At 38.2% G+C, this 69,062-nt stretch overlaps 1 protein-coding gene across 1 annotated transcript; it reads left to right on the forward strand.

Moving 5' to 3' along the window:
• The first annotated feature begins 364 nt into the window (after window positions 1–364).
• mrtfba (myocardin related transcription factor Ba) lies at window positions 365–41,729 on the forward strand. Its single transcript, XM_059324371.1, has 18 exons — window positions 365–648; window positions 10,586–10,673; window positions 15,967–16,190; window positions 23,188–23,265; window positions 24,027–24,092; window positions 24,285–24,340; window positions 25,645–25,720; window positions 26,450–26,611; window positions 27,492–27,673; window positions 29,071–29,214; window positions 29,868–30,115; window positions 31,120–31,291; window positions 35,548–36,579; window positions 36,711–36,833; window positions 38,922–39,071; window positions 39,640–39,774; window positions 39,948–40,008; window positions 41,185–41,729. Exons 3-18 carry the CDS (start codon window positions 16,034–16,036, stop codon window positions 41,694–41,696), a joined length of 3,354 nt encoding a protein of 1,117 aa, XP_059180354.1. The 5' UTR covers window positions 365–648; window positions 10,586–10,673; window positions 15,967–16,033; the 3' UTR covers window positions 41,697–41,729.
• The last annotated feature ends 27,333 nt before the right edge of the window (window positions 41,730–69,062 follow it).

Below are 69,062 nucleotides of genomic sequence, written 5' to 3' on the forward strand. Positions count from 1 at the left end.
ACCGACAGCGTCATGACGTCACTCTGCATCCGAAGCTCGACCAGTCGCAGCCATTTTACTCCGCGAAATAAACTTCAATCTCACAGCTACAGGGGGGGGAAACGCAAAATACACAACACATTTTCCACTGACATTCATGGATATCTCATTGTGAAGCAGAGAACGGGCAGATTCGGCTTTCAAACCTTCTCAATCCGGTAAGACCACAGAGCCGCGGCGGCGCTGTCTTGTTTTTAGCATGCTAGCATGTGTTAGCTCAGCAGAGCTAGCGAAACTGTGAGGAGGTTGTTGTTGAGGAGCGTTCGTGATATGCAGACAGACAGACAGACAGACAGCAGACGAGGCTTGGTAAGACTGCACTGCAAAGCATGGGCAACGGGAGGTTTGACTGTAACTAGCCGTAAGATATGTTTTCGTGCTAGAAATGATGGCGGCGGAAGCGCTTTATATGGTCATTTCTGATCGGCGCTGTCTGCAACTCACTCACCTGTCAGATTTAAAGTAGCTAGCCAGCGTTAGCTTAGCCCACACCCACCTCCTCCAACACTGCGATTACTGGAGCTGTGGTGGAGCCATGTCAGCCAGTGATGCGTATATACGGATGTGTATTTCTGCTGTTACAACTAGCTACTTGTCAAGGCATTATTGGTGAGTATTGTGTTTATGCACCACATGTTTATTTGTGCCGTTTAGTCCCGGTGTTGTGCCGTATTAAGCACCCCTGCCGTGAAATGCACCCCCTCGTATATATATATATATATATATATATATATATATATATACACACACACACACACACACTCACATAAACACATACTTAGGAGTTTATATTCAATGATAAGTAGACCAAGAAAAAAAACAACACACTGACACTTCAATATATATATATATATATATATATATATATATATATATATATATATATATATATACACTCACACAAACACATACTTAGGAGTTTATATTCAATGATAAGTAGACCAAGAAAAAACAACAACACACTGACACTTCAATATACATATATATATATATATATATATATATATATATATATATATATATATATACACTCACACAAACACATACCTAGGAGTTTATATTCAATGATAAGTAGACCAAGAAAAAAAACAACACACTGACACTTCAATATACATATATATATATATATATATATATATATATATATATACACTCACACAAACACATACTTAGGAGTTTATATTCAATGATAAGTAGACCAAGAAAAAACAACAACACACTGACACTTCAATATACATATATATATATATATACACTCACACAAACACATACTTAGGATTTTATATTATATATATTTACAAATATTATGGAAGACAACACAGTAAGCAGGCTATTAATTAATCAATAACCATTTACCCGATTTTTGTTATCTGTGACTGTGATTGTGGGAAAGTATGACTATGACTATATGTCATAGTCATATGTCATCTATATATGACTATACACACAAAACTGGACGCTAAACAGAACGTGACATGGAATGAGAATATAATTTTTGTCATTGTGTGTACGTTGTCATTTGTAGTAAATTAAACATGAGCATTTAGTCCTTTTTAACATTTACTCGTGAATAAGAGATCTGTGTTATATTAAGAGATCTGAGGGGGTGCTTTTCACGGCAGGGGTGCTTAATACGGCACAACACCGGGCCAGGATGCTCTCTGTGTGCTGAGGCATGGCTCACTGCCCTGTTACTCAACTAATACTAATACTAACCACACTCAAGGCCGGTGTTGTGTTCTTACTGGTTTCCGAACTAACTGGTGCCCGTGCTGGTGTGTGCAGCTGTTTTCTGCCTCATTTAGCAGATTCGTCACATATTTAATAAACGCATACAGTCATCGAAACAAATTATTAGACCACCCTTGTTTTCTCCTTGCTTTCTTGTTCATTTTAATGCCTGGTACAACTAAAGGTACATTTGTTTGGACAAATATAATGATAACAACAAAAATAGCTGATAAGAGTTTAATTTAAGAGCTGATATCTGGACATTTAACATGGTTTTATTGATAATGATTTTGATTATAATCAATAAAAACATGGGAAATGTCTAGATATCAGCTCTTTAATTTAACTTTTATAAGATATTTCTGTTGTTATTATTACATTTGTCCAAACAAATGGACCTTTAGTTGTGTACCAGGCATTAAAATGAACAAGAAATGGAAGAAAACAAGGTGGTCTAATCATTTGTTCTATGACTGTAGAGGTGATGGTTCATGAACAATTAAATTGTGTCTTATTATTATTATTATTATTCTTATCTGTGTAGTGGGTCAATTTTGCCAGATTATGCTGATGTGTTTTGTTTTCATAACATCATATGTGAGTGAGTGGCTTGACAAGAGGACATAGTGGTGCATTTGTAGTTCTATGATGAGCGTTTGCACATCTGTACATGAAAATGCACTTGATGACAGTTAGTTATTGATGTATTGAGTATATTAACTGAATATTACTGTAATTTATTCTGTATTTTGCCAGATTATGGTGATTCTGGGGTCATGATGATAGGGCCCTTGATTTTGTTGCCCAGGGTACAGCAAAGTGTTAATCTGGCCCTGACCACACTCGCTGTGTAATGAGCGCCCGATGATGTTATCTTATTGCCTTCCGATCGATTGAAGCGAGGAAAGTGAGGTAGTGCTGCAGCAAATCCAAACAGGTCTGTGTGAGTCATGCAGACGGGCAGGATGTGGTGGCTTCAGAGGAGGCCCTATCCAGTCAAAATCCGATAAGTGTGAATTATTAGCGTTAACTTAAACACTACGGTTGGATTGGAAAGTAATTATCCCAAGGCTGTAAGCTGTATATCCCTGTGTGTTTTGCTTATTCCAACCCCCCAGTGCAGTATTAGTTTGCAGGATCACTGTCTGCTCAGACTAGGGTTTCCATGTCTCCCCTTGTGTTGAATTAAATAAAAAATGAAACCAAATATCACAATGTAGGCAGACGTGCTTGCACTTTATACTACCTGATTTTTTTTTTTTTGCTAATTTTAGAATTTTATAATACAGTGATTGTGGCACCCAGACTCCACTGAGCTGAAGGAGTTTATCATCTACCCACAGAAAAGCGTGTTATCTGGGGCAGTTCATTCACATTTCTCAGAACCACCTTTACATAACCATCCCACTTAATACTTCATTGAATGCTCGCTGTTGAAGTTTGGTCATGCAGCTGCTGTAATGGCCCTTCTTCTCTTACGTGAGACAGTCCCATGGTGTTTGGCTCCCAGCCATTGATCCTTTTGTACTGTTTTTTAGACGTTCTTTTTCACAAAGTCCACAGGGGCCGCCAGGAAGGAAACGACACCACACGTGTGTGTCTGTGGGAACAGAGCAGGAACAGTAACTCTAGTGAATGAGCCACAGTGATGACATCATTTCTGTCTTATCTTTGGATAAAAGAAGACATTTTTGTTGGAACCAGACGTGGTCTATTTAGGGCGAGAAAACTGCCGACTCAAACCGTTGGCATGAAGTGGTTCTCATGCTGCGTGCTTGTGTGTGTGTGTGTCTGTGTTGTCTATGTGTATGCTCCAAAACTTGTTTATCATCTCTCACATAATTCAAGAACAGATGACTTATATGTGCTGTTTTTCTCAGCATTCCTTTCCTATTTTTTTAATCATTTTTTTAAGATTTTAATCAGCGGGTCTTGATTCGTAGTCATCCAGGACTTATGATATCTAGTTTCTAGACAAAGGTTTGAGATGCTAGGCTTGTTGTTTGTTTTTTTTTACAACTGTGCTGTGTCACTTTTTCATCACAGCATGTTCTTTTCATAGACAATTGGCAGTGGTATGTTGATGTCGGTTAACAAAAACCATACCTCCTTGACTGTTTATTAGCTCTTAGACTTAGGCTGCAGTTTTCAGTTATCTCATGCTGTCACTCTGTGTGTGTGTGTGTGTGTGTGTGTGTGTGTGTTTCATAATGTGAAGTGAGGTTTCACAGCCAGGCCTATTTGTAGTAAAGCTGACCCTTGACCTCTTCTTGTCAGTATGCAGAGACTGGGATACGGCTATCTCTGTTTGTTTCTGTTGTGGATACATAGCAATGTGGCTGTAATAGTTCCTATTCTGTTGACTGGCTCCTAAATTATTGATTCACTGATTCTTTTGAAGATTGTAGTTAGACTTTGAATATCGTGTCACGTCCTAAAAACACACCCACGTAAGAGCTTGTTTTTTATTCAAATCTGCCAGCCTTAAAACAATCAGGAAGATACTGGCAGGAGAAGGTCGTAAAAGCCTCTCACCTGCACTGCATATGTTCAAGCCTTTATATGGTTGTGAGAGTGAAGAACAGCCTCAGGCGGCATACACACCCAGATACTGTCATCACACTGCTGTAATGTCGACTCTAATGTTTACGTAGTCGATCTTTGGTCTTCCAGTGACGCAGATAACAAATCACAGGTGAAACCTGAAAAAGTTTTTGTTACTTTTCTCCATTTTTTTCCCCCTGTGCCGATAGTTCCTGCAGCACTCTCAGCTGACCGAAATCGCGTTGGCGTGAGAAACTGCCATGACATCATCTTTAATGCTACACTTGTTGAATCCTTTCATTGGCAACCAAACAGAGGAATGTTGTTATTGATGGTAGCTCGGTTATTTAAAGATCACAGGTTTGTCTTGTGTCACACTAGCAACAATTTAACTCCATTCAGTATCGGCTCAGCTCGATTGGAAGCTCAACCTAGGTGGTAATAAAAAATAAAAAAACTTACTATCCACTAGGGCTGGGCGATATGGCCCTAAAAGAATATCACGATATTGCAGGCTATTTTTGTGATAACGATATTCTTGACGATATTAGGAAATACTTAAAAAGATATAGAAAATATGATTTTTTTTTTTGTCTGTATAAATAATTAAAAATCTAAAACGTAGTTTGAAGTGCAAATCTCAACAGTTGCCAAATGCAATTTTTTTAACTCTTGACTCGAGTATGATCAAATAATAAAATATTTTATATTTGAATGAATTTTTTAAAGGAGAATAAAGTTTCTTTTATGTTTTATTTAAGGCATCTTATTTTGACAGTCTTCTTGTAAATTCTGTGGTGGATTCTGCTAACACATCCATGTGCTCTTGTTTTGAAAGCTGCATGTGTTTAGCAACAGGGAGTAAGTAGCTTTTTGTGATTAAAACAACTTTAACCACTACATCAAGAAATAGGAATGTTGCCAATATCATGATATGCATGTTTTTTAACCATAAAAAAAATATACCGATATTATCGTGAACGATACGATATGGCACACCCCTACTATCCACAACTTTTTCTAATGGAAAAACCAAAAAAACAGCGATTTTAGTTGTACCAAGCAGTGGAAAAATGGCATTAGAGTCCAAAAATATGTAATTTAGAAGTTTGCTAATGAAAATGTGCTTGTAACTCTTCCAGTAAGAGTGCAGGTGTATAAAGATGCCATTGTTTCAGTGTGTTGGGTCTTTTGGTTGCATGTCTAACCGCACCCTCAGGCCCTTTCAGACTGTAGAGTTCAGTCTTTGTGACTTTCCAAATCTAACCAGTATATGACCGATACTCCAAGCGCCTGGCACAAACGCTTTCCTTTTTACTAGCTGTACAAGTACTTATTAACTTAAGTTGCCTCTGACAATCATTGTCTACCTCATACTAGGGCTGAGGGATGTGGACCAAAAGTCATATCCCAATATATTTAGGCTGAATATCGATATTTGAGATATGTCCCGATATTTTTTATCACAAAGTGAGAGCAAATGTTCAGTCAGAGTCAAATATGACATGTCACAAGTAGTTTTATTGAAATTGTTTATTTAAGTGAACATAAATACTGTATAACAACAGGAGTACCTTTTTTTTTTAAATCAAAGCTTCATAAAAATATTTAAATACAAAAATCTAGTCTAAAATAAAATAAATATATTTATATGAGAAAAGAATAATGAACATTACAGAAGAAATAAATATGACAAACCCTAGTAAGAGCATTATTTATATATAAAGAAAGAAAAGAAAATTTGAACGATATATGCGATATGGTCTAATTCCATATCACATTTAAAAATGTATTGATACAGTACAGGCCAAAAGTTTGGACACACCTTCTCATTCAATGCGTTTCCTTTATTTTCATGACTATTTACATTGTAGATTCAGCAAAACTATTAATGAACACATGTGGAATTATGTACTTAACAAAAAAGTGTGAAATAACTGAAAACATGTCTTATATTCTAGTAAGCAAAGGGTGGTTACTTTGAGGAATCTAAAATACAAGACATGTTTTCAGTTATTTCACACTTTTTTGTTAAGTACATAATTCCATATGTGTTCATTCATAGTTTTGATGCCTTCAGTGAGAATCTACAATGTAAATAGTCATGAAAATAAAGAAAAACGCATTGAATGAGAAGGTGTGTCCAAACTTTTGGCCTGTACTGTATATTTTATTTATAGCAGACTAGATCACAGGTTGTTGGCAACACGTTTAGCAAGAAAGCAGGCTGACAGGGAACGGATATGTACTCTTGTAAATATTAATTGTGGTTGCGCACCACAATGGTGATGATTGACGCAAACACACCCAGTGGCAGGAAAAGACCGCACTGCCTGGCAGCAGAATAATATTGTGCTTTGCTGACCTACCCGAACCTCTGCACCCTCTGCTGTGAAGCCCACCTCTCACTCTAGCAGTGTGTGTGTGCACTGTGTGTGTGCACTGTGTGTTTGCATTACCCTTTGATGAAACACATGGTACTTGTTGCCCCGTGCCATTAAAAGAGCAGTCGAGGGCAGAGCAACACGCAGCGCCTGCCATCTGGATCTGCTCTTTGATTCTGCTGGGGCAGCTCCGATGTTTATCCCACAACGCCCCGTCAGCCGTGACAGTTGTTTGTTCCTTTCATAGCCTCCTTTCTCTCTCGCACTCTCACTCGGTCGCCCACCCTCGTGTCCCCCAACACATTAACACACAGCATGTGTGCTGTGACTGCTGGAATCCTGCCCTAACATCCTGTCTCTCTCCTTACTTTGACTTTCTCCAGTTTAAATCAATTTACCAACGAAGAAATACTGTGACTGATGTTGCTTTTTATTTGTCCTTTTTTACATGCTTTTTATGATAATATGTTGATGATAATATGCAATTCTTTTTTTTTTTTTTTTAAGATTATTTTTTTGGCATTTTTATGCTTTATTGAAAGTGATAGAGTGAAAGGGGGTGATAGAGGGGAAGACATGCGGCAAAGGGAGCTCAGGCCGGATTCGAACCCGGGTCCGCTGGGTAAGCCTTAGTGGTAAGCGATCTACCAGTGTGAGCCACCGGGACGCCCCTAATATGCAATTCTTTATTTATTTTATTTTTTTTAATTAATTTTTTTTTTTTTTTTCTAGCTGCAAGGAGTCAACATTCAGCCCCTCAAGATTTGTATTACTGGTGAACATACTTAGCCTGGAAACCAGTTGAATCTGCCGAGCTCATGTTTTATTTGCTCTGGCTGATGCGTCTGGTCGCTCTCCCGTTCAGACAGATTTCCACCCAGTGAGGCCTCCACCATAACCGTTTTTTTTTTAATATATTAAGGGCTGGTTTGATAAGATGACTGACATCACAGAACTCATGAAACTGTCAAATTAGGCAGCACTGATATCAATATCAATATGAATCAAGATTCGGTTGCTGTGTTGCCTGTTTTTTGAAACACATTTTAGTCACTCTTTAGCTGTAATTCGAGAAAGGTTGTCACTGGGCCGCCTTGTTTTTTTTGCGTTTGTCAGTATCGCCTCTTGGAAATCAAAAATGAGTTGAGAGTTTCCAGACTAAAACTCATTTGTACATTAGTGTGGCAATGCCAGACTATAAATACTGCATTTTATCATTATTCCAAGTGGAAATGTTAGCCAAAAACAAATCATAGCCAAAAAGAAAGCTAAAATTAATTACAGTTTTTTTTGCGAGGATCTTCGTAGTTAGAGACAACTTGCTGCACCATAATACTTAATTCAGAATGATATTTTCCCTTCAACAAATATTTTGCTTGCTGCAAATGAATATTGCACTAATCCATATTGCAATTTTGATAAAAAAAATTCAATTAATTGTGCTGCGTTAAGTCTACATAAATTAACATAGCTGGCAAATACCAGATATGTAGTACAAGAGCCTTATTGTCCCTGAGTGTCAGTAAAGTGAATTAAATCCTAATGTAGTTACATTAAGCACACGTCCACAAGAGTCCTGAAAGCCTCTGTAGTGCAGTTGATTGATTTTTATTCTAAGAGTCTCTCTCTCAGACTGCAGAGTGATGTTACATTACAGCTCTCTGGTCATCAGTATTATATATATATATATATATATATATGGGTGGTTGACGTGAACTCAAATTCAAAGTGAAAAAAAGAATAATTCAAATATATATGTCAAATTACGTACAATTATATCCCCTTATATGTGAATAATTCAAAACTGAATGTGTCCATTTCTAATTCTTCATATATTTAGCATATTATTAACTTTTGGTGTGGTAGTCCTAAAATGTGTCCACCGGTGCAACAAAATAAAGAATGTCATTATTTAATTCAGAGAATGTTGGACAGATAAGATAGATAAGCCCAAGGCATATTAGTTATGAATATTTTTATCAATTTACATTATTTTCAATGATCAATCACTGTAAATTGATAAAAAAAATGTAGATCAATACTTCCAAAGGACTACCTTAAGACGACCAGTTCCAACACTGCACGGAAATAGTAATATTATGAAAATATTTGAGACAGAAGTGATCTTGTGTGCAGTCCACCTGCTCCAGAGACGTCTTCTGTCCTTCCTGATTCTGGAAGGACCCCTCTCAGTAATGGGGTGGTCACATTAATGCCTGTTTTATATCTACATAATGGCGTTGCTCCAGGAGGACACCAGTTTTGCGGACAAATGTAGTGTGTCATAATAACTCTACATAGGGACCTTAACACTTATATCCTCTAGATTCATTAAGTAAACACTCGTATGACATGCATTCAAGTATTTTAATGTATTTAGATTAATTTTTCATTAAATTACAGTTGTTTTAAGATAAGTAATGCTACCTAGGACAGTTGCACCGGTGGACAAATGTCATGTTCAAAACAGAATATTTGCATAGTTGAAGAACGATACTCATTGTTTGCAGATGGATTAGATGTAGAAGAATGAACTGCATATTAAAACATTAATTTTAATGAAATATTATCAAATTTTAGTAATATTTTTCACTGGGAACACAAAAATTGAGCGTCACGTCAACCACCCATATATAGTTTGCATTGTCTCTGCATGGAGGATCCACTCCCATTGTCATAGAGACCGCTGCAGGTTTTCCTAGCAACCTGTGAAGATTAATTCTCAGACCTGGATGCAGCCTTGAGTGTCGGCTAGTTTCATTCAGGCATCTTTAAGTGGTACTTATCATCTGTTTTATTCCCCACTGAGCTGCACACGCCTAATTAAGCAACATCAGTGCGTGGCTCGGCACTGGGTGTATATGCATTTTTATTTCATTACTTCTTAATGGATTTTAATCATAATGTGTAGTGTAATATCACATTGGTTTCTTGTAGTTGTTCTCCCTTTTTTACCATTTAAAATGTGTTCCTTCTGTCGTGTTTTTTTGGGATTGTTTTTTAATCTTGCTTTATATTATATAATTAGTGTTTCAGGGTTTTTTTCTTTAGACATTTTATTGTTAATTTACCTCGTTTACCATGCTTTGTGGGCAAAGTAGCCTTATTTTTCAATAAAAGAAATACTTTAATGATGATATCATTCTTCTAGCACCAGCTGTAAATCCTTCTACCTACAGAAACTTTAGGAAGAAAAAAATAAATGTGAAAGACATGACAGTACTGAACATTTAAAACAGAACTCCACTGGCTGAACTAGGGGTGGGCGATATGCCCCTAAAAGAATATCACGATATTGCAGGCTGTTTTTGCAATAACGATATTCTAGACAATATTAGGAAATACTTATTAGGAAATACTTAAAAAGATTTTTTTTAGTCTGTATAAATAAATAAAAATCTAAAATGTAGTTTGAAGTGCAAATCTTAACAGTTGCCAAACACAAAAAATACTCTTGACTCTTAATAATAATATAATTTTATATTTATAATAAAAATAACCATTTAGGGGTTCCAGGGGGCATATTTTAATAAAATTTTGTAAATGAGAATAAAGGTTCTTGTATGTTTTATTTAAGGCATCTTATTTTGACAGTCTTCTTGTAAATTCTGTGGTGGATTGTCTTAACACACTGTGCTCTTATTTTGAAAGCTTGACTGACTGGTGACAGACACTCAACTTTACGCCACTACATCAAGAAGTAGGAACGTTGCCAATATCATGATATGCATTTTTTTTAACCATAAAAAAAATATACTGATATTATCGTGAACGATACGATATGGCACACCCCTAGGCTGAACAGGATAGAGGTAAAAATCCTGCTAGAAAATCTTTTTTTTGTTGCATTTGTGATAATTATGTTGCTTCTTCCTCTCTCCCACCAGGTTTGACTCCATGGCTTAGTGTGACTCTTGACAGCAACTACTCCGGACGTCTCCTTCCTCTCTCCGTTACTGCCTTCTGCCACTACAGGTAGGCAGGCATTGAAAAAATATAATTATTACTGATTCATAAACCGTTGGTAGACTAAAACTGTGATCTAACTAAACTACCAACCAAGCCTTTAGTTCACCTCTTAAATAGTTGGGCGTCTCACCAACGCACAGGTCTGGTTTGCACTTTATATTTGTATTCATTTTTTTATTATTACTCTTTTTTTTTTTTTCAACACTATCTTTATTTATTTTCAGACATAACACATACATATAAGTTATAACTACTGGGACTCCGAACATATGCCCCAAACCATGTAAAACACAAATAGTAAATATAAATCACAAACAAAAGAAGGAAACTTAAATACTCAATAAAAAAAATTAAATTAAATTAAATTAAATTTAAAAAAAACAAAAAAAAAACGACACGATAATACATAAGTAAATTAAAATAAATAATACATAATAGAAATAATAAATACAAAAGGGGAGAATAAATACCAAACCAACCATACACTGCATATAAATGTATAAACACGTAAATTAGAAAGTGGTCAGTCAACACCAGACAAACATTTTTCCAAAATGGGCTGCAGAGGGCTACTCATGGGTCATCCCCAGGTGTTTCCACCAAACCTGACATTATTACTCTTTTAATGTATTTCTGTGCTTCTTTGTGAAATCCAAAATATCAAACATCTTTTTCGAGGTCCGTCAATGTGACTACAGCTTGCGTCAGTTCATCCTATCAAATAAAACACCAAAGCTGGTGAGTTATGAGCCCAATCTAAATGTGGAGCACATAAACCTACCTCATTTAGCAAAGATATTAGTTCTACATGAAGGGGGCCAGATACTTAAAAAGGGAATTAAGTGCTATTTATCTTTCCGTCGCGGTTCGTGTTCCAACTCAAAAACTGAAGGGAAGACAGATGATTCTGCAGTAAAGAGTGAAATCGAGTACCTGCAGTATTGCTTAATGACCTCATACTCCCACTGGAAGACAACTCCAGACCAAGGTTATTATAGTTAACGAAAACTATTGTAATTTACTAAAATTATTGTGAAAATGTCTTTCGTTTTTCGTCTGTGTCAACTTTTTTCATACATAAACCTTTTTGGTTGATATGAAATCTGTTTCATCTATCTGGTTTTATTAGGCTGGTTTTATTTTATTATTACTTATTAGGGCTGAGATGGATCAGACAAAGGAAATAAAGGAACATTTATTGTGACTTTATTGAATCTGACACCCAACAAATACCCCATTACAAAAAACTATTTTACATTTTTCGAAAAATAAAACTAATCAAAACTAGCAAACTCACTCTAAAAACTAATTAAAACTAACTGAATTTGAAAACAAAAATTGACAACGAAATTAAAACTAACACTAATAAAAAATCCATAACTATTATAACCTTGCTCCAGACACACAACTGTCACTTGACCAGAGTCGGTGCCTGTAGAGTCCCTTTTCTGACAGCTTTAAATTGGCCCAGATAATTCAATGCAAAAGTCCTCACAGCACAGGATGCACAGTTTGATAGTCATCTATAGGAAGTGCTTACATGCTACAGAGAGTTGTTAGGTCACTAACGATGCCGTTCCTGGAGTTCTGTCATAGGAAACCACAGAGGTTGAACATCAAGGCCTGAGTAACGTCTGTAAATGTTTTAGTGGCACTTCATCATCATTAAGGGGCCAGAAAGTGGCTGCGGGTCAGAAGCCAAGTTTTAGAGAGTGCGATCATTTTACAGCGGTAGCCAGATTCAACATGCATCAATTCAGAGTGCCAGTAAATGCCAAGTGAACTGGATTTGACTCCCATGTTATTACTTGATGTGTGATCGGTGGGGTTAAATGCAAAATGTCACAGAAACGGCAGATAATGGATAGTACGGAGTAGGGGTGTGCCTTATCGTATCGTTCACAATAATATCGGTATATTTTTTTTAATGGTTAAAAAAATGCATATCATGATATTGGCAACATTCCTACTTCTTGATGTCGTGGCGTAAGGCTAACAATTAAAGTTGTTTTAATCACAAAAAGCTACTAACCCTCTGTCGCTAAACACATGCAGCTTTCAAAATAAGAGCACGGTGTGTTATCAGAATCCACCACAGAACTTACAGGAAGACTGTCAAAATAAAATGCCTTAAATAAAACATACAAGAACCTTTATTCTCCTTTACAAATGTCATTAAAATATGCCCCCGGAACCCCTAAATGGTTATTTTTATCATTTGCTCATACTCAAGAGTCAAAAGTCAATTTTTTTGTATTTGGCAACTGTTGAGATTTGCACTTCGAACTACATTTTAGATTTGTATTTATTTATACAGACTAAAAAAAAACATATTTTCTATATCTTTTTAAGTATTTCGTAATATCGTGAAGAATAATCGTTATCGCAAAAATTGTCTGAAATATTGTGATATTATTTTAGGGCCATATCGCCCAGCCTTAGTACGGAGTAAGACTGAGGCGTCACATCCAAAACTGTTGGAGTGTGAAATAATCACAACCCATAAACACAAGGTTTTTATAAGGTTTTGAACGTTTGGAAAAAGCTTTATTTTAACAGTAATTTTTTCAAGGTAAAAAATATGCTTGAATTTGAATAAACTTCTTGAAAAATGCTTGATTTTCAACATAATTTTGTGTTTCATCTACACTACAAGTAAGCCAAAAATCTACTCAATAAACTATTTCGAATAATTATTTTCTTGTGTTCACTTGTCACTCATAGCTGTTTTCTTAGAAAGCATTAAATATTCAAGCTCAAAACACACAAAGTTCTATATTATATGAACTGCAGGTGAAATAAACAAAGTAACAATATTCATTCACTGGTGTGTATAAAAGACCATTATTTATAGAGCGTTATTTTTTAAAACTTATATTTATGGTAACATTTATATGTGATGATAAAGGCTTTGAGATAATGAAAATGTTTGGTTTAGGTACCTTGAAATTTGAATTTTGATAGGGGAGAGGGAGATAGGAGAGGTTTTATTTTGTGTGGTGTGTTTTTAATTAATTTAAAAAATGTATGAATTTGGACCCCAATTCCCCAAAAATTGGGGCTTTGTCTAAAATGTAAATTAATTATAAAAATGATAATTTGCTAACCCAGTCTAGCATTTATTCAATTGCAAACTAAACAAAGAAAATGTGTTTTATGTTCAAACAGAAACATAATTTGAAGCATTTAATATTTATTTACATTTTGCCAAACTTTTTGGGAGTCGGCCTTTTAGTTTTCTAAAATAATTCACGATTAATCATTGTTTGTTTTGATTGTTAAAAATGAAGATGGAAAAATAAAATAAAAACATTTGCTGTGTGATTTTTTTTTTTTTTATATACTGAAAGGAATGTAGCACGTAATCAGCAGCTCATTTCAGTCTTCTCTCAATTGTTCTCACTGCTTACCACAGGATTATTATAAACTTTTCATTGAGGAAGACTATGTTTAGTGTAAACTGCCGTGATAATTAGTCAGGGAAAATCCACAAGGCAGAAATAAAAAAGGGCTTCACGTCAAAACAGCAGAAATACAGTGTGTGTGTGAAGATGCTTTGATATACACTACCGGTCAAAAGTTTTAGAACACCCCAATTTTTCCAGTTTTTTATTGAAATTCAAGCAGTTCAAGTCAAATGAACAGCTTGAAAGGGTACAAAGGTAAGTGGTGAACTGCCAGAGGTAAATAAAAAAAGGTAAGGTTAACCAAAACTGATAGATAATGTACATTTCAGAATTATACAAGTAGCCCTTTTTTCAGGGAACAAGAAATGGGTTAACAACTTAACTCTATGGAGTCTTGGGCTATTTTGTCAATTTTTAAATTCTTTTCATGTCTTTGTAAGTCATTTTGTGTCTTTTTGTGTCTTTTTTTAGTCATTTTGTGTCTTTTTTTAGTCATTTTGTGTCTTTTTTTGGTCATTTTGTGTCTTTTTTTGGTCATTTTGTGTCTTTATTTAGTCCTTTAGTCCAACATAAAATGTGATTTTGAATCTTTTTTTTTACTTTCAAAACACTATCATGCTCAATAAAGAACTTTAAATGTTGCAAATGTGCATTAATTTCAGAGTACACTGAGACATTAAACTGCATCATTTTCAATTAAATTCTGGAAAAGTTGGTGTGTTCTAAAACTTTTGACCAGTAGTGTACATCTTTTATATGATACAATCTTTAAAAGCAGGAATAGAGATGATGAAAGACGGGCTTTAGGATTTGTTGTGTTTGGACACATCAACATTCAAGTGTTGAAACCAAATGAGCCCCGAGTCCAGTTAAGTCCCACAGTCTCTCCGGGTCGTCTAAAGCCTTTGGCACTTTCAGGACCTACAGGGAGAAATGAAAGCAGCCATAGGAACAACGACCTCCCCGGCCAAAAGCAACACCTCGGGGTGGTTAGTAAAGAGCGCTTACGTCCTGGAACGGCTACATGTGGGTGCTGCTGAAGAGCGATAAATAGCATGCATGTTCAGACCGAGTCTGTCATCTGCTGGTTAAACGGCCGTTGGGAAGCCATGGATACTAAACTGTTTGTTTTGCTCCCCGAAATGTTTCCGTTCCCCCCGTTTGAAACCGCCACAGCGACGTCATATTCCAGATTATGAAGCCTGTCTGAACAGAGAGAACATTCATGCACAAACTGGCGTTGTTTCTCACGAGCAGCGGTCTGAAGCCATTATTCAGTATAATAGCCAACCCAGCTCGTTTAATGAATAATTTGGGCTGCGACTGAGCTCTTCCAGATGGCTCAAATGAAATGCCACCCTTAGCAATTTCACCAGTTGGGTGAAGTAGTCATACCAACAGGATGATGGTTATTATTCTGAATTACTGATGTTCATGAGGAGCCCACAAAATATCCTTAAGTGATGTATTCCTCCTGTTGAGTTGTCAGCTCAGAGGAGCAACGCAGTTAGTCATTTTAGCTCTCAACTCCTCACACTTTCTCTGGTGTGTGTGTGTGTGTGTGTGTGTGTGTGTGTGTGGATGAGGGGCAGATGCTACGACATATGTATAAAAATATATAACATGGCTCATTTATATGTATCACACAAGGAAAATAAATAGGCAAGAAGCGCTAACGAGAGAAAACAAATAAACAAGAATAAATAAAATAACTAATTAAATAAATAAAAAATAAAAAAATTATAATAATAATAACAAAAAAATAGTAAAAAATAATAATAATTATATATATACCCACATACATAAATATATAAAAATATAAAATAATAAATAAACAACATATAATATAATATAATATACACTTTCTCTTCTTGTTTCCTGCATGCACACAGGTAGCAGCCAGACACAACCAAAGGGGCGGAGACCCAGACCCCCTGTTGCTTGCCTCCCCTCTGAGGCATGATGGAGCTCCAGACGTCTCACGGGCAGCTGGGAGCAGAGGGGGATTGCGAGATGTCGAGCCTGCTGCTGCCCAGTCCCCAGAGCGAGGCGGTGACCCACGAGATGGAGGAGCTGTCGCTGCAGCCGCTGCCTCCGCTCAACGAACGCAAAAACGGTGAGGACGTGCTGCTGTATAGGCTTATCATGGCATGGTGGGGGAGAAGATACATTAAGGCAGTCACTATGGTCAGTGGCGGTTCTACACAGGGGCCTCCAGGGGCCACTGCCCCTGTGAAGAAGCCCTTGGCCCCTGCTGTGGCCCCTGTGTCAAATTAATAATAAAATGATCAATTTATAACGATGAACTACGGAACAATTCTCACCTTTTTTTTTGTGCAAACAATATCTCATTGTGCACAAAAGGAACCCAGAATGCGTACATTGTATAATAGTTTAATTGTGCAATTAAAGCTTGTGTATATATAAAAAAAGATAATTCTCACTATACTACACTTTCAAAATAAAAAAAAGTAATTGTGCACAAAAATGAGAAATGTCATTGTCGCGCAAAAATAATAATTATTGGTAAGTCTCATTGTTTCAATCAGAGTATTTGTATCTTCCAAATATACTGAAATGAGATTTTTAAATGAGCTGAAATAAAGGTTTTGGATGCTTAAATATAATGTTTGCCGTTTTTTAATGGGCCCCTCTGATCAAACACTGGCCCCTGCTTGGCCCCCTCAGTAAAACTGGTCTAGAACCGCCACTGACTATGGTGAAAGAGGGACAAGAAGATACGCGTTTTCTTTTCCTTCTGCCAAAAACTAAAGAGATGTCAATTGGCAGGGTCCTGAATTTCTCTCAGGATAATCAATCTATCCATCTGACCATCTTGATTGAATTACACTGTAAAAAGGCAGAAAAAAACAGAGTGTGAGTAAGAATACCCAGTTTTTATAGTGGGTAAAAAATGAACAACTGCCTCTCTTAACGCAGTCACTAAAAATGAATTCCACATACGTCAAACTCATGAACTTAAAGGGATAGTTCAGATTTTTTTTGAAGTGGGGTTGTATGAGGTAGGAAGCAGACAGGAGTACTGACACAGAAGTTAAGAATTGTACTGCTGAGAAAGGGGGAAGCAGCAAAATGTATTTAAGTCAACTGAGAAATATTTTTATGACCGTATAGTTTATGTTCCAAAGGGGAAACTGCAGCCGTATGCAAAATGACTGTTTTTGTCAATGGAGTCTGGTGGCTTTGAAGAGAACATAGATGATATAATGGCTTTAGTTCCCCATCGGAGAGGGCTGTTTACGGAAGGTAAAGCAGTGAAAATATTCTAAATATACAGTAGAAGAAGTCGAGATTGGACGAGAGGAAAAAAAGCAAAATAGAAGTTGCTAATTGGACAACTTTGGCGACCCATGAGAGAAAATGGAGAGATATCTTCAAATTCTTCAAAAGAATTTTTCTTTTGGGTTTTCCAGTAGATCGGAAACAGCTGATCAGTCATTTGAGTTAAATGTTCGCTACGTCAGAACTTTTTCGGAAAAAGGCGTTTCCATATCCCGTCTATTGCATATTGCACTATCTTTCAAAAAACACAAAATCCACTTCAGTCGAGCGTAAAAACTGTCTAAAGTTTGATGAACTTTTGTTGTTTCCATCAAGCTTTTCTCATGCATTTACATTTACATTTAGTCATTTAGCAGACGCTTTTATCCAAAGCGACTTACAGGAAGAGTAAAAGCAAACAATCAAGGTATAGTGCAATAAGAGCTATTAGTGTATCAATAAGTGCTAGTGACAAGCAAATCATGCAAATCTTCAATATGTGCATAGAAATTCATAGATGGAAACGCAACCACTGCCTATGGTAAAGTACCTCACACAACCCCACTTGACTATCCCGTTAGCAGCTGATGTATAAACCACATTATGCCCTTTGCCTTTGTTGCAACTCCTCCAACATGGTGACAATTAAACCCGCCCTGTTTAGCCTTAAATACCCTTTCTATATAAATGGCCTGCATGCACAAAGTACAGCATAAACTTAAGCTATTAAGCCAACACCGCCATTAAATTAAAAATGGGCCATAAAAGCGAGTGCAACTTCCATCAGCTTTTTCTTTTGTGCAGCGCAAAAACAAACTAATCCCCATCATGCGAGCCAGCCTGCATGTTAGCTTCTCATTACCCTCACGATGTCGGTGTTGTTTTGGCAGCCACACGGGACTGACTCAGACACTGATGGATGGGTACGCCATTATCAGGCTTTAGGAGTGGGTTAGATCCACTGCTGCCTCTGCCAGTTCCTAATCATGACTTAGATGGTGTAGGGAGATCAGTTCTGAGTTGTGATATTGATCTCCACGCTCAGAAAAAAATCACATTTGTCACATTCAGTCAACAAAAGCAGGGTGTTCAGCCAGAGCCGCGGATTGAACACGTCTCGGATAACTGCAGGATTTTGTGCGCGGTGGCTGCTGCTGCTGTCTGCAGGAGAGTGCAGTAAAAAAACGTCTCGGCGATGGAACATTTTTGTGGAATGTCAACAGTAGTAGCACCCACTCATCATCTCGGCTTTTGTCATTTCCCTTCCAGTGAGAACACACACCTCATACTTTCCACCCTCTGAGCCATCCCCAGCACTCTGCCAACCACAAAGCCCCCCTCTCTTATATTGGTTTTAACACGCAGGTGTTAATCTGTCTACCATCATGACAGGTCTGAGTGTCTAAGACCGCTTCAGGGGGCTGTAGCTCAGAGAGTCTGCAGGGAGGGAGGAGGACTGCTCCGTCAGCAGACTGGGACGGCAGGACTGGGAGTTTTGTTGTGACAGGAATTGAGAGTCTGGCCAGTAAGAAGGAGACTATTATGTGAAATCAATACGGTTATTGATAACAGTAAAAACCTAATCAGATAAAGGATTGCACAGCTAGAAGAAAAAAAAAAGATACTCACAAGTTTTACACAAGTTCTTCCCAAATCAGGAGGACAAACCTCCATCCACAGCATTTATAGAAGTTTGGAGTTTAATTACAGGCAACACTCACTATTTATAGAGCCAGACTCTTTAAAGAAATAGTTTGTTGAGTAGCTGCTTTCTCTGTTGTTCAGGAAGTCAACTGTACAGTTGTATTTGATTTATTTTTGGAATTCAGTCTCAGATGTTCAAAAATAGCTCAGAGTCATGGGTGATTTCACACATATTCACTGTTTTAACAATCCAGTTATCCAGCGTTTAACACCCAGTGTTTGCAAGTTCTTTTATAACACAGAAACGTGTCAGTCTGTATCACAACATCTCACACACATCACAGTCTGACCTACTGTGAGATCTCTGGTTGTCTATGCACAACAGATGTTTTGATATTGTCAGATTATTTATTTTGTTAACATAGAGAACAATGATTTTGACAGTAGTGTCCATTTTCTTTTTGTTACTTAAAAAGAATAGCGTGACATTTTGGGAATATGCTTTCTAATGAGCTTTTTTTTGCTGAGAGTCACATGAGAAGATGATACCACTGTATATCTGTCCATTAAAACTGAAACTTGAGCTATCTTAACTTAGCTTAGCTTAAAGAGAGGAAACTGAAGAATGAAACGCTTCACCTGACTCTGTCCAAAGGTTGCAAACCCCACCAACCAGCACCTCTAAAGCCCATTAATTATCACATCATATCTTATATATATATATTTGTAAATACAAAACACCCGGAACTGTAAGAATTAATAACCTTATTGGGGCTGAGATGGATAAACCAAAGGAAATGAAGGCACATACCCATTGCAAAAAAACAAAAACTAACACTAAAACTAATAAAAACTAAACTAAAACTAAGCATTTTCAAAAAATAAAAACTAAACTAAAACTAGCAAACTCACTCTAAAAACTAATTAAAACTAACTGAATTTGAAAACAAAAATTCACAACGAAATTAAAACTGAAACTAATGAAAAATCCAAAACTATTATAACCTTGGTTCTAAGCTAGCCCGTTTAGCTAACAGGCTGCTAGTTCCATCTTCATCGAAAGAGGTGTTGATCTTGCAGTTTAATTCTTGCCAAGAAAGCAAATAAGTGTATTTCCCAAAAATGTCAAACTATGCCTTTAATTGACACAGCATGTGGATCTACATGTATTTTCTGGTTCCTTTTATACCACTGATTTATGTTTTTGTTTTGGCTTTGGCTTGTTGAACTAGTTTTAAATACAGATCATTTCCGCTTCATGTTTTGACTGCCGTTAAAACAGACACATTTTTATGTTCGCCTGTGTTTCCTCCATTGACCGGCTGACTGCGTGCGTGCCTGTTTCAGTGTGCACAAACAGCTCAGTCAAGTCACCCACCTCTCTCCTCAGCCTGCTGAGGTCACAGGTCAGCTTGTGTTTGTCAGGCTGAGCAGCGTTTCCCGGAGGAATTGAGGACAATGTCACTGACTGGAAGTCTGTATCACTTTAAGCAAACATTTCCCCTCTGCATACCTTTCTCCAAGCATTCACTAAGTGTGATTGGGTCCGTATTGGTAATTTCTTTCAGAGACGTTAGCCCCTTCCCAACAAGCCCCACAAACTGTCTGCAGGGTAGATTTTCTTTTTCTGTGTATGATTTCTGTAAATGTTTCGGTAACACTTTACAATAACCAACTAAATAATGTTTATAGATGGTTTGTAAACCAATTATTAACCATTTACAAAGTGCTTTACATATTTAATCGTTAAATGTTTTCAACCAATTTCTTAAAGGTATATGAATCATTTCAAAATCATTAACATACTTAATATGGAGTTAAAAATATTAAAATGGGTGCAACTAAAACCATTTATAAACAATTAATTATAATTTAATTGTTTGTTAATGGTAAAGTAACTATAAACTTAATTATATATATATATATATATATATACATTAATAGACATGTTTATAAATTAATATACATCTATTTGCCATTTATACATGATTAAGTTAGTTAAACATTAATAAATTATGTATTTACCATTCTAAATGGTCTATAAACAGTTTATAAATGATGATTAAACATTAATAAACTATCTGTTTACCGTTTATAAATGATGGTTATTGTAAAGTGTTACCAATGTTTCTTTTGTTGGAACTGCAGTGCTCCCAGGCACAGTGTGCAAAAGGTTACAACATAGTGATGTGTGACAGTTTTGCGTAGCCACCACGGTGATGTAACCGGTGGTCTTACCTTTGGAGAGAGAGTTGCACACAGTTTATGTGTCACACTAAAGAGATGAGAACAACAAAAGATGTGAGGTTGGTGAGGCCAGCTGTTTCCTGTTGAAACAAGAGAGCTGGTATTTCCCTCTAAGTGTTGACGCATCCCTTCTCTGAATGGAGAAGTATCCGTGCTCATGGTCCGTAATTAAGTCGTGCAAATCAACACATCCTGCTTTATTATGTGAAACATACCTATGTTTATGGGCACTAACGTTATAACACTTAACCTAAAAAAACTCACGTTTTTGCCATAAGCTTGTCTTTTTAGCTTGAAGATCCAGTTGTTATGATTGTCCTTTTCCTTCATCGGTGCTGACTCAGACTGTTACAGGCTGTTCCAGTAGTTACAAGGAACTTGTGTAGACATTACATCAGGCTGTGCTGGGATAGAGGATGGGTCATAACTTTCAAATTTTGAATTAGTCATTAAATTCTTAACAGAAATTGAATAGTTTCTGCGACCATCGAATCGTTTTAATAAGTATGTTTTCCCTTGTTTTTACATGGCACGTGCAATTCAGCTCTTTTTTTCTGCACAAGGGCGGTGCAGCATTTACTAAAGCGCTGTGACGTGGGCGAGACACAATCTCAGAAGCCATCGGCTATCGGATTGATGGCGATTAACCCTCGAGGGGAAAAGGCTGATATTTCTGGAGTTCTGGTGTAGACATTGGAGATCCAGATAACTAATAACAGACACCCAGGCCAAGACTCTCTCTTCTGTGAGCCTGCCTTTGTTTCTAGTCTGATTATCAACTTGAGGCCCAGAATGGAGTTTGGGTTGAGAGACGGCATCAACGACTGGATTGTTTCACAAGTAGCCAACTCAGCTGGCTAAGGCCCCGTTTACACGAGGACGCTCGCGGGTAAAAACGTCAAAATTTTTTATCGGAAGTTCCTTTCGTTTAGACGGTGACGGCGTTTTGGGGCTTAAAGACGCAAAAATCTGAAACCACCTTCCAAAGTGGAAAAGTTAAATCCGCTCCGCCGTAGCGCGTCCGTCTACACTGCCAAGACGCAAAACTCTGCTCAGATCTGCTCACGTCACGTATGTGTTTACGTCACATACATGCTCCAGTACAGGAAAATAAACAAACGTGGGATTATTTCCATGCGTCGGACCTTCAAGCTGCTCTGGCAGCTCTAATAAACTTACAGGAGTCTTTCCACTAAATGTACAGGATATATACAGATATTCACACACTTTTGCGTCACCGTATGCACGCAGATTTCCTCCCGAAAATGCTCGTCTAAACGAGGAATAAAAAGTGAAAACACGACGCCACTTTTCGTCTTCTGTTCAGACCGTCCTCGTGTAAACGTAGCCACAGACATCAAAACGTTTTGTGTTGCATTTTTTCCAAAAATTAGGAAAAGAGAAAGAGACGATGCAGATCCAATCACAGGGTTTATGTGTTAAATCTTGACTCCATCATTTATGGCGACAGAATGTGCAAAACCAGGCTGAGAGTCTAGTTCTAGTGTTGGCTATGACCTTTCCCTTTTAGTCTCCTGTATTCAGTAGTGGTCATAAGCTCATTTTACCACCATTACCAAATCATGAATGGGTCTCACTCACTCTGTCATTTTCTTTATTTGCTTGAAATGCCCATCCCTGGTTGGGATTGCCTTCAGCCAGAAAATAACCCATCCCAAACTGGCTGAGCAAAAGAGGAAAGTAAGAGTAGAGTAGAGTAGAGGGGTAGGAGGGGGCTGTGGAGGCAGGGAGGGTTGGAGTGGATAGAGGACGGGCCTAATGTTGCTTCTCTGATTCTCACAAGCATTCGGTTGATCATGTTGCACCACAGCTGAGAGAGGATTTGACTGTAAGCTATGTATATTGGGCTTTAATACAAATGCTGTCACCTCAGGATCAAATGGCTTAATCACTCAGTTGCATTTTGGACTGCTGTATAGGTCAGAAGTGTCAGTGTCAGACAATGGCCTGTGTGGAGGTAGAGACACCCAGTGACTGCTGCACTAGGTTCAGAGCAGGTGAGCATGCCTCTTCTTTGTTGCTATTATGCTAATTCCTTAACTCAATTAGGCTAATGCTGTTACCAGCTTGTTCTGGGGTTCAGGAAGTGTTGTGGATTAATTCAACCGCTTGCTAAATCACTGACCTTTTTTAACAGATGGCAATAATAGAGAGAATAAAAATCATGTTTAGTGTTTGATTTCTGTCTTTTTCTGCCTCTTGTGTTTGCTGTCCCACCATTTGGTCCAAGCAGCACATAATAACAGCTTGTGAATTTTTTTTACTTTTTTAAAGAGTGGCTTAAGGGGAAGGAAATAATGGCAAACCATACCAGCCTTAAACAGCTACTGAGGACTGAAGTTGCACTTTTTTAGCTCTCAGGAGTGAAGTTCTAAGAAATCCCACAAGACAGGACCGACAGTTTGGAGCTAAAGTCTCCTCTGCAGGCAGGAATAGCTGCTTCGGTTCCACCACGCCACCACGCACTTATGTGTTTAACCAACATGTGGCCGACTGGTATGATAAACTTGAGTCCTGAGCCCCAAAGTGCTACAGAATGACGTTATCTTATGTTGTCAACATAATGACTAGAGAGCAGGATATGAGTGTATCAGAGGTGGTGGGAGGTTAGCTACAGCTTGAGGTCATTTTATTATCCCTTATGTTTATATATCCAACCTCATCTGTTTATTCTCCTGTCTGCTTTCCCTCATTTTTTTATTCTTTTTTTTCTACTTAATATTAAATCAAAATGGCTCTGTTTTTCTTTTGTTTGCAGTCCTGCAGTTGAGGCTCCAGCAGAGGCGGACCCGGGAGCAGCTGGTGGAGCAGGGCATCATGCCACGTGAGTACCAGCGCGGCCAGTTGTCCATCACTCACCCAGAAGCCAATGCACTGTGGGCGGGTGTATGATAACAAACTGGGAACCCTGATAGCTGAGATAATAAACATGTTTTTTGCTTTTCTTTTCTTTTTAAATTAAATCATTTGTCTTCATGATTGTGCTCAGACTTGATGAAAATGTTGTGTGTTGCAGCTCTGAAGAGTCCGGCAGCTTTCCATGGGCAGATTCGCAGCTTGGAGAGAGCCAGGGTAAGGCACCCAGTCTGGAAATAAAGTGCTAATTGTAGACTTGAGAAGAAGAAGAAGAAGAAAATACTCTTCTGAGGCCAGATGCATGAAACGCTTTGTAGATCCATGATTAAAACTGTGTGGACACCAGGGATTGGTACTAACATCCAGGTGTTAAACAGGCCCCGGGCTGAATTATTGGAAGCCGAAGTATTGATAGGTGCAGACAATTTTTTTTTTTTTTAATATAATATAATATCGCCTTTGCTTCTTGTATCGGTGTTCAGCTCCTGTGTGTGTTGATGGTGAAGAAATTGCATTTAGACGCCTCAGAAGTTAGTAACTCTGGCCCAGGTTCACTTAAGGTGGACTGACCTTTAAGGCGGACCAGCTATCCAAATGGTCTAATCCTGTTCTGAATATAAGCTAAAAGTAGTGTATTTTTAAAAAAAGTGATTATTAACCCATTGACGCCTAAAACTTCCTGTAAAACCTCTGGGCGATTTTAAAATAAGTTTTTCTGGAAATTCAACAGAAGTGTCAACGATTCTACTAAATAATAGATTTTTCAGCCTCTGTAGCAGATAGAAATGAAATTCAAAAAGTATTTGAGAGCTTATACAAATACTACAAAACGACGTATCCGCTTTCCAGGCTTCAATGGGTTAAGAAAGAGGTAGAGGAGTAGTAGTATCAATCTCAGCTATGTCGTATGTCCACCACGCCTGTAGGAAGACGTGTACACAAGTTTTTTTTTGTGTTTATGCATCATTTATACATCTGATGCTTGGTGCAGCAGAAAAGAACAGAGAGGTTCCAGGTTTCCAATTCCAGTATGTGGCTGGTTAAACCCTCGGCATTTTCCTGTGTCGAATCTTGCCAAATTTTGCTAACATCTGGCTAACATTACCCTCGCCGCTAGCACCTGCTAGCATCACTGTGGACAACTGAGATAAGAAGAAGCAAGATGTCTCACTGGTTAGCTGCTTCTTTCATCTACTTTTCGACATAGCAATTGTTTTGTTTTCCATAGCTTATGATGGAAGAAGCTAACAAGTGAGCCATCTCACTTCTTAATTATTTCTGTTGAGAGTTGCAAATGTGCAGTACCGATCAGAAAGGATGTACAGATGACATGTTGTTCCTCTCTAGCATGAATTAGCTAACGATAACTTTGTATCATGTCAGTGCTAAGACTTGTGCACTCGACAATTCAACATTTTAGCCGCTATCAGATGTGTTTCTGATATTAGTATCGGAACAACCCTTGAAAAGAACAGGACCTGAAACTTTTGATGATTTAAATTGTCCATTTTTCTCTTTAGACCGAGAATTTCCTCAAGCACAAGATCCGCAGTCGTCCAGAGAGAGCCGAGCTCGTCAGGATGCACATCCTGCAAGGTGATTCTCTAGTTCTCACTACAAACACTTCACATCTGCTATTGTCCAGCATTCCTTATGGACCTTTATAAACATAGAATTCAAACACAGTGTTATCAACAAGTTTTTCTCCAACAAGCACCACAAATCTGCAAGCTGACATTATACAGTACAGGCTTATTTTGGGTGCTGGAAATCCTTGAAAGCACATGAATTTTAATGTAGTGTTTTTAAAAAGTGCTTGGATTTTAAATAAAAATCTTAAAAGTGCTTGACATGCATGGCCCATTGCCCTAAGAGTATTTGGGTGCTTGTATTTGACGAGGGATTTGGGGGTTGTAAATTGTATGTTCTTTTAAAAAAACAAAAACAACAACTTACCAGATAATAAATAAGCCTTATAATGGAAAGGGAAACCTTAAAATGTAGGTTATAAAGGATGTCAAGTCTACTTACAAACATGTGAGACATATTTAAAACATGAAACTCTTGTCACTCTTCTCTATAATAATGCCACACAACATAATATTAGAAGTTTATAGCAAAATAACATCTTAATTAATGTGACAAAGAAGTGCACTAATCGGTCTGCTGTATTTACGGTATCTAAACACGTAATTAACCACAGCTGTAAGGTGCTGGAAACGCTTGAAAAAGCTACAAAAGTGCTTGAATTTGACTTTAAATTTGAAAAGCTGTAGGAACCCCGTCAGTAGACTTTTGTGTGACTTTTTTTTTTCTCTTCCTCAGAGACTGGAGCCGAACCGTCACTACAGGCCACCCAGATGAGGCTGAAGAGGGCCCGACTGGCCGACAACCTGAACGAGAAGATCGCCCAGAGGCCCGGCCCCATGGAGCTGGTGGAGAAAAACATCCTGCCGGTGGATTCCAGCGTAAAACAGGCCATCATCGGTGAGAGACGGAGAACAGTGATGACTGAAATGAGTAATGTTGCACTATCAGACAGCCAGTTCTTTTAAAGCTATTTCTGCCTTAATGGACACTGTCAGGAAGAGGTCATCTTTTTTTTTACATCTTTTTTATTTCATTTTGTGAGAGCATTATAATACAGTGCTTACTTTCAGATAATATACAATAGTATTTCTGCCACTCACAATCAAGGTTTTTTTTGTTTACAAAATATGAAACAAGATACAGAAAGTTAATTGTATTACATTTGAGAATTTTGAACAAACTGGGAAAGGTAGGCATATGTAAAAGAGCAAATAGAAAAAAGAAAAAAAAAGAAAAAGAACTTATCCACCATGGAAGAGGTCATCTTTGATTGACTATGGAGAGAAACTAGGAAAAGTTGTGTAGATAGATAGATAGATAGATAGATAGATAGATAGATAAGCTGGGACAGTGTAGCAGCAGCATTACACAAAGAGACAATAACAACACAATTAAATAATTAAATAAAAAAGAACAACCTAGGCATACTTCAAGCAATAAAATATAAAAATACAATAAAATTTAATGTAAAAATAAAAATAAAGTGTCTAAAGAAGGAGTATGTATTAAGGAGTAGAATTCCAGTGCAGAATAAATATGAATATGCAGTATACAAATGTTGGTGCTATGAAACAAATAAGGTGCAATGAACAGTGTGCATAAAGAACACATAAAGTGCATAACGACGGTATGTAATGAACCAGGCTATTTGTTATTGTACAGTGTGATGGCATGTGGCAGGAAAGATTTTTTATCTCTCTTTATCTGTGTATTACTGGCAAAGAGATACAAAAAAGCAGTGAGTGGTTCAGTGCTGGACTGTGTTGTTGTCTCTTAGTGGGTCAGGTGAATTATCCCAAAGTGCTGGATGAAGACAGCAGCGACGCTCTGTCCCCGGAGCAGCCGGCCAGCCAGGAGTCCCAGAGCTCTGTCCCCTCTCCCTCAGAGACCAAAGTGCGAGAGACGCCCTCTCCAGCTCCAGCACCACCACCACCAACAATACCCAACACCATGCTGCAGGTCAGATACAACACTTTGACTTCTGGTGTTTGTGTGTGTCGGCCCTAATGGCCCCTTATAAGTTTTGGACCTTCCTGACATTGATTTTGGACTTTACAGGTTTATACAGTACAGGCCAAAAGTTTGGACACACACTCTTCTCATTCAATGCGTTTTTCTTTATTTTCATGACTATTTACATTGTAGATTCTCACTGAAGGCATCAAAACTATGAATGAACACATATGGAGTTATATACTTAACAAAAAAGTGTGAAATAACTGAAAACATGTCTTGTATTTTAGATTCCTCAAAGTAACCACCCTTTGCTTACTAGAATATAAGACATGTTTTCAGTTATTTCACACTTTTTTGTTAAGTACATAATTCCACATGTGTTCATTCATAGTTTTGATGAATCTACAATGTAAATAGTCATGAAAATAAAGGAAACGCATTGAATGAGAAGGTGTGTCCAAACTTTTGGCCTGTACTGTAGGGTCATTCCATACAAACTCGCCAAGAACCTCCTAGTTCAGGTCATAATAAAAGAAAGATCATGTGAAAAGTTCTATTAAATAAAAATTCATGCAAAATCATATAGCTCTTCTCCATACAACTTTTTTTATTATGGGTTTATTATTATACTTTGTTTATTTGAAGCCTTACCAGTTGTTTTTTCACTGGATTGGGTAGAAAATCATTTTTTTTATTCTATATCTGTAAAGTATAGTAACACCTCCCAATGAAAGGGTTTCAAGAAAATTTAAATAATCCTTCTTGGAAAAAATATAGCTCAAATATCTTATGTGTGTTTTTCAGCTCCAAAGCTAAATTTACCAAGATCTGTGCACTCCATTTTTTATGGACCAAAGGACCAAATAACTTTCAGATGTGAACTAGATTAATTCTGCACAGTCCTCCATTTGTGAAGTAAACTTCATTATTGAAGATTAAAGATTCTTTATTCATTTGATTACTATAAAGCATTAAGCAGCAACTATTTGCACGAAAACATGTTGCATATTATCTTATAGGGATTATATTAGGGATTATAGGGATATCTTTTAGGGATTCTTGGATGTTTAGTTCAAACTTAAACCTATTCCAGTAAAAATATGACAAGTGGTATTACTTACAAAACACACGTAAAGTATTACAAAAATTATTATATTTATTTCTGAGAGCCAATGTTCTAAACTAAAAAAATATCTAAGGAAGAACTATGGATTTTGCAAGGTCCCATGCATTTAAAATAAGTTTATACATGATTATATTTTTATTTTGGACTGACAAAAGTTTAACTGGCAAGAACTGGGAAAAGTTCTGGGTATTGGCTCTGTTTGAATGGAATGAGCCTATAAGAAGTTCAGTGTTTGCTTTGCAGTTCTAAGTGTATTTTTGTAACACTTCTCCAGACCTTCCAAGTTACTCCACAAGCAACAGCAGACTTTGTGAAAATGATCTCCACCATTGAGCAGCCTGCCAGCCGCGCAGCTGTCACTCCTGCACCGCCAGTCACCACAGCTGCTCCTTCAAAACCAGGCCCAACACTGGTGAAAGTAAGAGCCTTTTCAATCCGCCTCTAAATATAATACAACATCTTGTCATATTAAAGCAGGGGTGGGCATTAGGCAGCCCGAGGGCCACATCCGGTCCTTTGGCTGTTCTTGTTCGGCCCGTGTGAGGTTACCCAGAAATTAGAAATCAATACAGGCGCAGTGCTTTTATTTTGAAGGCGGTTTATGTATGTGCTTGTATGCGTACTCCCCTGCACAAAAATGCGTTCCACAAAAAACACTGAGTTACCTTGTGAAAAACACTTATTGCTTTTTGCATAAAGTTCATATATTGCAGGTTTACTGCATAACATACATGCTTTATATTGTTTTTGTGGTTTGAATGCATGTTGTGTTTAAAATAAATGGAAAAGTGAGATAATGACTGGAGTTTTTACTATTTTTACTGCTATATTTGAGTTGCTCCTCTCTCATCATAACATGTATTCTTACCAGTAGCAGCTCAAAACCAGAAAATTTACTGCATTTCATAAAGCGATGAAATAAATGTTGAGCAGAATTTAGTACAGGGTATTGGTCTGGCCCGCCGCAACCTCCACAGTATCGCATGAGGCCCCTTGGGAAAATTAAATGCCCACCCCTGTATTAAAGGCCGCTGGACAAACAGTACGTTTTCTGGTTTCCTCCCACGACAGCAAAGCCAGCAGAAGTCTCCGTCAGAGAAGAGCCGCAGTAAGAAGGGCAAAGAGCCGAAGTCCAGGGTGAAAAAACTCAAGTACCACCAGTATGTTCCCCCAGACCAGAAGCTGGAGGCCAGCGAAGCGCCCATGGACTCCTCGTACGCCCGCCTGCTGCAGCAGCAGCAGCTGTTCCTCCAGCTGCAGATCCTCAGCCAGCAACAGCAGCACTACAACTACCAGACTATATTACCTGCACCACTCAAGTACGTAATAAAACATTATAATAAAACTGTTTTATTTCTCCATAACTGTTTGTCTGAAAACATCTGCTTGTTGTTTTCAACGACCCAGAGGAACATTAGCTAGTTTCCAATCCCAGCCCTGTGTCTAATCATATTAATAACTAACAGGATGTTCTTTCACCAGCTGCTGTTTTCATAAATGTCCTCGCCGCGGCAGCGTGGCCGAGCTCCCTTTGAACTCGTGCTCTGTGGTTTGGTTGACTGGTTTTGTTAGTGAGGCGCAGGGCTCAGGATGGATGCTCTGTTCATATTGCAAACAGATTTCCTCTCTCTGTTTCCGGCCTTTCTCTCTCTCTCTCTCTCTCTCTCTGTCTCTTTCTCTCTCTTCAATTTTAATTTAATTTATTTTATTTGATAGGGACAATGCAGTTAGCATAGATACAGGACATGCATCTGATGTGCTGCATACAGAGATATAGCTTCAGCTAATTTTCAACTCCCGTCCCTAGTTGGGCTTTTACAACTACATACAAAATCACAATACTATAAAAATCCAATATACAATTACACCATCTACAAAATAGAATAAAATTACAAACAATTACAATATAAATTTACCCTGAGAATAAACCCTGTATAAATATAGCTTAGAGTTTAAAATCATCATAAATCTATACAACAATAAGGAGAAAAGAAAGAAATAACAGAGAAAAAGAAAGGAAAAAAAACAACTACTTAAGACTATAAGACTTTAAGAATGGGTACAGCTCTGGTTTGCTTTAAGCCAACACTTAGTGTTTTTTGTGAATGTTTCAGGATTAGTTATTGATTTTTATTTCAGTTGGTAATGTATTCCAGATTTTACAACCTTTAATTGAAAGAGCTGACTGTCCAAAAGTGGTTCTACTAATGATGCTACCTTCTCTTCTTCCCACCTCCTCTTCTTTTTCTGTCCTTTTCATGCCATACAGAAGAAGTGTGTGTAATTTCCTGAGATAACAATGACCTCATGTTTCTCATGGTAGGCCTGTGGCTGAGGGTCAGAGCGGCAGCGCCGGCAGCCTGCCAACCTCCATCATGGTGTCTCTGCCCACCGCACCTCCACCTCCCCCCGTGACTCCGGCTCCGGCTCGTCCAAACAACTCGCTCTCGAACCGCAAGCCAGGAGTGTTGCCTGCCAACCTGGAGGAGATGAAGGTATTTGGAAACCCGCTTGTACCAGCAAACCTCTCACCCTTGTAGCTTGGAGCAGCATGCCCCAGCAGCCTGGAATTCCAAATTATAAGTGTAGCTTAAAGGGAGAAATTACCCCCTTTTTTTAGGCCCATTTAAACTAAAATGTGTCAAGATTTCATACAGCCGGGACAGGAATGTTTTTATAGCAACCTGATAACCCCAAATGACATCTGACAGGTTATTTAGGAAGTTTCATAAAGCAGTAAGAACTAGAGGGCACCGAGTTAACATCTGTAAACTTTAAATCTTTTTCCTCAAAGTTACATTTACCGTATTTTCCGCACTATAAGGCGCACCGGAGTATAAGCCGCAGCAGCTAAATTGAATGATGTGTACATATATAAGCCGCACTGGACTATAAGCCGCAGGTGTTTTAATTTTAATTACCATATGTAAGGGTTCATGCACAGAGGGGATTGTCGGGAAAGAGATGGCTGCTTGAGGAAGCTTCTTTTACAGCCAGATTGACTGTCTTTAACTTAAAAGCTGCATCATATGCAAATTTTACGTTTGTTTTCCATAATGACGGTTTGTGCATGAAAACTTCCTTTGCACAAACTATCTCGCTCTCGTAATGTCGGTCTTGCTCTCGTTCTGTCTCTCGTTCTGTCTCTCGTACCACTCTCGGTTTCACTTTTACTTTTGCGTGCTACCTGTTTCACTCTTTTCCGGCGCCCTGCCAGATTGGCTCGGGGTCCTTCGTCTGCCGCTGGTCACACAAAATGCTACGGCACGGCGACTCCGACAAACTAAGTAGCTTTTCGACACAAATGCACACAGACTGCATCCAGCTTTTCCTGCTGGAGCCCGCCGCTCCTCGCGGACCGGTCATAGAGCCCATAGAGTTAAAGTTGGTGGACTGTAACCTGTAAAATCCATAGATTTAGGAGGTAACCTAGTGGCCGTTAGCTGTAAAAATCCATAGATTAGCCGCAACGTTGTATAAGCCGCAGAATCGAAAAATGGGGAAAAAGGTGCGAAAATTACAGTAATTAAAACATATAATAATTCAGGGGAAACAGCTAGCACTGCTCTGTCCGAAGGTAAGCTCACTAATCAACACAAATTATTAGACATGCATATACAATATCTTGCCAATTGAAATATGAAAAAAAAGGTGTAAAAGGTGTGGTTTAACCTGTGATGATTGGCGAGACTATGTCTTGGTGGTGGTTGCTCCATTGATCGCACTCCAGGAAATGGTTTTACCCTGCTTTGTCTTTGTGCTAAGCAAGGTTATTATAGTTAACGAAAACTAACAAAATAACGAAAACTAAAATTGAAAAAACATTTTCGTTAACTGAAATAAAAATAAAAACAAGAGTTTTAAAAAAAAACGATAACTAACTGAAACTGTATTGTGTGGTTACAAAACTAACTAAAATTATCGTGAAAATGTCCTTAGTTTTCGTCTTTGTCAACTTTTTTCATACATAACTCAGTGTTTCTATTTCAACATGCAGGAACACATGGTAAATATGTTTACTGAGACTGGGATGTCTACACTCCAACCCAAATACAAAACACCTGGAACTGTAAGAATTAATAACCTTATTGGGGCTGAGATGGATAAACCAAAGGAAATGAAGGCACATACCCACTACAAAAAAACAAAAACTATCACTAAAACTAATAAAAACTAAACTAAAACTAAGCATTTTCAAAAAATAAAAAATAAACTAAAACTAGCAAACTCACTCTAAAAACAAATTAAAACTAACTGAATTTGAAAACAAAAATTCACAACGAAATTAAAACTAAAACTTAGCCTGGCTAACACCAGACCAAATCTCATTGGAGATTAGGTCTGGACACCTTCAATGCATTTCTCCGTAGAGGAGGTGTGGTTTACGATCCTCCGGAGCCGTTTATTGGACGCTTAGAATGTCTATCAAAGCGTCTGTAGGTAGCTCTTAGCCAATCAGATCAGTTATACCAGATGACGTAGTAGAGCAACAGAGATGGATGTTTGTTGTGTGTGTGTCTGTGAGAGAGTTTTGCTTGCTGCTTTGCTTCTCCAGTTCTCGCTTTCTGCAAGATTATTTATTTTCACGCTTTATTCCCCCTCATGTCATTCAGCCACACACATCCACTGATTTTATGGGCAATAAACAAGCTGCTGCGGGTCTCTGGGGGCTCCGCTGTTCCCCGATTCGGAGCGAGATCACCGGCGGTGACCGGCGGTCTCACCGGCTCGGCGCAACGAGCCGCAGAAACCGCCCGTGCGGCGCTAATAGCCCCGCTACCGGTGATCTCGCTACGAGCCGGGGGACAGCGGAGCTGCCGAGAGACCTTTCGCCTTTCAACTTTCGCTCTAAACTATTTAAAACACCATCTACAGCTAAAGAGAGTTTCGCGTCCGCAGCAGCCATGTTGGATCCGGAAAGCTTCCAAGTGCCGAGTAGTACGCGTCATCGTCTCACCGTCCCTCCCCGCTCTGTGATTGGATCCCTAAAACAGGGCTAAGATAATCGCCTCGTTTCCAGACTGTCTGGAGGTTCGAAATCAAATTCGAGCGCGCAAGGCAGTCTGGGTATACCCAGGCTAACTAAAACTAATAAAAAATCCAAAATTATTATAACCTCCTCCCCGGTTAAACAATACGAGACTGCAGCTGTGGCCGACTGAGCAAGGAGTGAATGAAGAGAGGGAGCAGCATTAGCAAGATTAAAGCAGTGGATGAGAGGAATAGACTTTTTTCTAATTGTATCAAGGCAGTTAAGTTCTAATGCACAAATAAACACACCCACGCTTCCGTGCAACACTGCGGGAAGTTGCTGTATTGCTGAAGTTGCAGTTTTTTTTGTGAATGCAGCCGAAGTGCATGCTTCATCCTGTCCCCTGTGGACTTTCTGCTCTGACTGAGTGTGTGACTAAGGGACGCGCAGCCAGCCACACACAGACAGACCTGCAGCTTTTTATACATGAATCAGACAGAGGAGACAGTGATGCAACCCTGATTCTTAAGTTGGGACATCGTAAAAAAAACAATAAAAGAATGCAATGATTTTTTTTGTTGTAAATATAACATCAGTCAAAAGTTTGGACATATTACACTATTCATTCAATTAATTTTTTTCAACATTATAGATTAATACTGAAGACATCAAAACTATGAAAGAACACGTGTTGAATTATGTAATTAAAAGAAGGGTTAAACCAACCAGAATATATTTTAGATTCTTTGAAGTAGCCACCTCTCGTTTTGAGGAAAGCTTTGCACACTTCTGTTATTCTCTCAGTCAGACTGATGAGGTAATCACCTGAAATGATTTCAAGTTAACACCTTGTCAAAAGTTAATTTGTGGAATTCCTTGCCTTCTTTATGTGTTTGAGACCATCAAAGCAAAAGGTGCCTACTTTGAGGAATCTAAAATCTAAAACATATTCTGGTTTGTTCAACACTTGTTTGTTTACTACATAATTCCGTATATGTTCCATAATAGTTTTGATGTCTTTAATATTAATCTACAGTGTGGAAAAACCATTGAATGAGAAGGTGTGTCCAAACTTTTGTCAAGCACCACACAGTACAGGCCAAAAGCTTGGACACACCTTCTCATTCAATGCATTTTTCTTTATTTTCATGACTATTTACATTGTAGATTCTCACTGAAGGCATCAAAACTATGAATAAACACATATGGAATTATGTACTTAACAAAAAAAGTGTGAAATAACTGAAAACATGTCTTGTATTTTAGATTCCTCAAAGTAGCCACCCTTTGCTTACTAGAATATAAGACATGTTTTCAGTTATTTCACACTTTTTTGTTAAGTACATAATTCCACATGTGTTCATTAATAGTTTTGATGAATTTACAATGTCAATAGTCATGAAAATAAAGGAAACGCATTGAATGAGAAGGTGTGTCCAAACTTTTGGCCTGTACTGTATATACACTCATTCTGAATTTCATGCATTTTGTATTTTTATTTATTTTTTATACAGTGTCTCAACTTTCTTGGAATCAGGGTTTTAGTTGCTACCTTTTTTTATGAAGTCACAACCTCAGCTGTGCGGTGTTTTTGGGTGGAGGCTACACACCTGCTGCCCAAAGGCTAAACCCAGAAATGTTCAGAGCACAGCATTTATGAAGGAAATACAGGCAGAGGGCTGATTCTTTCAGAAAAATCCAATGTGTTGAATTCGTCCTTCAACGTTTCTCCTTCCGCATTGGTCCAAATGAATGATGTGAGTGTTTGTGTTTGTCCAGGTGGCCGAGTTAAAACTGGAGCTGAAGCTGCGCGGCCTCCCTGTGTCAGGAACAAAGACAGATCTGATCGAAAGACTGAAGCCTTTCCAGGACTGCACCTCTGCTCCGACCACCATTCCCGCCCCTGCCACCACCACCCTCTCCTCCATGCCCATGGAGGTCACCACCATCACCACCGCCCCCACTATAGTCCTCCCAGTCCAGCAGATGGCTCCAGAGACCATTAACCCCACACCGCCCGTCTCACCCATTCCCAACGATCGCTCCACCCTCCAGCAGGACGTAGGCATGTCTGAAGCTCTTCCTGAATCCCAAATGGTGAGCTCCTCAGGTCCCCAGTTCTCACCTCTCCAGTCTGTCCAAGTCCCGGAGGAAAAGGACCGGCGGCTCCACGAGAAGGAGCGGCAGATCGTGGAGTTGATGAGGAAGCTGGAGCAGGAGCAGAGGCTGGTGGAGGAGCTGAAGATGCAGCTAGAGGTGGAGAAGAGAGGCCAGGCCAGTGAGTCTTCCTCTCCATCTCCCAAAATCACTTCCATGCCCACTATGAGCCCCGTTCCTGCTGTTCTGAACTCAAACGTAGTGAAAGTGGAAGGTGCGGTCCTGTCAAACTGTTCATCCACTGCTGCTACAATCCCCAACTCCATCCTGGGCTCCCAGGCTCTCGGCCCCCTGCCAACCGTTGTCAAGTTGGAGGATGTGACTGTTTCTTCCGGCAAGCCGCTCCAGCTCCAGACCCAAACCCAGCTCATCACCCAGATCCAGCCCCAAACCCAGACCCAGATCACCAACAGCCCACAGCTTCTCTCCCAGTCACAGAGAAGTCCCAAACTGCAGCCCCAGGCCCAGCCGCCAGCCCCCAGCCTGCAGCAGTTCTTCATCAGCCACAGAGGTGGTGTGTCCCAGGTGCTGGGTCAGCCTCAGACCTTGTTAACCACAAGAGGCCAGGCTGGAACTCAGATCCTCCTCCCAGTCTCACTACCTAAAAACAACACTACTGCAATCCAGCTGCCAAGCAACGCGGTCAGCCTGCAGGTAAGACAGGAAGTGACGACACGTGTTGTTGTGTCTGTTAGAGAGTGTTTACCTGCTTTGGGGGGATTACTCATTAGAAAACTGGATGTAGACACAGAATCATTTCCTCACACGCTTTCTTCTGATCTCAGTCGGTTCTTCAGGCCACAGTCCCAAATCCAGGCCTGGTCCAGGCCTCAGTTCCTCATCTGCAAACCACTAAGATGGAGACGGCTCCCAGCCAGCACTTAACCAACAACAACCCACTGCTACAGGTCAGTCACGCCCAAGGTTATTATAGTTAACGAAAACTAACGAAATAACGAAAACTAGAATTGAAAAAACATTTTTGTTAACTGAAATAAAAATAAAAACTAGAGTTTTTAAAAAAACGATAACTAACTGAAACTGTATTTTGTGGTTACAAAACTAACTAAAACTAACTGAAATTATAGTGAAAATGTCCTTAGTTTTCGTTTTTGTTAACTTTTTTCATTCATAACATCATACATCAGTGTATTTATTTGAACATGCAACACATGGTAAATATGTTAACTGAGACTGGGATGTCTACACTAGAACCAAAATTCAAAACACCCAGAACTGTAAGAGTTAATAACCTTATTGGGGCTGAGATGGATAAACCAAAGGAAATAAAGGCAACATTTATTATGGCCTCTTTGAATCACGCACCCAACAAATACCCCATTACAAAAAAACTAAAACTAATAAAAACTAAACTAAAACTAAGCATTTTCAAAAAATTAAGACTAAATTTAAACTAGCAAACTCACTCTAAAAACTAACTAAAACTAACTGAATTTGAAAACAAAAATTCACAACAAAATTAAAACTAAAACTAATGAAAAATCCAAAACTATTATAACCTTGGTCACGCCACATAGTTACAGTTGAATGTCGGTGAGAAATTGTGACTCTCTGATAGAGGTGTAAATCACCAGAGGCCCCACAATACGATTTTATCCCAATACTTGAGTCATGATATGATATTATTGCGTTTTAAGCACTTTGCTATATGGTGAGTATTGCGATATAATATATTGCGATTTAACTGTTTAACTGCATTTTGTGTCCACAAAATTAAATTCAACCAAAAATTGTTTTGTCAAATAAGAGAAAATTCTCAGTGTATTCATCTCACTTCAGTCTTTTTATTTCTCCACAATGAGTCAAACCCACAGACTGACCAACAAAGTATCCAGTCAAACTGAACTCAACTGATGTCAAACATGTATGGACGACAACAACTGCAGCATTTTCTCAAACTTTCCTCAACTTTAAGCTTCAGTGCTCTGATTTTTTTTAACGAACCATCAAAAAAAGCCTAACTTTACAGTGCCTGTAGATTCCTTAGACCTTCTAGTTTCATATGATACCAGTATCTCCAGTATATTCCTCATAGTGAACCTGCTATGGTCTCCGGAAAAAAACAAAAAAAAACAGGTGAAAATATTGACGGTTCGCTAGCCGTCGAAATGCCACGCAATAATAAATAATACTATGCTGTGTCAATTTTTTCCCCCACCTTTAATTTGTTATGTCTCATTTGGACTTGGACCAAAAGCAATAATGCGTATATGTCTCTGCTCTATGACAATAATGTGCCCTGTTAACCCTTTGATGCACAACATGGGTCAAAAATGACCCGCATTCATTCCCCATGTTATTTAATGCTGCTGTGTGTTTCTGTGCTCTATCTTTTGATATCAACTTATTTTATGATTGAACATTCTAAATATTCTTTAAATATCTTGTTTTTGATAACAACAGATCATTATTTCCATTTTGCTTCTCATAATTTATAAAGAAAAAAAGTTTTTTTATTATTACATTGCTAACTACTTGGCTAAGTAGCTTGCTAAGCTAACTACTTAGCCAAGAAGTTAGCTAAGAAGTTAGCTTAACAAGCTACTTAGCTAAAAAATGGATATGGCTCATTTTTCAACCATGTTGTGTATTAGAAGAGTAGTGACAGAAAAAGGGATTTTATTCAAACATTAATAAAGGAAAACATAAAAATTAGGATGTATGATGATCAAAAACAAACTAATTGAGGAAAAACCTGGAATACTGAACGATGAATTATTGCAAAGATATAGAACATAAAAACTGTCGGGTCACTTTAGACCCATGTTGTGCATCAAAGGGTTAAGATGGTAAATGGAGAAATACTGCTGTAGTTGACTTGAGCAGGACTGCAATCATACTATCAATTATTCTGTTGAATATTATTCTTATTAATCTATTTTTTTTATTTGTGCTTTTGACAGATGTCTCATTTGCTGTATTTTCAGTCCTCCTTTATAACAGCACTGATGTTAGACTGTCTTGTGTCTTGACAGACTCTGACTATGTGCAATAACACTACTGGTTTGGAGAACCAGACCAGGCCTGAGATGAATCCCCAGTGTTTCCTGGGAAGCTCCCCAGACAACAGGGTCTCTCCGCGGGCTTCTCCCAACCACACCATCTCCAATGGACCACTTAATAAGGTATGAGTGCTGATGATCCAACATGGTCTCACAGAAATCCGTGAAATAGCCACGGAATCGCTCAAATTTCCGTGAAACTGACACGGATTTCGCTACAATGCAAGTTAATGACAGTCATATCCCGTGGCTATTCCAACATACAAAGTGATTATGTACATTCACTGAGTGAATATTTAGAAACTAAGTCAAAATATTAATTTTTCACTAAAAATGAGAGAACTGTCCGCCATGTTTTTTATTCTGACCGCTGGGACCTTGAAAGTCACATGACTTGGAACAAACCAATAGGAACAAATATCCATGGAATAGCCACGGGATATGACATATGTCATTAACTTGCATTGTAGCGACATCTGTGTCAGTTTCATGGAAATTTGAGCGATTCCGTGGCTATTCCACGGATTTTGAGTTAAGCGAAATCCTAGGCTATTTCACGGATTTCTGTGAGACCAGGTTCTGATGATCATGCGTGATCATTTGCTATTTTATTTTTGACCAATTTTTCCAACTTAACTTTCAGAGTTTTCTTTAATCTGCCTGTTTTTTGATCTCCATTTTATTCTTCCAGTCTCCCTCTCCCCAGCCCACCTTCATCCTTCAGCACAGCCCTCTTGTTACTCAGCACCCCAAGACAAGAGAGCCTCCCCGCTATGAGGAGGCCATCAAACAAAGCCGCAACTTGCACATCAACAATGTTTCGCAGGTTAGACACACACACACACACACACACACACACACACACACACACACACACACACAGACACACCATTAGGCGATACAAAAAACATCAAAATGTGTGATTTTTTTATCCTTGAGAAATTGTATTGCTTTTGGTGAGTAGTCTCACGTTTCTTAACCTTGTTGACTGTCTTTCAGGTTCCCACGGCAACCAGCCAGCAAATGGACGACTTGTTTGACATCCTTATAGAGAGTGGAGGTAAGGAGCAAGGTTATAATAGTTTTGGATTTTTCATTAGTTTTAGTTTTAATTTCGTTGTGAATTTTTGTTTTCAAATTCAGTTAGTTTCAATTCGTTTTTAGAGTGAGCTTATTAGTTTTAGTGTTAGTTTTTGTTTTTTTGTAATGGGTATGTGCCTTCGTTTCCTTTGGTTTATCCATCTCAGCCCCAATAAGGTTATTAACTCTTACAGTTCCGGGTGTTTTGTATTTGGGTTGGAGTGTAGACATCCCAGTCTCAGTAAACATATTTACCATGTGTTCCTGCATGTTGAAATAGAAACACTGAATTATGTATGAAAAAAGTTGACAAAGATGAAAACTAAGGACATTTTCACGATAATTTCAGTTAGTTTTAGTTAGTTAAGTAACCACACAATACAGTTTCAGTTAGTTATCGTTTTTTCAAAAACTCTTGTTTTTATTTTTATTTCAGTTAACGAAAATGTTTTTCCAATTTTAGTTTTCGTTATTTTGTTCGTTTTCGTTAACTATAATAACCTTGGTAAGGAGGAGCACACTGACAGAAAACATTTAGTATGAACAAGTTTAAAACATTCTTGTCTCACAGAAATGTTGAGGAAACTGCTGTGTAGACCTCACAGTTGATGTTAACAGAAAGGTGGCTTGTATTAATTCAATTCAATTCAACTTTATTTATAGAGCGCATTTCATGCACAAGGCAGACTTAATGTGCTTCACAATGGATATACATAATTACAGTTAAAAAACAAAACAAAACAACAGAAAACAAGCAAATACAAACAATTAGAAAAAATCAATTACAAGTTAATTGAAGAGTGCAGGTAGACAAGCTCTGCCATATTCACCACATACACACTTACTTACTCACACATGTGCACCCACTCCCACAACCACACGTACACAGTTCAACCGAATGCTGTGGAAAAAAGATAGGTTTTTAATCTGTTTTTAAAAATGGCTACTGATGTGGCATGTTTAACTGAGTCAGGCAGGGTGTTCCACTTTCGCGGGGCATAAACACTAAAAGCTGCTTCTCCTTCTTTGGATCTGGTGTGAGGGATGAGTAAGTTGCCACTGCCTGTTGACCGAAGTGTTCTTGCTGGCGTGTAGGTGATGAGCATATCTGTGATGTACTGAGGTATTAATGCATGCTTTTATCTTCCTCTTCCAGAAATCACTCCCTTCATCCAGCAGGACCCTCATGCGTCTCTCACTAAGACCCTCCCAGTGACGGCGAGCATCTCCACCCTGCCGGTCAACACCGCCCTCTGCAGACCGCCTCCACAGATCCAAGTGGCTCCTCCGCACACCCTCGGCCCCTCCATGGACGCGGGCCTGCACAGCCTCTCCTCGCTCGCCACCGACAATCAGCTGGAGGCCTTTCTGGAAAACACGCTGGCCGAGACGGCGCCGGCGTCAGACCCGCGCACACGGGGCCTGATGGAGGAGCTGCAGGCGCAGCTGATGGAGCAGCAGCCCTACTCCCCCATGGACACGTCAGACCTGTCGTTCTGCGACTCGTCCTCACCCTCCTCGCTCAACATGGGCCTGTCCGACCCAGGGTTGGATAACATGGAGTGGCTGGACCTCACCATGCCGCCGGGTCCTGCCGGGGCACTCACACCACTGGGGATCCCAGCGGACTTCCTGGATACACAAGACCTGCAGCTGCACTGGGACTGACGGAGGCGTGAAAGAAAGAAAGAAAGAAAGAAAGAAAGATGGAGCCCAGGGAGTTTGCTGAGCCGGGAGTGAGAGCTGGATGGATGGAAGAAGAGGGATCGACAGCCGCTAAGAGGTTAAATTTCAACATTATAAAGAAGGCAGAGAAAAATGGCATTTCTGTGCCATACCACTCTAACCAGTACATCCATACCATCTGTAATATTCCCACTATACTACAGGAAGACATGCTGTACAGGCGGTGCACTGATTCACTGAAGTTGAACAAAAAGCAGGAGTTTGCACAGCTTTAAAATAAGAATAACGTCATCACTAAGGTGATCGCGGTCACCCATCGTGTATTAGTGATAAAAGGGATTTTTAAACAGACTTTTACATCATCTGATGATTTTAATAATCACGTTCAGAGACGAGGAGACAGAGCCAAATTGAAACTGGTAGCATGGAATGTTTGTAAATACTCTTTAAACCACACTAATGCATCTTTGCTTCCTCTCAGACAGAGAAAGCATCGATGGCTGACTGTTTATTTCTACTGGCTAACTGGCTTTCAGTGTGAACACTGCGTCAGTTATACTGTGTAAGCACAGTAGCTTCATGTAAAGAGGTGGAGGTGATAGATGGCGGCGTGCAAAGAGCTTTGTTCCACTGAAGCATGCCGTGCCATACTGGATTATAAAAGCTGGTCTTTACAGCACAGTAACTGCTCTAAATGACTGACAACAGATTAAATCTAGTTGTAATAAAAGACATTAATTGGAGATTATTAATAAGAATTCACATGAGGCTGGGCCCGGGACGTCAGCGGCGACTCAGCCAGTCTGAGCAGCGAGACAGTCGCGCGTTTGTCCCTTTACGATCGGACGTGCTCAGTCAGTCACTGAGCTGAAAGGATTTCTCCCCGAGACGAAGGTCACACTGGTCCAGTCTACCACATACTGTACATTCTATATCCGCTGACTGATCTGATACGTTGCATCAGATCCGACTGTTTTCTCCACGACCCCCGCGGTCAAGCTGACGAACCAATGACTGTAAAGAACAATAGACGAGAGGAGGAAGCTCCTTCGTCTAGGCGAGAGCTATGCACCTAAGAGGCCGACGACGCGCCTCGCTCACCTCACAACACGGAGATGTGAACTTTGCGTATCCGAGGTGATCGTTAACACGAAGTGATTGTGATCGGCGTGAAAGATCACACGGCCGATCGCTCCAGAGATACTGCAGTTGTTGTCCAAGTATCTGATTTTGAATGTAATTTTGAAAAATGGGACTTCACTCACAAAGTTGGCAGCTTTTTTTTTTTTTTTCTTCCAATAGACGTAAAACGGTGGAAAGGGAACAAATATCAGTTTATCAGACGTGCATTAGTGCAGCGTTGTATCAAGGAATAAAGATGTCTTTGGAGGAGCTTTATATCTAGCTGTCCTACAGTGTCCCGGCACTTTGTCTTTGTGTGTGTGTGTGTGTGTGTGTGTGTGTGTGTGTGTGTGTGTGTGTGGGGAAATTGCTGCATCACTAGCCAACGAACAAACCCGTAGCTGATGAGTTAGTCCAGCGGTGTCAAACTCAAATATACAATGGGCCAAAATTTAAAACTTGAATAAAATCGCGGGCCAACATTGAACAAATAAACCTTTAAATATATACCAAACATGTTTTGCTTTAACATTAAATATGGAACCAGCAACGCTTATAAACATACAATATATAACTAAATAGTAAAGACATGCAAATCAAATTTCAAATAAAAAACACATCAATGTCATTAATTTATTAAATAAAAATTAAATAAAAATCGTATGCCTCTTTTCTATTTGCATCCTTCTGATTTAAATATCAAAATAAACTTTTTCAACAGGTTAATAAATTCTGCCTTTCTTTTCGCCATTTTTGGGAAGGGGTAGCTGGGAGACAGCTCTAGCTTGAGGTTGCTATGACGACTGTCACAGAGGAGCACGTTTCTGGGTCCTGTCCTGATTGACGCGCCAAAACAACAGCAGGGCATTGTGGGATTTGTAGTATTAGCGGTAAATGTGCCGTATAATACCGGCGGGTCAGCTTTTATAGTACAATAATATAATAATTTGGTATTGCCTCGCCAAATTTGGCCCGCGGGCCAGAGTTTGACACCCCTGAGTTAGTCTGCATTAACAGCCCTTTAAACGACGAATCAGAGCATTCTTAAGTAATATTTGGCTGGTGAAATAGTCTAACTGGTTGTGCATCGGCTACTGCGGCCTGGAGACAAAGTTTCCTGACCAAGTGGGTGCTAGCATGTCGTGTGAACGTGTGGATTTGTCTTCCTGTCTTTCTGCATGTACACCCGTGTCTCCGTGTGCATGGTTGTTTAATCTCGATGGGGCCGCCCCGCAACTCGTCTGAAGAAATTAGCTAATATCTATGAGACCGAATCATTTGACATATTGAAACTCTTCAAAAGGCTTCTGATGACTGTTTACTGTTTTTATCTGTGTTCTGCATTTGGTGTCCTACAGTCTAAAAACGCACAGACACCTTTAAGGTGAAGAGGGCTTAGCTACTTTTAAAGCCGTCATAAATTCTAGATGTTTATTTTTAACAGATGCATCATATCCCACAACGCTGTTTCTTTTCCACCCTAAATATCAACTTACTGATTTAGGATGTTTTTTGGGGATTGATGCAGTTTTACTGTATGGCACTTTGAAATAAGATTGCTTTTTTAAAAAAGAAGTCCTGTCAAGTGAAATCACATTTACAGTACATTTTAACCACTTAAACCTGTCATTACGTCCATGGGCACCAGAGGGCGCTGCCTCTCTTTTGTTGTGGCACATTTTCAGGGTCATTTCTAGCAGGAAAAAAAGTGAAATATGGCTGTTTTTTCTTGCATTTTAAATCGGTGTATTTTCTGCCTGTGTGATGCTGATTTGCTGTTCAGCAGCAATAATTTTATGGCCTGAGATTGAGAGCCTTTTATGTCAACACTGTCTTGTCAAAGAAGTATGATGCTCTTACTGCTGCAGTTACACATTTATCATGACATCAGATGGATGTTTCCAAAACATTTGACCACCTGAAAAAGTTGCGCCAAATACTGCACAGACCTGCTCCGAGGCTTTTGTTGTATATCTGTTGCTTTTTCTACAAAATCACTTTAAAGGAATATTTTACCCTTAAAATGACCATTAGTATATTAAGTACTCACTCCGTGTGTTGAATTCTTGAAGAAAACTTTTCTGTCTCGCATGCCTCCATGGTAAACAAATAAATTGTCATAAATTCTTAATGAATGGAAGTAAATGGAGGCCACATTTAACGAATGCAAAGCTAAATCGAAACACAAACTCACCGTTTGTGCAGTATAATCCAATTGTCATTTATCCAGTATACTCACTACTTCTGAAACATGCATATTTGCTGAAATTTTACTATTTTCAACACTTTCAAAACTTCCATCTCAGATTTGTTTTTAAAAGTAAGGATTTAGAGAAAATGCAAGTGTTTGTGAAAGAGTGAGCATATGTCTGGATAAATAAGACTTTTATATTATACTGCACGAGTCAGTGAGTTTTTAAACCAATGTTTTGATATTGTTTTGCTGTTGTTAAATGTGGCCTCCATTGACTTCCATTCATTAAGGATTTACACATTTTACAGCTGTTGGAGTCTCCTTTTTGTTTTTTTAGAAGCCAATCTGATGATTTATTAATCCTGAAGGAAATTCTGGTCCCAGATTGCTCCAAAACAATTGATCAAACAATAGGATAACATAAGAAAAACAATATAAAATAAAGTGTCTAAGGTAAAGTTAGAAAGTTCAGATGACATTTCTTTTTTTGTTATAGGCAATTTTTCAAAACAAAGACAGTTTTCTGTTTTTTGTGTATTTCTGATTATTTTCCACACAAAAAAGCAGCTATCGGCATAAATAAACTATTTTATTGTGATTTTATGTACAAACAAACAGGAAAATGAAGTAAACATCAAAGTAAAAGAAAATCCAGGTATGTTAATGAGCACATAAACATATTCATACATCCACATCTACTGTATTTCTATAGGAATCAGTTAAGATAAAACATTTGCTGCACAGTAGTCTGAATAACTGAACAGATCATTCCAACAGCACCATGAATTGATGAGTGCGTTGAGAACTTGATATGTAAAATGGTCATTTCCAGGATAAAGTATTCCATTATTCCACCTGTTTAAACCCCATTCAGAGATGACCTCATTCTCCAGGTCTAGTTGTATTTGTTTTTCCACACTGTTGCGACATAGGATAAGTAATTGTATCCTGGAAGAGATGATGAGTTTGGGTTTTTGTTTTTAGTCTGTCAAATTTGATATTTTGTTGCCAAAAAGGGCAGTGGAACATATTATCACATTTTGTTGATTCTTCTCACATTTTTTTGTATTTATCACATTTTTTTAGGCTGAAAAGTAAAAGAAAAACATTTACTCTTGTTTTAATGCTTGTGTAAAATCTGTAAAAGAGGATTTCGTGTGTATATTTTGAGTTTGCAGAGTTTTTTCCATTTAATTTTTCATATCAGACATGCACATATCCCTTGGCTGCAGTAAATCCATATGTGACACCACTTAACCATTGGCAAATGTGGCTGCTGACGGGCCAGACAGGGACAGCTAAAAGCAATAATGGCTGCTCTCCCTCGATATACTGTACTGTATGTCAGATCCTGCCTTGACTTTACTAATGTAAGAACCTTTACTAGAGAGGAATACGTTTAAAAGCACTTCATATCTAAGTGGTGTGGTGAATAACCCTTTTCAGTTAGGGGTTAGGAGGCGCGGTCAATCTGAAGAACCCTTAAAGGTTCCTGTCAGCTTCTCTACTCTCATAGGAGTGAACAGGGTTTGGCTCAGGCGTCCCCGTATCTCCTGCTCTTCCTCATTCGCCTCCATTGTTTATCATCACGTTAACATTATTTGGTGGTGAAGCTGAATTTCAGAACAAACCAGATGTTTCAATGTGTTTTGGGGACATTTACATCCTTCATTGTAGCCGACCACCCATGCCATGCCTCTTGTTGTTTGTATGCCATATGTTTTGCACATTGTGTACATATTTATATAGATGTATTGCATATTTTTCTACATGTGTAACATCCATGGGTTCTCTATTTTGTAAATACTCCAAAAGATGTATATAAGTACTGTATGCCTTTATGTGTCAATAAAATTTGGTGTACTGTGAACGTCTGAGAAGTAATTTATAGAATAAGACAAAGAAAGTACAAACACAAAAGAATCAAGGAAGCCACGACATTTGAATTATATTGTGGTATGAAAACAGTTCTTTGTTGGCTTACAGGCCCGTGTTTGCATAATACACGGATCAGTGACACATTTCCATTTTCCTCTGAGATAACAGATGTTCCCCAAAATAATTTTCTTATTCCGAGGAAAGCTGGCATGAAGGTCATTGCACATTATACAAACAAGCAGTGTTTTAAATGCCAGAGTGCATTTGCAAGATTTAAACTTGTACGAGTCTATCTTGTGCAGATATTCTGAGGCCTCAAACTGAGGCTGACTTTTCGTACCGAACATTAAAGAAGAACAGCAGGTAGGGGTGGGCGATATGGCCCTAAAAGAATATCACGATATTGCAGGATATTTTTGTGATAACGATATTTTTGACAATATTAGGAAATATTTTTAAAAGACATAGAAAATATGATATTTTTTTTTAGTCTGTATGAATAATTAAACATCTAAAATGTAGATTGAAGTGCAAATCTCAACAGTTGCCAAATACAAAATTATTTACTCTTGACTCTTGAGTATGAGCAAATAATAAAAATAACCATTTAGGGGTTCCGGGAGCATATTTTAATTAAATTTTGTAAAGGAGAATAAAGGTTCTTGTATGTTTTATTTATGGCATCTTATTTTGACAGTCTTCTTGTAAATTCTGTGGTGGATTCTCTTAACACACTGTGCTCTTATTTTGAAAGCTGCATGTGTTTAGCGACAGGGAGTAAGTAGCTTTTTGTGATTAAAACAACTTTAACCACTACATCAAGAAGTAGGAACGTTGCCAATATCATGATATGCATTTTTTTGAACCATAAAAAAAAAATACCGATATTATCGTGAACGATACGATATGGCACACCCCTAACAGCAGGTGTTTCTTAGGTAATCTGAGCCTCGGTGCAGTTCGTACCAGGGCTGGAATCGACTCCAGCAGCCCAGTCGGAGACCCAGGCAGCTCCAAGACCACAGGGAGTGGTCACACAAGCGAAGAGCGTGGTGTTTAAATCACATCAGAGCTGATAATATCCTCCAGGTCAAAGTGGATGGAAAGTGTGTATGTGTGTCTGGCACTGGGGACACTGGTGGTGGACGTCCTTCAGACGGTTTGAGAAGAGCGGGATTAAACAGCAGCCAGCGACTAACCTAAGGAGGAGAGGAGAGGAGAGGAGCATTAGTGACCATACTAAATATTTACTTTCAGATTAGTTTTGGCACAGGAGCCTGGCCTGCAGTGGCGGTTCTAGACCAATTTTACTGTGGGGGCCAAGGAGGGGCCAGTGTTCAATCAGAGGGGCACATTAAAAATCGTCAAAATGATATTTAAGCATTCAAAACCTTTATTCTAGCTAAAAGTCTCATATTTGGAAGAATTACATTGATCGAAGCAATGAGACTTACCAACATTAACAGTTATTTTTGTACGACAATGACATTTCTCATTTTTGTGCACAATTGCTTTTTTTTTTTATTTTGAAAGTGCAGTACAGTGAGAATATTTTTCTTTATATTTAGCTTTTATTGCCGATTAAACGATTATACAATGTACACATTATGGGTTCCTTTTATGTACAATGAGATATTGTTTGAACAAAAAATAGGTAAGAATTGTTCCGTCGTTCATCGTTATAAATTGATCATTTTTTTAATTAATTTGACACAGGGGCCACAGCAGGGGCCAAGGGTTAGAACCGCCACTGCTGGCCTGGTAAAAATCACTAGAATTGAAGTCCAGAACGTACCCGGCCATGGCGCAAAACCAACAAATCATCCATGAAGACTGGCCCACTTTCCTGTGGGTTTCTGTGTAGACGAGCGCTTCACAGGATGGGCAGCTGGTTAATGCTGGAGTTTCACCCAGACTGTCCACTTGGACTGTCAGAAGGCAGAAGATGTAAGCAAATGGATCACTGCATCGTACAAAGAACGTCAAAAGTTGTATAATGTCCAAACAATAGGATAACATAAGAAAAACAATATAAAATAAAGTGTCTAAGGTAAAGTTAGAAAGTTCAGATGACATTTCTTTTTTTGTTATAGGCAATTTTTCAAAACAAAGACAGTTTTCTGTTTTTTGTGTATTTCTGATTATTTTCCACACAAAAAAGCAGCTATCGGCATAAATAAACTATTTTATGTCTATAGTATGTTGTCAAAATTTCATTAAAAAGGTCATATGTCCTCAAATCTCATAATATAATAAATTTAATTTTTTCTTTTACTTTTTTTTATTTCTGCAAGACATCATTACCCCTGAAACTCGTCTGTTTTCCTCTGAGTTTCATGCCACCAGTATGTGCACACAACCAAGGTTATAATAGTTTTGGATTTTTCATTAGTTTTAGTTTTAATTTCGTTGTGAATTTTTGTTTTCAAATTCAGTTAGTTTTAATTAGTTTTTAGAGTGAGTTTGCTCGTTTTAGTTTAGTTTTTATTTTTTGAAAATGCTTAGTTTTAGTTTAGTTTTTATTAGTTTTAGTGTTAGTTTTTGTTTTTTTGTAATGGGTATGTGCCTTCATTTCCTTTGGTTTATCCATCTCAGCCCCAATAAGGTTATTAATTCTTACAGTTCTGGGTGTTTTGTATTTGGGTTGGAGTGTAGACATCCCAGTCTCAGTAAACATATTTACCATGTGTTCCTGCATGTTGAAATAGAAACACTGAATTATGTATGAAAAAAGTTGACAAAGACGAAAACTAAGGACATTTTCACGATAATTTCAGTTAGTTTTAGTTAGTTTTGTAACCACACAATACAGTTTCAGTTAGTTGTCGTTTTTTTAAAAACTCTTGTTTTTATTTTTATTTCAGTTAACGAAAATGTTTTTTCAATTTTAGTTTCCTTTATTTTGGTAGTTTTCGTTAACTATAACAACCTTGATAGTATCTCACAAAACATGTCATATAATAACATTTTCTGAAAATGTGTCAATATAGATTAAATTTCACATGGTGTGGCGTGTGTCACCTACCTGGAACAACTGAGATTGTTGTGTTTTTGGTTTTAACAGTCTGTTCTGGTGTCACGTCCTCCTCCATCAGCTGTGGAGGCGGCAGCATGTAGATCCCTCCCCTGGGGCTTTCAGTTTTGTAAAAAGGAGGGTGTGCATCCTGTTGAGCTGATTACAAACATGAGTAGTGAAATTATTGATGTATGGAGCGACATCTTCATGTAAAAACAGCTCTTTGAAAAGGAAGCCCTGTTAAGGTATCACATTATAGTTTTTAAACTGTACTAGTACTGTGAAAAATAAACATGCCTTCCTTTGCTCTGAGTTTGAAGCCTTTCATTGATTTCTCCAACTGCTCCTTTTTAACCTGCAGCTCATCCAGCTCCCTCTGGATGGACTCCAGCTCATCCAGCTGGTCGCTGTCCTCACAGATAACTGAAGACAACGCACAGAGAGAGGAGGATTAAATATCACCTAGCAATAATAAAGATTCAATTTGTTATACTCTTTCCTTGTTTTTTTATTTCTTAAAGCACACTGTAAACAATTGTCTTGTAAATTAACAGTAAAATACTGGCAGCAGGGTTGCCAGCGTTCTACTGTTAATTTTACAGTTCCTCTATTGTTATTTACTTTACAGTATGGTCCTGTGATAAAAACACATAGTGAATTACAGTAAAATCCTGCATTTCATTGATTTTTTTTTTTACAGTAGACTAAAACACAGTATAGTGCTGAAGCTAGTTGCAATATTGTTGCAGTATACAATGCAGTCATTTTTGGTAAATAGAGCATATTACTGTCTGAAAGCCAATTACTACGAATTAAGCGCTGTCTTCAGTGCTACCTCCGTAATTTTAATATCCCATATACTGAATGAGTTAGTTAAGTAAATACAGCCATTAAAAAATGTGGACAAGAAGAGACTTAGAAAATATATTATATATATATATATATATATATATATATATATATATATATATATATATATATATATATATATATATATATATATATTATGGGAAACGGCAAGCTACCTACAGATATTGCCCAGAATGCATTGTTTTCTACAGTATAGTACCTTTTTAATGGAAAACAGTATGTAACTGTCACAATTTGGCTGTTTTCTTACAGAAATGTGTTACAGTGCACACATTAAACAGTTTGTCCATTGTTTTCCCCATACAACAATTTACATTTTCCTAAAGATTATACATTAGAATGTGATGGAAAAGTCAATTTCCAGTAGTTCAAGCCAAATAGCCCCCAACCAAGTATTGATAGATATAGATATAGATAGATATACTTTATTTATCCCATAGATGGATATAGTTTTCAGAGGCCAACAATTCCATATTAAACATACTTTTTAACCCGTAAGAACCCAGACCCAGTTATCCTTAAAGGATGTGTTCTATAAGTGGACCACATAGAACAGATTTCTGATGTTTTTTTTTTTTTTTTTTTAAATACTACCCCTAAATGTCAAAGATCTGTGATGCGACATATATGTTACATTGAGCGTTTATGGTATTTATGCTTATGATATTTCTTATTTTAAAATAGAAAAAAATAGACACATTTTCTGCTTACAGAGACACAAATTTGCATTTCCTTTGCATCTCCACAACATACATCAAATTTGTGACTTTAATTTGTTCAAAAAATATGGTCAGAACAAGTTAAATGCAATACAGAATTGTTAAATGGGTTTAAACTTAGCCTAGTAACAAAAAAATAAGCATTTTCAAATTAGCTACTTTTTCACATTTCTGTTTCCAGTCACAGCCACATTTTGGAGAAGTCACTTCTTGTCAAAGTCACATGACCACCACACCAGGGTGTTGAGTATATGTCGCTAAGGGATTTAATGAGTAAAGGTGAAGCATAAAGCTGAATATGGGAGATTCTAGAAGATTTAGAGTATTTGTTACACGGGTGTCACCATGGGTTCTTATGGGTTAAAATTGGTCTTTTGTAATATTCACATTTTTTGAGACACTGAATATTAGGTCTTCATTAAATGTAAGCCATAATCATTATAATTAGAAGAAATTAAATAAATGAAGACATGAAATGTTTCATTATGTGTGTAATGGATCTATATTATGTGTAACTTAGTAATTGAATTACTGAGATAAATAAACTTTTCTATGATATTCTAATTCATTCAAATGCACCTGTATGTAATGAGATGGAAGTGGAAGAAAATACTAGCTAGCTTCTCTTTTTTTAGGTAAATCTGTTAGCGTTAGCTTGCTGGCTTTAATGTTTTAGTACTCAAAAAACAAAATGAATCAACAAAACATAAACACAGCAAGCTTTGTGTCCATTGAGTAAAATCTGTAGGATGGAATAGGTTTCAAAAGTGACAGTTTTTACATTTTTGCTAGAAATTGTCAATTTATGGCACATATTCTTGATTTGTTATTGATTTTTAAAGTTTTAGACATTAGATGGCTACTTTAGCACCACTATCAGGACAAAGAAGAATTAGAATATCCAGGAAAACAAGACTTATTATACTATAAATTTCTATCTATCTATTAAATATTCTCTCTAGATATACACTACCGGTCAAAAGTTTTAGAACACCCCAATTTTTCAATTTTTTTATTGAAATTCAAGCAGTTCAAGTCAAATGAACAGCTTGAAAGGGTACAAAGGTAAGTGGTGAACTGCCAGAGGTAAATAAAAAAAAGGTAAGGTTAACCAAAACTGAAAAATAATGTACGGTACATTTCAGAATTATGCAAGTAGGCCTTTTTCAGGGAACAAGAAATGGGTTAACAACTTAACTCTATGGAGTCTTGGGCTATTTTGTCCATTTTTGAATTCTTTTCATGTCATTTTGTGTCTTTTTTTTGGTCTTTTTGTTTCTTTTTTGAGTCCTTTAGTTCAACATAAAATGTGATTTTGAATCTTTTTTTTATTTTCAAAACACTATCATGCTCAATAAAGAATTTTAAATGTTGCAAATATGCATTAATTTCAGAATAGACTGAGACATTAAACTGCATCATTTTCAATTAAATTCTGGAAAAGTTGGTGTGTTCTAAAACTTTTGACCAGTAGTGTACATATTAAATTAGGAAACAGCTTCATTGACTCACGTTCCTCAGTAGATCCAGCAGCATTGTCATCTGCCTTCTTTCCAAAGCGTTGTTGCATCGTCAGCAAAATGAAATGCCTGTTTTTAAGCTGCTTTATGCGACTCTCAATGTGATCCAGACGGAGGGGTTCATTTTTTGGCTCCAGTGTCCCCTGGTTGGACTCAGGCTGGGTATCAGGTTCATCCTGCTGCTGCTGTTCTTGGTGTAAAACAACTTCTGTGTCCATCATGATACTTTCTGTCATCCTGAGACCTTGAAGAAGACCAGGAGGTCTTGGTACAGCCTGGTTTAAAGCCCTGAATCAACGTCAACGTCGTTTAACCACGCTGAATCCTAAAACTGAATACAAACCATGAACCAATCTGAATCCAGGCTCTAATCCTTCTTCATTTGCCACTTAGAGAAAAAGAAAAGCTGGATGATGTCATTTATTAATATAAAATATCTGTCTTCTCTCAAAAGTATTCAAAAAAACCTAATCCGAGGCATTGTAAAACATCCGATGTTTTCATTATGAGGCCAGTCTCGGTTCATGATCTTGACAGAAACTAACTCAGGTGCCACTGAATGGGGATCATACATCCTTCTAGATGATGTGTGCATAAATAAATGAGACTGTAAAACATGCAAATGTTGTCAGCCTGGAGCACATGCAGGACAATGAACAGTGGCTGACATTAACAGGAAAACTGTGGTGTGTATTTATGAGATGTGGCCATGATTTGACTGATGTTTTGCTGCTGTAGGAAAGTACATTTAAAATATGTATATACGTCCCTCTTCATATGCTTAACAAATATATTCTCTTTGTTTTGGCACAGTTTGTTGTTAGACAGGCAGGGCTTTCCACTGTGTGTTATGGAAAGTGAGTTGATGTCAGCAAAAGGGTCAAAGTCCAGTTTTGTTTACCAGAGTTACATGGTTACATTATTATATCTCAAACTACAATATCAGCTATGTTACTGCCTCTAAATATACTCACACATTGAGAAGTATGGACATAGTTCCATTTTCCTATTCGAATTTAAAGGCCCAGAAAACAGTTTTTTCAATCAGCTTTTTAATTTTAGCATTTAGTGCCTGGAGGTAGTGCACTGTGGGTTTATCATGTTTCTTTGCCAAAAAAACAGCTGCCTTTTACTACTAGCAACCAGTCTGAAATGCTAAAAGAAACTGAAGAGTTGGGTGATTATTCTATGTGAGTTCATCGAGATACCCCTTACAAATGCAGTCTTTCGATTAAATATATGAATAGAAATATTATTCTTGCCCTACGGAGCTCACCATCTCACTTTTGTCTCGTCCTGGGCTTTTGCTTCCTGACAGATTTCTTCAATTTTCTTGAGTGTTGAACGTCTCCAGGTAATATCCACTACTACTGCTTAATAGTGACTGTGGAGGTACCACATTCATTTGAAATTCCTTCTAAAGTTTGAAAAACCTGCAGCCACACCGGCCCTTTTGTGGGTCAGTTTGACACCCCTGGAAAAAAAGGTTCACTGGATTTCTGTTGTGCTCCTCAACACCCAGTTTAAGTATTAGAATAGAATAGAATAGAATATCTTTATTTGTCATTATGTAATGCATAACGAAATTAAGTGCAATACTTTAGTGCAGGAGTACACAAATATGTACTTTTACATAGTATAAAACATAAATAAAACAGATAAAAGGGATAAAAAAAAACCCCAAAGAGAATTAAAGACAAAAAACAAACAATAGATAGCGCATACATCCATGTCCACATACATTCACCATTTCATGAATTACTTCATGTGATCAAGATTTCCTTATTAGTCCCAAAATTCAACATTTAACCCATCCCTTTACACCAAGGTTATTATAGTTAACGAAAACGAACAAAATAACGAAAACTAAAATTGAAAAAACATTTTCGTTAACTGAAATAAAAATAAAAACAAGCGTTTTTAAAAAAACGATAACTAACTGAAACTGTATTGTGTGGTTACAAAACTAACTAAAACTAACTGAAATAATCGTGAAAATGTCCTTAGTTTTCGTCTTTGTCAACTTTTTTCATACATAATTCAGTGTTTCTATTTCAACATGCAGGAACACATGGTAAATATGTTTACTGAGACTGGGATGTCTACACTCCAACCCAAATACAAAACACCCGGAACTGTAAGAGTTAATAACCTTATTGGGGCTGAGATGGATAAACCAAAGGAAATGAAGGCACATACCCATTACAAAAAAACAAAAACTAACACTAAAACTAATAAAAACTAAACTAAAACTAAGCATTTTCAAAAAATAAAAACTAAACTAAAACTAGCAAACTCACTCTAAAAATTAAAACTAACTGAATTTGAAAATAAAAATTCACAACGAAATTAAAACTAAAACTAATGAAAAATCCAAAACTATTATAACCTTGCTTTACACACCAGTGAACACACACCATGCTAGGAGCAGTGGGGGTCGAGGTGCTTGTCAGTCCTGGGATTCGAACCTACGGCGGTTACAAGCCCCATTGTCTAACCTCTAAGCCACAGACTGCCCAGTTCATGGCAACCACATGAATAAATGGGGAAATCTTAGTAAAAAAAATATTAATCAGGGAAGAAATTCAGTGGAAAAGAAAAACAGCAGATACCATGAGTACTTTAATGTGGGTTTATAACGTGTGTTAAATAGAGTTCAAAGGTCATAGACGCACTTATTACATAAATGTTTACAGTCGATTATTGGTCTAAAAATAACAACCCTTGTGGTGTTTCGGAGCACACAGCGTACCCGTTTGTTCAGCTGTGAAATGTGGCAGTTGGCCCCATATGACAGTAACCAGCCACCGTAGCATCAATGAAGCCTGGAGGCAGTCTGCAACATCCGCAGAGCAGATGATGTCTGACCTATATTCCAGACACAAAATCACTCCATACATATACACTGCCAACAGACTGTAATTACATGTGCATAAAGATAAGAACTGTATTTCATAAGCCTTATCTGTGACCTCTTTTCATTTCCGGGTCTTTTTATACCACGTAACATTTTGATAAGGTGTTGTCATCAATGTTTCTTGCAGTTGCCATGGCACCATGGAGGTTATTTGTGCAACTGAGCTTATGTAAGTAAACACAGATTTAACACAGAGGTGCATGACATATCAACATTTTACATTTGTTCATTTTTAAGTTTTTTAAGAGTAAAAGATGAGGGCAAAAGCTGAAAATCGTGTGTTGTTCTAGAATCTGACCACTAGATGTCAGCCTCTGACACTAAAGGAGCAGGTCAGGCCTACAGAGGATTATGTCCTTAGCTTCCAGGGCTGACGTCACTGGTCCTGCAGTGGCAGATCTCCATCCATCCATCCATCCATCCATACATCCATCCATCCATTGTTTCATTCACTTCTCAGTGTGTGTAAATATTGAGAAGCTTTACACAAGCTTCATGTTTTTCTGTCTCTCTCTCTCTCCTTCGAGTCTTAAGACTCACTCTTCCACCTAGTTTCTCAACTGCCTATTTAGTGGTGGTGGTGGTGTGTCTGTGTGTGTGTGTGTGTGTGTGCGTGTGTGTGTGTGTGTGTGTGTGTGTGTGTGTGCATGCACGGATCAAATAACAGTAAAGTATGTGTGTGCACCACCTGTCAGGGTATTAGTCACACAAGGAAGGATACACACAGTCATTGATGGTCAATGAGCTTCATTATTTAGCGACAAAAAGTTCTCACGTATCTTCAGACAATAGTGTTACTGTAATAGAGTACACATTAAATACTTGGACTAATGTTACCTCCTTGACCTGAAACAACTTTGAAATAAGTGTTTACAGTGTTCACAGGGGCAGAAAGAGTTCTAGACTTGACTGCATCCCCTAATCCGGGTTTGTTTGTTTTTTTACCCCAAAATAATTTGTTTAGCTACCTGCCGAGCACTAAACAGCAAAGAACATTAGCCACTAGCTAACATAGTGTAGCATGTAGCAGTTTAAAAGCCAAATATTTCTGTCAAGAATTGGTGGAGACCAAAAGAGAGCTAAAAGTTAGTGAATATTAGACATAATGGTCTTTAGAAACACAACTCCAAGTAAACAAAAAACAAAAAGAGACTGTAAACTGTATAAAACAATTAGACATACTCACTGCAATGTCGCCCATTGGTTTGTAGAGTACTGTTTTAAAGCCAGAGGCACCATTTTTGGGTGGAGGGTGGCGCTGGGGAGGAAGACGCTAAGTTATCAGCTAACGTTAGTGCTAACTAGCTAGCTTGGTTAGCAGGTGAATCAGTAATTCACTATGAAGAGTGGACTCCTTTCAGTGTGTTTAACTGATTGTTAAATAATGCATTTATTGGTGACCAAAATGTTACAATTAACTTTCATGAACTGAAAACCCACTGTGAAGGGGGTCAAAGTTTTTTAGACTTAAATGTGTTTTAAATCATATTTTTTTGACATATCCTTATACATTCCACGCTTATACACACACTGTGCTGTTTCAACCTTACAGAATGCTAAAAAACAGTGAATACGAGAATTATATTCCACATAGGCAGGAAGCACTTATCCAAATGAATGCTAATGTTGCTTCTAATGTGTCTGCTTGATGTACATAAAAGCAACTTTACCAACATGTTCAATATATCAACTTTATAAGGTGATATATGTCAATGTTGTGACTTGTTTCGTAGCGCCAAAGTGGACAAAACTAGTTAAGAAGTGCTACATTTTTGACAAAATACAGTCAGCTACTAAGCTAACTTGTAGGCGTTAGCTTATGTGCTGGCCTAGCATGTTAATGTTTTCAAGCAACAGCAGTTTATTAACAGGATTATGCATTTCAAAAATGAAAGTAAGGTCCTATACTGATGTTAGCAACACTGAGACACACTGAAACACTTTAACTAGTGCTAAGCAGCCCTTTTTTAATTCCCAGCCATAACAATGGGCTGTTATATAAGTGAAGCACAGATGTGGTCGATCAAAAGACTTTATCTTTCAGCACTGCTACACCCTCAGTCAGCAATGTAGGTCAGTGTGTGTTTACTAGCTGTACTGTTACTGTACAGGAGAAGAGATGGATGATTTTAACACACTCTGCTGTCCAGTGTGTCCATCAGGCAGCATGTTGTACTGGGTCGCTGCCTCCCAGAGGACGTCTCGCTGATGCTGACATACAGTTGCTGAGAGGGTTGCGTCATGCCTGGATTAGTGTGTGCGTGTCTGTGTCTGTCTGTCTGTGTGTGTGTGTGTGTGTGTGTGTGTGTGTAAGGGTGTGTTCATTTATTCCTATACTTACAAGGACCAAACTAGAAATCATGTCAGTGAGGGTTGTCTTTTAAATAATCATTTTAACCTACTTTTATAATATTATCCATATCATCTTTTACTAATTGTTTTATAGTTTTATTTTTGATTTTACTCTTTGTATCACATTAACAAGAACAGATGTACTTTTTACTGTCATTGTCATTGCAGTAGCATATCAGTTTAGGGTTATGACTAGCATCAGCTACAGATAAGGGTGATGAGAGTCATTATTGCTACTCACGAGTGTGGTATGACTGTGTGTGTGTGTGTGGATGTTCCGGTTCTCTTGTCTGAACAAAACCATTGTTAGAACAACTTCCTGTGCAGCAGCTTGCAGCTGGACTCTCATACTGACTAATCAGAGGAGAATTTGAGCACACACACACTCCCAGCAGTTGGTCTCAAACATGCTGGCTGAACATGAGTAGCAGCAATGATGTCATCAAACTGGGACAATTTTTTTTTTTTGCGAGGCAGGCGAGATCACTGCACCACTCAGGCTGATCAGAGGCGAGGAGAGGGAGGAGGATAAGTGTGTTTGTTTAAAGGGACAAGTGAGCGAGAGAAACATAAAGAGAAAGGGGGGAGAGGAGGTGAAAAGAGGACGAGGAGAAGAAAGTAAAGAGGACGAGAGAAATGTCAGGCACGTTGCCAGCATGCAGGTCTAATATGAAAAATGATGTCTGCAGCCGCAGCGACAGCCGAGGGAGGATGGATCCAGCTCTGCATCAGAGACACTACATCACATTCCCCATAGACGCCTATCTGCACACGAGTTATGTTCACACACATATCGCTGCTGTAAATCATCTGTTGCAACAAACAGGGTTATGTAACAGAGCTTTGCCATGCAGCATCGTTCAGCTGTAAAAAATCACAGATTAAAACAGCATCTTATTGTTGTGCCTAGAATGCATTACAATAAAGATAAATCACGGTGACAAATCACAAGAGTTTCCCGCTGTGTTACCACAGGCAGGGTGCAGACTCGTCCGTCTCCAGTGGATTGACTAGTCAACACATCTGCACTCACATCTGATCACCTGTTAGGACACTGTTCAACAAGATACATGTGGCATTTCAACATGTCTGTATCACTGACATAGTAATTCTCAGACATACACCACATCTACATTGAAGATAGACTGATGCTGAGAAGACTCAAAGCAAAAAAACAGTAAGACGGTTCTGTTCTTCCAGTGTAAGTGTCAGTCTTATAAGGGTAATGACTTCGGTGCTTTTTAGCCACATGTATTGGGTGGGTTGCCATGAATTTTGGCACAAACATTCCCTCCCATTATTATTTGTGAAAACATTGGTGATCTTTTACCATTTCATCTACCACCAGGTCAAAATGATCCAACACGGATCGATAAATACCTGCAAACCTTAAGACCTTCCAAAACATTAGTTAGTGCAGATGGTTTGGTCCTTATACCATTAGTATCACATTAGCATTTAGTTCGAGCTATACAGCTGCACATTGTCCCTAGCATGTAGTCTACTGATCAACAAACTCCATTAAAACATCAAAACCAACAATGTTTTTCGTTCAATTCTCAATACTTTCCAACTTTCCTTCCCTGCCCAAGAAAACTTTAAAAGAAGGAAGGGTTATTTCGTCACTGTGTAGTGTGTGAACGCACATTGGTGCCAAGCAGGTCGAATTTTGTTCCCATCCTCAAATACAACCCATAGAACTATCCACATCCTCAAACATAAGTGTAATGGTTGCCTTTTTATGCATGTCGTTTATGCTGTCAAACCTTCACAGTTTGGTTAGGTTTAGGCATGACTTGCTTAAGGTTAGGGGAAAGAAGTACATGTTGTAGCTGTTGTAGGTGTAACAAAAGATAATGTCAAATAAATTAACATAACCACTGAAAGTGAGGTAGTTGCGTGGGTGTTGTAAATCGTAACGTAATGGACGTTAACTTACTTAACTTGAATATAACAATGTTGACTTGAAACACAAGTCTCCCGGGTCAAAGTCTTGTGTTTGTTTGACACACCAAGAGGACCTTGTCGTTCCTTATACCTTTGTCTTCACACTTCCGGTTTAGCGTCCTATATAATTACGATGACCATTAGAGGTGGAAGCTAACTACAAATGCACATATGGTGCATTCTTAGTTAGTACGTTTATTTATTATTTATGGACGTCACAATAGCATTAAAATTTCTAGAAAAAGACTAGATGCACAAACACCAAACACATATCCACAGAAGGCTATTTTAAGGTTAAAGTATAAGAAAAAACATCCACAGAATACATCCACAGAATACATCCACAGACACCACAAATACAGACACAAATATACATTTACAACCTTACATACAAAATACATACGCAGATACATACAAAGGATACAGAATACAAGTGTGTCTTTGGTGGTTTTAGGTGTTGAAGCAGTGTTTCTCTTTTTGCAATGGTTTAATACCTCTACTAAAACATTAAAATGTGTTGTATTTTCAAATCAGTAGACAATTCCTAAGTTTTGCTCCATTAACAGAGAAGGCTGATTGTCCAAATGAGGTTTTAGTTGCTGCAATGCAACACTTACTGTTTATTGAGGCCCTTGTATTGACTCTAATGGTGTCCTGGTGTCTTGTAACAAATTCATTAGGCAGGGAAGGAGCTTAACCATGTGAGCATTTAAAAATAAGCTTTAACTTGGAGTAGCCTATATGGTTTTTAAAACTGAACATAATGTATTTTTCCAAGATATGACAATGTTGCCCCCTGATTGTACAGCGATATGATGGTTTTACAGTTGACTGTGAGGCTTGGGACCAAGTAGAGATGCAGTTCGGTGTGGGAATATCATGACGTGCATATATATTACACTTATATCTATCAAGTCTTAGATGTGAGTCTAAGATGACTTTTAAGTACTTATAGCCAGGTGGCTTAGCAAAATAATGGGGACACGCCGGACAAAAGCACCACATTTTTTCCACATGCACTCAAATAAGTTTCAATTTTGGATGGGAGTCACTTCATCAAGATGGCGGATCAAAGATGGCTACCATATAAAATCTATGAGAACCAATATATCTTCCAAGCCACTTATAAGGTCAATCTTGGTGTCAAAATATACATTTTCTATAAAAGTGAAGCTCATGAAGTTCAATTAAATGTATGCATGTTATTATTTTTTTAGTATACATGTATATGACCTACATTAATATGTTCGACCGCTAAGAACTGAGTTGGAAATTATGCAAATACATGGCCAAAACGAACATATCAATTTGATCAAATAATCATCTAGTGATATTCACAATAGGTTTGAACGATTCCTTGACCCAGAAAATGTATACTTATACACGTATGTATATATTTTTGTTATATTAAGTGGCCTGGAATATATATTTGTTCTCATAGATTTTACATGGCCGCTGACTTGGATCTGCCATCTTGATGAAGTGGCTCCAATCAAAAATTGAAACTTATGGTGATGGATTGGTGATCCCAATTCTTCTCAAATCAGGTCCTATTAGTATTATGATGGGTTATAGTGGGACCTACCAAGCTTGCCCCGTTTGCTGACGCCAGTGGAAAATTCGAATGCCGTCACTGTGACGGCATTCAAATTTTTCTTCTACAGTTCCCTTGACCCTGTCTGTGGCATTCAGCTCCTGAGACCATTTGTGTCTCAGTCTTTAAAAATGAGTCACAAAGACATTTCCTCTTTTAACAACTTTAAAGAAGCAAACTCAGACTGCTGGAGCTTTTTTTTTTTTGTCTTGAGAATGGTTTTGGGAAACGCAAACCTATCCTTCAAGTTTGGGGGACAAATTAAGTCACAAGACATGTATTGTTTGAAAATGAATTTAAATATAGGGCACATGATCGCACGCACAATATGGAATAATAATTTGTCCATCATAAAAGCCATTTAAGGAAGTAAGCGGGAAATGTTGGTTTCTATTCGCTCTACTGCTGCTAATTTACACATTGTTATTCATATATTTATATATCTAAGTGTTAGAGTTGTTAGCTGCATGTTTGCACACACGCCTTAGGCTGTCTTCTTCTTTGCATCCTGTTTTTCTTTGATGCATACTGTTGGCGCTTGCTTGCTGCAATGGCCTGATTCCCCACAGGGATCATTAATGTTTCATCTAATCTAATCGAACCCCTGCTGTCACCACCGAGCCGCCTCACAGTCAAGACACCAGCGCAGAGCTGCGGAGGGGGATTGTAACAGAAAATCATGTTTGAAATAAAGCAGACAGCGATAAGCTCATACTGGGTCATAAGAAAGCAACTGAATATGAAGGAGGAGCATGGAAATATGGCATTATGTCAATTTGCTTAGCAGAAGAATAGCTTTTTCTGTGCATAAATGCTGAATGGCACAAAGGGTTAACACACATTCACTGTTCCTGTGAACATCTGTGTCTGTGAAGTCCCGCAGTGTAACAACCTGCTAATTCACCTGTAAATGTGTTTTATGGCTCGTTTCTCCTCTGCATCTTTTGAAAATCTCTTCTTCCTCACATTCCAAGCTCACTGTGAGGGGGTGAAAGAGTTCGGGACGGACAGAAAGCGAGAATGAGAGTGATCGTGTCTGCAAAGACGGATGAGGAGGGGGGTGATGTTGAGAACAAAGATAGAGGGAAGTGAAAAAGAAAAATAAAGAGGAAGAGAGGAACACCTCGATGCATCATGTTTTTATGAGGCCAGTCTGACCTGTTTGGGCACTCCTCACAACCGTACACACCTGCAAGAACTTATATTGACATGGTGTCCCCGCACACAGACAGAACATGCATCACGTGCATAAACTTCTTCCCAACATGACATGGGAACAGAAACAGCATGCGTCTGTCTCTGTCACTTCCCCCGGTGGTCACAGATTCATGTATGCACACACAAACAGCTTCCCCTGCTTCCAGTCTTAGTGTAATGTATTGTTTTAGCACTGGTGTTTGTGTGTGTGTGTGTGTGTGTGCGGCTACTAAGTCCGGTGCTAATGCGTCCAGCGAGGCAGCACTGATACAACAGTGAGAGCAGAGATAAAGCCGGCTTTGTGTCCAACTCAGGATCTCGGCCACAGAGTGGCTGAAATGGCACACAGCCATTGTCACAGGTTCACTGCGGTCATGCACACTCACACACCCACACAGACACACACACAGACACACACACACACACACACACACACGGAGAGAGAGAAAGCTGGTGGCACCAGGACTGCTGGCTGAAACCACAGACATAAAAGGTGCAATTGCAACACTGTTTAACATCAGTGAATCATTGCCATATTATTTTGAGACACTGATATAATTACTGTAAACAAACAAGATCATCCATCCCAGCAGCTGACTGGCAGGCTTCAGCAGCTTCTTTTACATTGGAAGCAGATTTCACAGCAAATGTGAAGGACTGTATGAGAATGCAAAATATGAGGATGATGCTTGAAGCTGCATTAACTGACATTTTAGCCACTTAGGGGCAGGACAAGCAACAATCTGCATCTTATCACCCTCTAGAGTGCAAATGTGTTAACAAACTATTACCTATTTGCATATTGCAACATATATGTAACAACATTAATTTGTAGTCAGGTTGCAGGCCAATATTCATGCGCCTTTTTGCTCAGCTTTGGTCTCCACCAGCTCCCAAAAAACATATCTGGCTCTTTAGCTGTATATGCTCTGCTATGTTCACCAGCTAGTTGCTGACTTTGTCTGTCTCCTGTTTGGAGCTGGGCAGCAGGCTAAACTGGGTTTATCAGAGCTTTTTTTAAAAACTGAAAACACTGAAAACGATGCCAAACTCGTAGATGTTTTGTTAGCATTTAGTTAGCATAATATTAGCTTGGATGATCGTGTAATTGAAGGTCCTGTATGTAACCTGACCACAACGGTAAAACGGACATTGGCCTCCAGAGATTCAAAATTTTTCATTAACTTCAGATAATTACATTTTGTAATTTATCGCTTCTTTGCCTCTGTCGATAGCTTCTCTCTATCTATCTATATTTCTGGTGATGAAGGATTGAGAGTTGATGGGACCAGTTATGGATTATGACAGCTAGCTAGATACGCTATCCTTCAAAAATGGCGAGCCGACCCAGAATGCTCCATTATTCCCATTCCCAATAGCGCCTAAGTCCCCAAGTTATTTCTACCAGCTCTGAAATTTGACTGCTGCTGACTGGACATGATGCATCTTTCTCTTGACAAATCTTTATTTGTCTCCTAAGTCATGTCCAACACCACTTTCACTGACTAGTAAAAGCAAGGTTGTTTTTTCTCTCTATCTCTGTATTTTCACTTTTCGGAAAACAAGAACGACCCTCAGGTAACGTTTACCCACAAAATGACACCTTCATTTTTACTGCACACTCTGTCATCATGTAACGCTATTTGTTTCTTTCCTCACTTAACTTTATCTCAGTCTGACTTGTATTCTTACGCCAAATGTTTCCTAGAAGCTTTGTGTATGTATGTGCAGTGTGTGTGTGTGTGTGTGTGTGTGTGTGTGTGTGTGTTTCACCTTTCTCCCACTTCCTGCTGCTAGCGGCTGCTTGTCCGGTGCCTCCACCTGTGGAGAGAACAGGGGGAAGGTGAGGTGCCAGGTTACAAACGCACCCAATGTCACTCTGTCCGTTCTGCTCCCCTGCTCACCTCCACACAGGGCGCAGTGTCCTCTGTCTTCCCCCTGCCTGCACACCGCACCCCATTTCCACAGCGGTCTCGAACAGTGTACCTGTTAGTCTAATGCAGGGGTGGGCAATTAATTTTCCCAAGGGGCCACATGACCAATACCACAAAGGTTGTGGGGGCCGGACCAAAACTCTGAACTAAATTCTGCTCAATATTAATGTAATCGCTTTATAAAATACAGTAAATTATCTGGTTTTGAGCTGCTACTGATATGAACACATGTTATGATGAGACTGTTATTGTGGAGTAAATCAAGTATAGCAGTAAAAAGTAGTAAATACTCCAATCACTATATCACTATTCCATTTATTTTAAACACAACTGTAAATGGCATTTAGCAAGGTTCCTATTGTTGTTTTTGTATTATATAGCTTGTTTTTCATGTTTGTACATTTTCTAGGTGTTTTACAATGTTGTGATGCTTTTATTTTGAAAAGGCGCCGTCCAGTGTGAAACGGGTGCTTTAATTTTGAAAGGTAGTGACAGGAAATAACCGGTGGAACGGTTAAATGAAAAAACAAACGGTAAATAATAACGAGTGCGTTGTAATTCATATAAAGTTGATATTAAGTATGAAAAAGGCTTCTATAGTGGCTGACAGGACACAAGGTTTGTTAGAGTTTATTTTCTTCTGTCATATATATTAGTGGCTATATTTGTTGTCTTAATTATAGTAAAAGTGCTTGTTAGCTCTAGTGCTAATGCTAATGTTTGCTATTTTTTTTTCAAAATAAAAGCACTGCGGTTATATTGATTTCTAATTTCTTGGTAACCTCACGCGGGCCGGACAAGGACAGCCAACGGGCCGGAAGTGGCCCGCGGGCCGCCCAATGCCCAGGTCTGGTCTAATGCCTAAAAGCATTACGTTGCCTCAAACGGGTAGAACCTACTTGGAAGCCTATTTTTTTAATCAATGGAAATTTGATTGATGGTACAACAGGACCACCCATTGAGACTTGCAGGTTCCAATGGCTTTTCCAGTACATTTTGCATGGCGTTCACTGGCCCTTATTAAGCTATAGAGACTGTATCCCAAATCGGACACATCTGCAGTGCTGCACTTTCCAGTTTCACGGTCATTTCGAATAAGATTGCCACCACCAGTGTAGGTATAATTGATTCATAAATATTACCAGTCTACGTGTGACATTTACTTTATATACACTACCGGTCAAAAGTTTTAGAACACACCAGTTTTTTCCAGAATTTAATTGAAAACTATGCAGTTTAATGTCTCAGTGTACTCTGAAATTAATGCACATTTGCAACATTTAAAATTCTTTATTGAGCATGATAGTGTTTTGAAAGTAAAAAAAAGATTCAAAATCACATTTTATGTTGGACTAAAGGACTAAAAAAAGACACAAAATGACCAAAAAAAGACACAAAATGACAAAAAGGACACTAAAAGACACAAAATGACCAAAAAAGATACAAAATGACTTACAAAGACATGAAAAGAATTAAAAAATGGACAAAATAGCCCAAGACTCCATAGAGTTAAGTTGTTAACCCATTTCTTGTTCCCTGAAAAAGGCCTACTTGTATAATTCTGAAATGTACATTATTTTTCAGTTTTGGTTAAGCTTACCTTTTTTTATTTACCTCTGGCAGTTCACCACTTACCTTTGTACCCTTTCAAGCTGTTCATTTGACTTGAACTGCTTGAATTTCAATAAAAAACTGGAAAAACTGGGGTGTTCTAAGACTTTTGACCGGTAGTGTATATGGAGATTTACATGTCTAATTACAATACAAGTAAATCTGATGAGAGAAAGCAGTAAGAACACTCGGGCAATGATCTTAAAAGTACATCTTTATTTTTACTGTACTATATTTTATTGTGAAGGACGGTCCATGTGTGAGGTGGTTGATTGTTGATAACTGTTATTTATTTGGCTTACCCAGAAACATCCAATTCCCCCCGAAAAACTCAGCAGCCTTTGAGATAGCACACGGCTAATTCACTGGCTTTATCGTCCTTTTGCCTACTCTGGTAAACCCGAGCCTAACGAACACGGTAAATAAGAAGTTAGACTTTAGTTTCACACCATTTAATTCATTGGAAGCATAACATGATCATTTATATTAGTAGTTAATGTGATATTTTGATAGAATCTTAGCCGAACGGTGCCTGATTTGAGATACAGTTACGTTAGCTACTCCTAACAAAGCTTAGCTAACAATTGTATTTAAAGCCTTATAATATAAAAATAAGTGTGAAATGATTCAAAAATATTTATTCAAAGCAAAAATTGCTTCCTAAAAAAATCCAAAATTCAAATTCCACTCGCGGCTGATTAAAGACCAAGCTAGCTACTTTTAATTAACTGTAATATTGTTTAACTGTAAAATTTTCAAGCTCTGTTTGCATCCAGTGTTTCTTACCAAAACAAATTATTTAAAGTATTTTCTGCATGTTTGCTTGCTAGTAGTTCTTCTTCACTGCTTGTGACAGTGCCCTTCTATGTTTCTTCCCGCATTACTGCCACCAGCTGTCAATCTGTGGACAAGCATTAAAAGTGAAAAAACAAAACAAAAAGAGGACCCACACTGCAAAAAAGCCAACTTGTATTTTTTGGCCTAAAACAGTGAATTAATTTGGTAAAACTTGGAAATATAAATTACTGACATTTAGGGCAATAATGTAAGTTAGCACAACAAAGGAAGCCAGTTGTCTGCTCAAAAACAAGTTGGTGAGTTGTTGTTACTTCTTTAAGTTGGGGTTCACAACAAGGGACAATAGTTCTGCTAACTCTTATTTCTTTGTTGTGAAATTTGGTCATTAGCGAAAGCTAGCGGCTAACTGATGCTAGCGGCTAACTGATGCTAGCGGCGCTGCTTGTTACAGCTACAAGAGTAGCCATTAGCATATCAATGCTAACTCAAAATTGTGGTCACAACATTAGCTGACATTTCATAGCGGTGTTACAATCGTGCCAGAGAAATTCAGAGTTGAGCAAACTCAAAAACAAAACTTAAAATATTTAGTTTAATTGTCGAAACTTAAAATTTTATCGAAGTTTGTTGCCTTGAAATTTTGAGTTCACCCAACTTTTCTTTTTTTGCAGTGCATCATAGACTGAACAAAATATGGACAGTCTCCGTGACATTACCCATACGTTTCTGAAGAACAGTTGTCAAGGTCAGAGTTGTGGCTACAGTCGTCGCCATCAAGGCAGTGCCTGACTCCACCCAACCCCCAGTCAGCCATCATATCCTAAATTATTCATTATTCAGTTGTAAAGCTTAATATAGCAGGCAGGTTGTATAAAGTAACCTCCGTACAGTTGAAAAATTTAAGCTATAGAGATCAAAACCATTTCTGGATGTGTATTTCTGCTGTAAAGTGGGCATCTTAACATGGGCGTCTATGGGAACTAACTTGCCTTGGAGCCAGCCTCAAGTGGCCACTCAAGGAACTGCAGTTGTTTGCACTTAATTTTTCTCTTGATTTTCAGAAGTTGCAACTTAGAACCCACTAACTAAAACATTGCTCGATAGCGTTACTGCTGGTCAGAAACTCCAAAGTGCACCTTAAAGTGAAAAATGTCTGCTGTTTTGTGTGTGTGTTTTTGGTGCTGAAAAACACTTAAACTGATTTGATAAGATCTTGTTCCGTAAAACAAGTTGCAGAGGCCAAAAGAGGCTAAAAATCTTCTCAAGACAATTGTCTTGTTTTTTTTAACAGAAATTAAAATCTAAATTCAGGTCAAACCAATTTCCCAGTGTACCAAGTGACCTTCAGCAGCTAGCTAATATAGCAATGTTTACACATGAAGCGAGACAGGTGTACTGATGGTGGGCCATCTGTGAGGCTGTTGTGTCCACACCATCCAGTGACCCAGAAAACAGCGTCCTGCTTACTGTGAAGGATAGATAAACTGAACAGAGCAGCGTCAATCTACAACACTAGATTATCAACTGACATATGCTAATGAGAAATACTATTTTAATACAATTATGCCTTTTATACATCCTTGATTCCAAAAAAAGTAAGGACACTTTGTAAAAAAAATAATAAAAACTGAATATATGAAATTCAGAATTCAGTGTGAATACTCACAAACAAAAGTTTA

Source organism: Centropristis striata, chromosome 21 (genome assembly GCF_030273125.1).
Source record: "Centropristis striata isolate RG_2023a ecotype Rhode Island chromosome 21, C.striata_1.0, whole genome shotgun sequence".
Classification (NCBI taxonomy): domain Eukaryota; kingdom Metazoa; phylum Chordata; class Actinopteri; order Perciformes; family Serranidae; genus Centropristis; species Centropristis striata.

Coding starts and splice junctions, on each gene's coding strand:
- mrtfba (XM_059324371.1), top strand. CDS start 16,034: ATGATGGAGCTCCAGACGTCTCACGGGCAGCTGGGAGCAGAGGGGGAT. Junction 26,612..27,491: donor CGTAAAACAGGCCATCATCG/GTGAGAGACGGA, acceptor GTTGTCTCTTAG/TGGGTCAGGTGAATTATCCC. Junction 36,834..38,921: donor ACAACAACCCACTGCTACAG/GTCAGTCACGCC, acceptor GTGTCTTGACAG/ACTCTGACTATGTGCAATAA.